This window comes from Amphibalanus amphitrite, unplaced genomic scaffold (genome assembly GCF_019059575.1).
Source record: "Amphibalanus amphitrite isolate SeventyFive unplaced genomic scaffold, NRLGWU_Aamphi_draft 001772F_arrow, whole genome shotgun sequence".
Taxonomy (NCBI): domain Eukaryota; kingdom Metazoa; phylum Arthropoda; class Thecostraca; order Balanomorpha; family Balanidae; genus Amphibalanus; species Amphibalanus amphitrite.
The window spans coordinates 8,518-80,319 of record NW_024883265.1 but is presented as its reverse complement, the minus strand read 5'-3'; the positions used below and the strand labels follow the sequence as shown (position 1 = coordinate 80,319).

Sequence of the window (71,802 nt, the reverse complement as noted above, 5' to 3'; positions counted from 1 at the left end):
TCACGGAACGCCCCGTTTCACTGGAACTAATCTGACGGCGCAATGAATCTGGGAGCATACAGCCATTGTTGGAGCGGATAGTGGACGCCGATGTGGCCCGGCGCGCCGGCTCGCGGACCGGACCGTGGCACATCGGGACCACTGGCTCGTCCAATATTGTCATCACCGTCATAGATTGGCCGTTCAGATCGCGGGGACCGCGTCAGCTCGAATGGCCCAATGGACGGCCCGACTGGCACAGTTCAACGTCAACCTCCAATATGACCCAGATAAAAAAAAACTGACATCCGTCTCTGTTGATCAGATTGTCCGTCTGTTTTTATTGTTAATCTTCAATATCGATTGCTGCTTTTGGACGGCACTCCTCAACAAAGATAGCCTGTTAGTACCGATTCGATTTGGCGACATGCAAATGTTCAATGCTCATCGTTAACTTCACCAGTTTTTCGCACTGTTATTCCACAATAATATTCTTCTTGACGGAAGTTCGTGCTACTTTGTTGATTGCCTAATTTTTTAATCATGTACTCTGATGAAACTTGTTCTTTATGGTGATTATGTGAACTTTAATGTCTGTGGAAACAGTAATCAGCAATGCTTTAAAGTTCGTAATTAAAATGCTTAGCACCCTGCTAGTCTTACATGAGCTTACTGCTGCTGTGAAATAACATGCTTCACGACTGGATAATATTTGATGTAAAAAGACAATTCTTGTAGCCAGCCCGTTCAATGCATTGGTGTATTTCGATTGACATGGCTAGGCTTCCTTTATCTTACCAAGTATATGGCATTCTGATGGGCTTATAGTATTTAACCCGGCACCACCTGGGCTATTTCCATACCACGACAGTCTGGGGGGGGGGGGGTCGGATCCGACCCCCCCCCCTGTTATCTCGAGAAGCAATGGTTGGATCGAGCCTCGCGAGGCGGCGTTCGAAAGGTCTCTACGAGACCTTCCGAAAGCAATTTTAAGATTTTAAGATTGAGGTCACCTTTCGGGTCAAGGTCGGGTCAAAGGTCAAATTCTGGGGTTTCTGCATGATGGAGGCTTACGGACAGCGGAATCGATAGCTCCTGCTCGAAATTCACCAACAATGACCTTAACGAATTAGTGAAGGTACCATGTACGTATAGGGGTCATACTTAGCACGGGTCAAGGTCAAGCCAGGTCACGAAAGGTCACGGTAGGTCACTTGCTGCTACGTGGGCATGCGACACATGTTTTATGCGTTATTTTTCACGCCGAATCCGATGGTCATGGTTATATGTGACCCTAAGTCACTCATTAGTGTGTATTGAAAGCATAAAAAGTCGTTTATACTTCACATAACCAAGTCAGGGCTAACAAAAATTCCATATTTCTAAATTTTTGACGTAAAAAATGCACTTTTCTAGGCGAGCTTTGTTCCAAGAATCTAATGCTGCCATTTATTTTTATATGCGATGCTCAAAAGTGCCTAAAAGGCACTAAAAGGCTTTTGACGTCATTATGCCTTTTACAAGTTCAAGCTATTTTCTACCAATTGGGGGTCAAAAATCAAGATAGAAAGTTGAAATTTGGAACGTCTTATGTTCTAATAGAGCTCTATAACATATATTCTGCTTTTTTGAAACTTTTGGATTTTGGTGACTGTTTAAAAAAATAGTTTTTTAATTTGTATGGGTGAAAAACGCATTTTATGGGAAATACGAGATAGCCAGTTTAAAGAACTCATTAAGCTGCGTCTATTCATGTCCTTAATTTGTAATTTGCTATGCATTTGCAGTATTAATTGGCAATTTGCAGCTATCTTGATTTTTGATGTACCTTTTTGACGAAAAAAGTGATATAGTTATACCAATAAAATCGACATATCTCAATCATTTTTTGAAAAAATTGCATACAAATTTGACAAAAGACGTGAAATTGATGAGGGAAAAGGCACTCGTATACGAAGTTTCAAGTCTAAAGCGTGACGGTTCGTGAGTTATTCTAGAAAACGGAGGGGGGAGGGTCGGATCCGACCCCCCCCCCCCCCAAGGTGGTCGCGGGTTAAATGGTAATATGAACACTGTCCAGTCGCATGTATGCTCGTAGGTACTTTTGTAGCCAAACTTCCTGAGTAGCAGTTGTTTGAGACTTGAAAGCAGGTCTGGTCAGATATAGCAACTCACTTGAGAGCTAACTGGACAATCGGACATAACCTGTAACCAGCCAGTTGCTGTCACACTCACAACACACCAACCTTTCCTGTTAATCTCATCTGTTTTCTGTTCATACATATTTCAGATAAGACAAGTTTAGCATGACAAGCAATATTGAAGAAAAAAATGCAGGCACATAACTATTTCGGTATAGTCATCTATTGAGCACGCTTTTCTTATTTGCGTGCTGCCTTGTAAATGAACGGAGTTATATCCCATTCTTTTATCCATCCCAGTCTGGTCTCCATGCTTTCCGCGACTGTCTTATGCCATGTAAAAGTCGCTTGCTGCCCTCCTCCGTAATCGGTGACAAAGCACTTATCGCGACACCCAATGTCAATTAACGCCGTTGCAAGCGTGACAAAGCTGCAATTATGTTAACAAATGACTTGTTTATCAGATGGATTGGGTGTGGGACATCCGGTCGACAAAATATGCCTATATGAGCTCCGATGGCTAGCGGCGTTTTGGATCACAATATGAGGTAAGTTACAGTCCTTTACAGTCTGATTTTAAGCAAGCCGTTATGTTGCATTTTTTCGCTTACCGTTTTTCTTTGCATACTTTCAATAGGTCAGAGTTTCTGATGGCGCTGAATAACATTTTCTCCATCTCCACATTTCCCATTTTTGAATATCCGGAGCGTGGCTCTTATGAAAAAACAATGCCTGTGGTTGACTGCAGTGCTCCAAAGGCTTGGGATCGCTCTCGTGATTCCGAACATAAATAATAGCCCTAATTTTGCTGAGAACCTTGTTTACACCTAGGCTGATGGATGGAACTATTAGCCGTTATAACTCGCTGAGAGAACAAATAACATTGCAGTATCTAGCTTACATAGTGCCAGAAAATGAGGTTTCACAAAACGAATATGGCAAATTTAAAGCGGTTGATGTACATATTTGCAGCAAATTATCCTCGCTACGGTATGACTCATCTTCGTAAATTGTTATGCAGCATATTCATCTACGTCAGGAACAAACGTGACAACTCTAGAGGACGACGCTGTGCTGCGTGAAGTCATCTTCGACAGTAGTGTATTGTTGTGAAATGTGAACGCTTGTATAAAAAAACTGTTCGGCCAATTATTGCTGTTAGTTTCTCATGAATACATTCAGTGCGAACTGTGCACTTTCGCATTACTAATACAAGTTAGGAATGCCACAAAGGCTACATAGGTATAAGTTCTCACTACATATAGGCATAATCTCCATGTCTCTTTCACTTACATTCTTCTTATATGATAGCAACAAAGCTAACCACTGAACCCCGCCGACTATTGCAAGAGTTGCGGACCCCCTCCCCCTCCCTGCCCCGCGGCGCCGCGATCATCTCATCTCGACTGGTGGCTCCTCGGACAGTGGTCTCCGAGTCAACAGCCCCACACAAGAGTCAACACGCCGGCTGCCGACGCGCCCGGCCGCTGCCTCGGAGCGCGGTCAGCAGTGTTGACCCTCGGTCGGCAATAGGTCAGGGCAGACGCTAGGACCGGGTTCGACCGACCGACCACCGTCACCCGCTCGGGTCAGTTCACTCATCGCTGAACGGCAGTTAGGAAGGAAGAAAAATAAAGGTATGTTTTAAAACAGTGATTGATGATGCTTCTAGCGTCGCAGAGTCTTCATGTTCTTTTGCTAGAGATTTGAACGGATGAGTGAGTGCCTATCCGAACACATACGCGCGTTCGACGAAGGGCCGTATTGGAGTGACGAGCTGGCTGGTGACTGTCATCATGACGGAAATCTGTCCATGCGTATTGCGTAGGTAATCATTGGTTAGCTCTCAAGCTTGCAGCTCGACACCAGTGCAATGCAATGTGCAGAAAGGACCGTTGACATTTGCAACTAAGAATCATCTATGCGCCTTACGTCATAGCCAATGCTGGCTGGGTCCCGGGCAACCGTTGCTTCCAGACGAACTTGTTACCGTCACCCGTCACAGGTCAACCATCACGCGTCACAGTGAGACCAGACAGAAAATTGGCGCCTGCGTCACAGCCAAAGCCAGTCAAAGCGCCAGCAAGCTTGTTGGCAGGTCCCAGACAATGGCTGCTTGAGTGCCTTCGGTCGATTGAGCTGCCTTTTGACCGCCGCTACGGTAGGTTTGTTAGCACTGGACGCATAGAGATTCTGTTTGCATTCGACAATATCAATAGAGTTGTGCCATAATAAGCAGAATGTCACAATTATCCCCGTTCGTGCGTTGTTACTTATAAAACCTAGGCATTTAAGCAACGTAATGGTCGATACGAGGTCGCTTGTTTTGTCACTAACGTGTTCTTTTAGTTTGCAGCATCCAATCTGTGCAACACTGCACATCATCGTAACACAACTTTTTCTCATGGTCATATAATTGATACCATCCCCTGTAAGTTGTATACAACGACCACCCGTGTTTAACCGTTCACTATAGCTTTGACCTTTAGCTGCCGGCGTTTTTCCATCTCAATCATACCTGTGACGTCAACCGGCTGAAGGTTCTGACTGCAGGTTCAAAGGCCGCTCGACACTGTCGCTGCACTCCGACACCCAGCCCCGATCGCTGACCGGGCCGGATCGGTAAAAATGTCACCCGGGTCGCCGTCTCGCCCTGATGACCTGCCCGTCGTCCGGTCACGTACTGAGCTCGGTCGCCGCCCCGCCGCTTCAGAGCGCCGCGAGGAGTCATTACACGACGAGTCGGGAGACGCCCCGGGCGACACGAGACGCCTTCCCACTCGACCAGCGCCTGAGGCGCCGCGGGGTGGGGCGGGAGGGGGGGCGGTCTCCCGCCTGACCTTGGGACGTCGACAGGCTGACCTCTGACCCCATGACCGTCTCACGGCGTACCGGGACCGTACCAGCTGGCACGCTTGTTTATCGGCGAAAACTCGGCCGCGAGTCCGTGCCGCCGGCGCACCGGGCAATCTGTTTAGGTGGGAAATTGCGCAACTTTCACCATGCATTTTCTTCTGTGAAGATTTATGAATGTTGTTTGAGATGCTCCTCGCCTCGCCAGATGATGCCAGTTTATGCGCTTAATTATAAGCATTTCTTCGCTAAAGCCCATGCAAAACAAGAGAGGATTTAAAAATGAAAACTAAGAGCTTTGTTGACAGTAAGCTAGCATCACCACTAGCATTTACAACTAGCTCGTCAGCTTGTTGAGCCGCTAGAGATTAAATTTGGCCCTATCTTTTTGATGGCTCGCAATCTTACCAAGAATACGAGTAGACGCAATAGTTCAGAGATCTGGTAGCTCGGTTGTAGGTATAATTTGCTCTAGAAAATGTTTGTCTTGCAATTTACTGCTAATTAATATAAATAATTGTATTAAACTCGTGTACATGAATCGATTTTAGCAGCATGCGTGCAAAAAATCGACTAAGGATTTATTTAAAATGCAAAGCATATGCACATAATGCTAATTTTGACTAAATGGCTAGTCCCGCTCTTTTGAATCGAACGATTGAACGGCAATCGTGGCCTTTGAGTGGATGCGGCGTGGCATAAAATATGAGAGGATTCGCGTGATTCTGACAACCGTAGTCGTGGAAAAACTAGGAAGAAATAGAGTATCAAAGAAGAGTTCCTCTGCATTAGTTCCGTCGTGACTTTAGTCAATTCCATCAGTGGGTCACTGTTTTGGCCTCTTAATTGATATCGACTTAACATGATCAAATGGTTTTAATGATACGAAATACAAGAATATTTGAAACTGAAATCGCGAGCACATGTATTGATCAACCACAAGTCATCGAATGAAGTTGCTTCGTCAACGTGTTTTGAAGAATTAGACATGAGATATGAAAGGAATTAGGGATATGTGAATTGCGATAGCCTTACATCGTTACATGAGTGACTGTTATTGTATATATTTTACCATGATAATACTCCCTTGCACTCTACAACGCATTTTAATCCTGTTGAAAAGTCGAAATTTTGTGCCACATTTTTTTAAATCTCATTAGACTTGTAACTTAAGCAACTATTTAAGTGCAATAATGAATTAAATCAAATGTATCATGCGTATGGCCAGATACAAGAAGTTTGACTACACAATTTATTGACGGGTACTGCGATCCATGTGCAGCTCAGCAGCCTGCCTTGCCTTCAGAGCAATAGTCACTTATCCTGGTAAGTGCAATGGCTGCAATTGCACTTACCACAATCGTGCACTAAAAGTAAGCACGATTGTGCATCGTGCTTACTTTTAACGCAAGCCAAGTCTGAGCGTTGTGACGTCACTACAGAAATATATTGTATTTGGCAAGAGTTTTCAACGACTGGTGACCATAAAATCGCAAAAAAAACGCAATTCAGTGATATGGTAATTGGTAATGGATAAACCTAGAGTGGCATGGCTTTCGTTCAACAGTGAATGAAGTAAAAAAAAAAAAAACAAGCTTGACGCGTTAGACGAGTTACACACCTCCTTCCTTTTGAGTCTCAAGCTCATTAGGCATATACGATAGCACCAAATAATCGGTGAATGGAGCAATAGACGCTGCGCAGCCGAATCTACACACCTATGTAACTATATCGTAGGCATATAGTCATCTTCTCCGGGCAAAAGGTTGCAACTGTGCGCCTGGCAACTCCTCAAGCAGCCTCTGCACGAGAGCGTTTGATTCGATGAATCTAGAGGACAGAGCCGAGCAGTCGGGGATGTCTCCATTTCATACAATATCCTGGAAGATACAGAGATCAGAGCGGTCTAAGATTGTCAGTTGAACAATGTTACCGTGTCCAATCAGCCGTTCAAAGCGAGAGGATCTCGGCACCTCAACGCATTGATTTGCTCACAAAACAGATAGCTCGGCATTTAGGTGTATTTATTTTCTTGCGAAGTAGCTGCATATTGCTTTGGCGAAGACCTAAACGAGTGTGACAAGAAAGTTGGAAGCTTTTGATTTGAGAGAGCAAGATAATTTGGCGAGGTTACATAAGCCCACACCCATTATAAGTCCACCAGCCGCTGCTGCTACATGCTTGGCTTAACCTACATTCATAAGTTTACCATAGCAAAATGCCACGAATGTTTTCGAAAGAGTGGATCTTATGTATCTTATGAACTCAGCTTTTCAATTATCTTGTTGATAAGGCTTAACCCGCGTACCGACACCCCCCCCCGGCTCAATCTTACATATAAACGCCGTGGAATGGATATGGCAGCACTGGCTGCAGTTCAGCTGCAGAAAACGGCTAGCAAATGCAAAATGATTTTCACGTATTTCAGTCCATCGTATGTTGACGGTCCAAATCATCATTTCGTTGACTCGGATAGCCGTTTGTCGGCACTGGTATCATTGTAAATGTTACCAAATGCCGTGATTAGAACAGTAGGTACAGCATTATATAAAATTGGAGCCCTGAGGTTATTCGTGAATAGGGGGGAAAATGTATGACTTTTTCTACATCAATTTTACACACTTTGTGCAAGTTTGAACCTCCTATCTTTAAAATTCAGGTCGCCAGGTCACTTCGAATAACCCAACCTCAAATCACTTTTTTGTAAATTTATCGCCATGTCACAGCTACAGTAGATGACAGGGGCCTTTGAAAGTCGTAGGATATAATGAGGTTCTTGATAGCTACATTTTGTTGATCTCGGAATTTTGATATCGATGACTTAAGGTCAGATCAATTTCTTGACCTCCTCCTTTCCCCCTGTTTGGGGGAAAATCAACCCCCTGTTTTTTCCACTAAAACGCGTCGGAATGGCCCAATGTACCATGAGCGACTTCATATACGATCATACTTGACTACCTTGAGGCCTTTTTGCTCTTGGGCAGCTGTATGGTCATGTGACGTCATCAAGGGTCACCAAACGTTTTTTTTTGTAATAACTGCTTACAGGAACGAGATACAGCCGCGCAGATAGTCTAATTGTGTTCAGCTTCTCGAAGGCGCATCGAATGATAGGTATACACGATGACCTCGATGTCACGTAACCTGAGGTCAACCTTTGACGTTGGCCTTTCGAAGTTTCGAGGTCAACACATATATGATTCGATGCGGACTGACGAGAGGATCACGATGGTGCCATTATAGTTAGTTCCTAACTTGGCTTCTTCGAAACTTTTTCGAGAACAACTCTTCATTTCTTGCGCCGCCATTTTGACTTGTTTGACCCCTGTGACGTCATCTTTGACCTGACCTGAAAATGACCCTTGTTAAAATTGTAGACCTTGTCTGTGCGTATCCCATGCCGTTTACCGGTTGTCGCTATCTTCGTTCTCGAGATCTCAGGGAGGGTGGTCAACCGTCCCCCACCCGTCGGTTCTAAGAACTGGCGCGGACCCTCGTCAGTGCACTGGTTAAACATATTGTGAGACACTAGTCGACACTGTCACTTTGTTGATCCTGCCAAGTAGCAGCCACGAATAAGATGGTATTAATCTGACACTTCGATCCAGGCGAAGAAAACATTTTCATTTACTAGCTCACAGGTAGTTCAGACATGGTGAGAGGGAGAAGAGAAGTGGATGGAAGTGAAGAGAATGGAAGAGCCAAAAGAAGAGAAGATAAGGGAATAGAAAAAGAGAAGAGAGCAGAATAAAAATGAAGTAAGGAGAGCCGCAAAGAAAAGGAAAGAATAAAAAAGAAAGCAAGCATTATATTTTAGCGGCAGCTTTCTATCCATTTCATTTTCAACACATTCATCAATTCATTCATTCCAAAAGGATATACATATAGCCGGTGAGGCCATGATTCTTTTCATACCCTTCTCTTTTACCTGAAGTAATATTTTGACGTAAAATCTCACCAACCGGTTAAAAAAACAGAGACCATGACCGGCCCATGGGCTGGCTTCACAAAAAGAGACATTTACCAAAAAGTGCAACATACTTTCAATCAGTAAAACATACATCTGAAAAATAAGTTGTAGACTAACGGTGGCTCGAGCGGCGAGCGGCGAGCAGGACGCACGCCAAAGTACACGTACCTACACTTCGTAAAGGACGCACGCCTTTGGCACCTTGTACACGCACACCTCGTGCCTGTGGCGTACACCTCGTCCATCGCACCCGAGTGGCATTGCACCGCACCTCGTCGTAGTTCTTCGACGTGCCGCTGATAGCGCTAGTGCTGCGGTATATGATGGCGCCACTGAATCTGACACCAGAAAGGCATGGCCCGTGCCCACTGAGACGGTCATTCAGCCCATATTTACTAATTCAGCCCAGAATCATGGGATACCTTCATTCTTCAATCGGCTTCATTCCCGCGCCCCGCAGGGCTATCGGAGCAGACTACCACCCGGGGGGAGGGGTGTTCGCGCCCCCCTCCGCCCCCAAGATCTCGGAAAAAAGATCTCGGAAAGAGACCGGCCGATTTTCAAATTCAAACGACGTTCGATAGCCCCACCGGGGAACTACCTTGAGACCCAGTTTCATGGACCTCAGTCCAACCGATGACCACAGGTCAGGTCAAAGGTCGCATTTCACCGTTAACCCGCGCCCCACTGGGGGGGGGGGCTATTTATAGCCCCCCTCCCGTTTTTCTGCAATAACTTCCAAACCACTTGACAGATGGACGCCAAACTTTCAGTACCTTCGGCTGCATCAATTTGACACCTTGTGTCAAAATTTGAACTTCGTAGCTACCATAAGTTGGCCGGAAATGACGTCAGAGTGACGTCATGTTCGCCCGATTTCGACGCAAAACATTGAACCACGGCAATCGCTCCCAAGAGCTCAGTTTTTAAGCTAGATCCAATTTCTTTGCATGAAAGCGCTTAGAATTGACCGCGCTATCAAACTGCTATCTCGAATTTTCAAAGTTTTGAAAATTTTGAAAATTTTATATAATAATATTCAAAATTTATATTTTTATATTTTTTTCAAAAAGTTTTTGTTTTTTCGAAAAAACCGGAATATATGTGACAGAACGCATGATTATGACTAACTCTTGCAAGTTTTAGCTAAATATCTTCAAAAATGGCCAAGTTATACGCATTATTGCAAAAAACTCACAATTATTAATTTTTCAAATCAATTTTTCAGTACGTATTTGACATCGTACACCAATATAAATGGCACCATCGTGTTCCTGAGCTCAAACTGCATCCAATAGACACCTTTTTTGTTGAAAAATTTCAACTTCAAAATTTGACCTTTTTTGACCTGAAAGTGACCTGACCTAAGCTAAATTCGACTCAAAATGACCTCGAATGACACAGACGACATCAAATTCGAAATCTATGGCCTAAATGGACCATAAAACATGTGTCACGTGACCGACGCATGATAAAATATTTTCGTGACCTGTGATGACCTGACCTTGACCTGAAAATCAAAGTAAAAGTTTGGTACCCTCAGGGTATCTAGAGCATCTGTTCAAGAGTGTGTGTACCAAAAATGAGCCTGATCTGACTTGTAAGACGGCGGCCAGAGCCCAAAATGTGAACAAACCAAAATGCTAACAATTTTTACTTTGACCTGACCTGTGACGTCATCGGTGACCTCGAGGTCAATGAAATTAGGTTTCGCTCGACAGTTTTTCCGGGGCTATCAGACGCCGTTTGAATTTTGACGATCGGCCCAGTAGTTTCTGAGTTAGGAGGGGGGGGGCTATGAATAGCCCCCCCCCCAGTAGGGCGTGTTATACACAGACCCCAGTGGGGCGCGGGTTAACAGGCATTTCAGGAAATGTGCTGTAAAAGTCGAGCAAAGGGCATGCTATTGAAAATCGTCGATGGAGAATTGCTCGTCAAATACTCTTACATATTTCACTATTTGATATCACTGATGCCAGGTCAGGTCACAGAGGTCAGGTCACTGAGGGCCACAACATGAATGTGTCGTGTGATGCATGTTTATGGTCCATTTTAAATGGCAAATGCGACTATGAGGGGCAGGCGACCTCTGGGGCCAGTTTAAATGAAGGTCAGGTCAAGGTCAGGTCAAATTAGTTCAGATTTCAAAGTTTATTTTTGCATAAAATCGGTATCGATTTGATGCATCTTGTCACGGGGAGTCTAATGGTGGTCTTTGTTTTGCGCTACGTTGTCTAAAATTGCGAAAAATGAAGTTTAAAAATTTGGCGTCATCAATTTTTGAACAGTTTTTTGCTCTAACTTGTCCAAAAAGGAGGAATCGATCTGAACTTTGGTATGTGGATAGAAATCGGTCGGGATTATCATATGCATTCCATTTTTTTTGGAAATTCGGATATTTTTTGGCACTGTTTGGCTATTATATCCCAAAAAAGATATTTATGGTGATGAAAATAAAAAATAAAAAATCCGTGATAGCTTTTTTATACCCGTTACACGGCTACACCTTTTATGTCGAGAACATTTATCTGTATGGTCAAAGCTGTAGGCCTGACAACTCTTCCCGCGAAACTTTTTTGGGGTCGAAAATGTCAGAACATGACGTCATTCTGACGTCATTTACGGCCAACCTGTCATAGCCTTTGGAAAAAGCTTGGTCAAATTGTGTACAACTAATGCCCGGAGGGGTCCTGAAAGTTTGGTGACGATATCTGCAGTCGTTTAGGAGATATACGAGTATACCTACGGAAAAGGTCGGACAGGGAACCGTTTCGGGCCCTCTGTCGGAGTGCACCTGCACATGATTAAGCTCATTATGTAGTTAGAAAGTCAGGAGCACGCAATTATCGGACTGCGCTCAACGCCATTTGCGATTTTATCTGCACAGGCTAACATAGGTCACGTTTCCGAGACTTGTAACACATTGAATGCCTACACAGGCATTCAAGTTACAAATGCAAAATATGCGTTTAACACGTTGCATCTTGCTGGCAATCACTATTCACTGAAGCTTTCGAAACAAACGTTTGATTGGTTGAACTAGTGCCAAAAATGCGGCAAACCATATTCTGTCAAATATTGTGAACCTCATTTCAAGTAATGTTTTTAAAGCGATGCTAGCGTGCTTTCATTACGATATATCAATGGGAAGCTCGACACCTTTATCATCATCATCATCATCATCACATTTATTTGCATCACACACACAATGTGAGGTGACAAGGTGAGGTGGCAGTTATAACAAGTAGCAGTACATACATATACATTGGGCCAGGTAGGTACATACATTAATGCCTGCAGAACAATGCTAGGCCACGCAAGGGCATTCACAAGAGCCAATCATTGGACATTCTAAAACCATCGATAGTACCTATACTTTAGTTCAAGTTGTGTGCCTGGTGCTTTCATTTGTGACTGTTATGAGCCTAAGAATTTTACGCGAATGAGAGCAAGTGCTTTATGTTTGAACACAAACACCTTGAATCCTTGGCGCTCTTGGCAAAAAAAAAAGAAGAGAAGATATTTACGATAGCTGATTAAAAGCATATTGCCTATTTCGTGGCTGACGAACAACTTAATCGCTGTCGCAGTTCCATCGTAACAATATGGACGATACCGGGGAACAAATCTCATTATTTCCGCAGGAACAAAATATGATTAGTTTACCAAACCTGATTGAAAACTGTGAAATTGTGTGACGCAGAATGTCTCTTCAAGCGTTCTAAAGCTTAGCATGGCAATATAAACAGCTTGCTGAAAAAGCAGCGCCGGCGAAGCTCCGTGTTTGTTTTACATTGTGGAGAATTAGCCATTAGTTTGGAGTGTCGCTGGTCTGCTTTGTCATGCAAAGCCCAGTGACTGATAAAATAACTATTGACAGCCATATGATATCCCGACAGACATATTAACCCGCGCCCTGGTGGTGGTGGGGGGGGGGACTATTATTTGTTCCCCCCTCCAGACTTTTCGATATATCTCAGGACCGCTGCGCCGATCGTCACCAAACTTTCAGTACCCTTTCGGGCATCAATTTCACACACTGTGACCAAACATTTTTTGAAAGGCTATGATAGGTTGGCCGCAAATGACGTCAGAATAACGCCATGTTCTGCCGTTTTCGACAAAAAAAGTTTCGTGGGAAGAGCTGTCAGGCCTAGCTTTGAAGATACAGAAAACATTCAAGACATTAAAGATGTAAAATTACTTAGGCTACAAAACTGCAATATCAAAATTTTGATTTTTTTTTATTTTGACCCCCAAAAATAAAAAAATTGAATATAATTGGCAAAAAAATCCAAAACAAATTTGATTTTCGAAACAAACGGAATATAATTTTTTTAAATTTTCGATTTTGGCCAACTTTTTTTTCTAAAAAAACTGATTTTTTTTGGGAAAATAATTATAAAATCAAAAATTTATACGTGACATCCCTTACCGAACTCTATTCACATACCAAGTTTTAGCTCGATACCTCTTTTTTGGCCAAGTTGTAGCGAAAAAAAATGTTTAAAATTGATGACGTAAAATTTTCAAACTCAGTTTTTAGCATTTATAGACGACGTAGAGCAAAACAAAGACAATTATAAGACTCGCCGTGACGAGCTGTATCGAATCAATACCCATTTTATGCAAAAATATCAACTTTGAAATTTGGCCCTTTTTGACTTGACATTGACCTGACCTCCACCAGGAAGTAATCTAAACCGTTCCTGATGGTCTTATAACCAACACCATTGAGTATGAAATGAAAATTTGCCATTAAACACGTATCACACAGCCTTAGTAAAATTGGGTTCCTGTGGCTGACCCTTGGTGACCTGACCTGTGACCTGACCTGGCATTATCAGTGACCCCTTATAGCAACATAGGTACTAGGCAGCTGACGTCCTATCGCTGATTTTCGACAAAATGCGTTTTCCTCGATGTTATAGCGTATTCCCTAGCGGTGGCCGGCAAAGCATTTTATCTTTGACCTGACCTGTGACGTCATCGGTGACCCCAAGGCCAATTAAATTGAATTTCCTGCAACAAATTTGACAGGGCTTTCGAACGCCGTTTGGATTTTGCGGAACCGTCCAGTAATTCCGGAGATACGAGGGGGGAATAGCCCCCCCCCCCACCAGGTCGCGTTATAAACAGACCCCGCGGGTTATCTCCGGGCGCGGGTTAAATATTGATTTGAATATCGAAAGCGTTATACAGCTGCAAAGTCTTTGTTTCGAAATGATTAACGCCTCCAAATTTAGTCGTGACAGGTGACTCGACTCAGAAACGAATCTTTTCCAATCCCGGCTGTCGGGTTATACATAAACGGCTTCCATTTCGTTTTTTGTCTTTCCGAATAGCTTACGAGTATGCCACGATACTCGATAGCATAGCTCCTTACCTGTCAATCCGAATCTGAGGCGAATGATCCTATCTGACTCTTGGAACTGGAATCCGTGACCCATCAGTCCACCTGAATCTGATCAATTAGCTTCATCAACCCCTCTGTCGTCGTACCATGCTCTTCACGCATAAGCCACCTGTCGTAACTTACATAGTTAGACCACATATATCGTAAGACACCCGTGTCACCACGCATGTATTTACATACCTACCACACAAAACTTGTGCTGCCACACATGTGCAGTTGCACACATACAAGGCTTGTGTCACCACGCACGTGTCACGTGGTTAGGACACGTGTCACCACGTGCCACCGACTCTGTCTATCAGACTCATTCTCACCCCATATCTGCGAGCTAGTTCGTATGTGAGGAACCATGTTCAGAATGCGGAAATGGCAGCGTGTCCCCGCGGTCAGACAGGAAGGGCGCGGGAGGACGGAATGCGGGCCGCAGGCGGATGGCCTCAGGCCAACTGTCACACCCACCCCAGACGGGGACAGAACAGCGCACACAAAGGTAATGCGGAGAAATCGGACGACTGGCTGCCATCTGGCAAGGAGAAGAAATACTGAAATTATTAAGTAGGTATAAGTTTTACTGATTGGCATGTGTCGAAATGCATTCTTTTCTATGATATCGACTATCGTTGATTGCATTCTCTTGTTCCTTATTCCAAGGCATTTATAAAAAATGATGTTTTTATCTGTCAGCTTTTATAGGGCCGCCAGCGTAGGCATTGTAGCACTTGGTTCAAACCATAATTAATATTTGTTTTACATCGTTTCGCTTGAAGTTTCTGACTGGATAATTCTAGGTAAGCAAACCGATAAACGGTTTCAGTCCGGGGCTGGATTACAAGACACATTTTCTCAAATGGTTAGTCTTGTTTGGTCACATAAGTATTAGCATTGTGGTGATAATCAATCCAACTGTATACGAGTAGTTTACTGTTCTGGTATATCTAATTTTGCTAATGCAATGTTTCACCAAAAACTGCGTAAATGACTTATGAAGCCTCATCAGTTTCAGTTGACACCAGCTGAGGAGGACTTGATATTGCATATTTCGAGAGACGGTTGTTACCGGACTGAGCCTGTTATATAGAGTAATAATTTACGCATCGCAATGAGACACTTGTTGACTGTGTAAGTCTCATGCTCCACAGATCTCGAGCGTCTGCAGATCGCGCTGGTTCTCGATCTCTCCGGAAAAAGGCGCTGGTTCTCAAACTTCCATCACTTTACAGAGTTCTCGACTCTTCTGGAGACGCCGCCTGGTTACGACCTAAACACCGCACCAGCCGGTGAGCCTGAGTCACCGTGCAGGGTGACATGGGCGCCAGCCAACAACAACACGGCTCGTTGCGACTGTTACTGTCGCTTTCCGCTCGAGCGCTGATGAAACTCACCAAATGGGCCGGGTAAATAGTGGCGCGGCGTGATAAAGGTCGTCCATGTTGTGACGCGGTGGATGCTGTTAGATCACATGTCGGTGTAGGTGGCCTTACCCACGGAAACACAACGGGCTTTGGAGAAGCAGTCACAAGGTAAAAATAAAGTAAAACATGTTTACCCATATGTGTTGTCAATTCACCCAGGTATTTTAGCCATCAATTTAAAACAGGCTAGAATTCTTTTGCTTTTTTACCTTAAGTCAGCAAGACGCATAGCTCTGAATTAGACAAGCAATTATAAAGGCATTAATTTATGCAAGTGTTTCCTATTTCCGAGATAAGTTAGCCGACCATGAATAAGTGATTCCGTGATTCCATTGCATTTTATTCCAGGTGCTTGTCAGCGTAAGTTTTCGGACTGCGCAGCTAGTTGTGGTGGTGAGTAATACGGTCCGACATTCTGCTCAGCGGGGCCTGCACACCAGACGGTCGTTTTCCCCGTGCCGACCGCGACTGCCCGACGCGCCATCGGTCTTCCTGCACTGCCAAAAATATGCCCCCGGGGCAGAGCCGCAGCGCCAGGCGCGCCGCCGACCCCTCGCTATGTCAGTAACGAGCGAACCGCGATCGCGAACGCGACGTACGTAGCCTGCTCTCGGCTTGGCACAACGTGGGCTGTCTACTTTGTCAAAGATCAGCTTTGGACTGGTTGAATGCGATCAAGACACGTCTATCAAGGACACCACAAATCGCGATGGATCAAATCGGCTCTGTGTCTGTCCTGGACGACTACCTTCACAACATTGTCGGCGAGGAGGCACACGTGCGTATAGCTTTTGATGAGTGTGTGGGACGTCACCTGGTAGCAACCCGTGACCTCGCAGTGGGTCAGGTCATCGCCCGCGAGACGCAGGCCATCTCGGCGCCTCAGAGTGGCCGTCTTTGTGTCGGATGTCAGCGCCGTCCTGCCGGCTCCGAAGGTTGTCCCCGCTGTGGGTGGCCGCTCTGTAATATTTGTGCGGATGAGGTAGAGAGCGGCAATCTGTCGTCTTCGTGGCTGCATGTAGAGTGCGAAATCCTGACACCGCTGCGCGAGAAGCGTCCGTGGCAGACATGGCGTGCGCCTGGTGCGGTGCTGGGAGTCCTGCGCTGCCTTCTGCTGCGCAAAGAACGACCCCAAGTCTGGACTGCCGTTGACTGTCTCCAGGACAACGTCACGAATCTCGGCCGCACTCCGTGGCTGCAGGGATGTCTTCAGAACATCATCGCGCCGATCCAGAACGATTGCGGCCTGAATGAGTCCGTGCGAACTCTAGCACACATCGCCGGGGTGCTAGACACCAACTCCTTCGCGGTATCGGCTGCCGATGGCATGTCTGCCAGAGCGCTATACCCACTCCTCTGCCTGATGGCTCACGACTGCTCCCCAAACACCAACCGCTTCTTCGACTCTGGTGTGACCACACTGATCGCCACCAGACCCATAGCAGCCGGAGAGCGCGTCCTCACGTCCTACACCTCCCTGCTCTGGGGAACGGACGCCAGACGCTCCCACCTCGCCGCCACAAAGTTCTTCCACTGCACCTGTCGTCGCTGCGAACAGCCTAGCGAGCTCGACGCTGAGGTGACGTCTCTGGCCTGCCACAAAGATGTCGACGACGGCAGCATCTGCGGAGGTCGACGATCAAGCCGTCGTGTTGGGGACGACGAAGTCTGGGAATGCGACCGGTGTGGGTTCAGGATGCCGGCAGCCAAGGTGCGCACGCTACACCAGATGCTGGCGATGACGCTGGGCAGGACGCTGGAGCTGCGGGACGTCGAGAAGGCGGAACGCTGGGCGGAGGCGCACCGTGAGGTGCTGGCTGAGAACCATCACTTCCTGCTGGAGACGCGTCTGCTGCTTGTGGACTTGTACGCGGAGAGAAAGGAAGGTGAGAGCAGCGGTCTGAAGACAAAGCGGTGGGTAAAGGTAGGTTGACTTGTGTTATGAAAACTGGAAGGCATGCAGAATCAGTTAGTCATAATTTGACAGGAAATCACAAATAATTATCATGAATCATTAGGAACATGTACTTGTAGGAGAAGTCGCTGAGAAACTCCCTCAGTTACAGCTTGTCTCTGAGTTGACAAATGAGGGCCATGAGTTGCAGCTCCAAATAGATGCATTCAACGTCACCTGGAAACGACCCATCATTTCGAAGGCAGTTGCAGACTCTAGGGAAGATGAATGATCAGGGCTGAGAGATCAAAGATATTTCATATATAGGTATGAGTAATGTATGACTTCTGGTGTCATTTATAGCTACAATATTTTGGCTTAGCTTAGCTGTTGAAAATTGTGTGATTACTTTTAGTTGAGAGATACTCTAGTCAGCTGTGCAGGAAACGTTTGGAAACTTCTTTAGACAGCGTCTCTTTAGACTCTGCATTTAGGCACATTAGCATTGTAGGTGGGTGCCCCAACAGTCCGTGTTGTTTGCAAGTTTGCCGAAGCCCGACATGCTTTACAAAGTTTGTCGAAGTTTTTGGCGTTTAGCTTGTTTCAAGACACAAACAGATGACTCGAATTCAATCTGAATGTTTCAGGACAATGGTGATTATAATCTTGTGATAAAGTCAAATCCATATCTAGAAAGTGTAAAAGCTATAGATATTTATTTTCAATACTTATTATTATTTACTCTTCATGCGTCCGGCTAAGCAAAGTTTTCTTTAAGATGTCACAATCAGCCAGCAATATTTCATAACCTTTTCAAAGGCATTACAGGCGAGGCACCAAACACTCACAGCTATTTGTACAGCCATAGACCCCTTTAAACAAAGGGGTTTAAAGGGGTTTAAAGGGGTCTATGGTACAGCCCTGCCCCCAGTCCGCTTCCATGGCGGCGCGGCCGGCCGAGACGCTGACTCACAGCTCGCTGCCGTGCCAGCGTGTGTTTTGTTTCCGATAGCGGCACAGATAGTGGCAAGGAAAACGCCGATTTAGCTGGCATCGGACCGCAGCGGCGTCAATCCAGCCCCGATGTTCTGGAGATGTCTCGGCGCTCAAAATAGACAGAGCGCCATGGCTGGAGGTGGGCTATGACGCAAAGCCAGCCCGCAGATGCCCTGAAAGACCTCACCTCAAACGGGGTTGATGCCACGGCAGGATTAGAATACTAAAATGGCAGGGTTAAATATATCGATCGCTACCAGATAGTGACTTGGTGTTTGTTATTGTGAGTTGCATGCGGCGGAATCCCTGACAGACTGAACAGTTGAACGCCATTGGGGATTAATTGAACAATTGTTTATGTAGAGGCAACATGTAGAGCGGAGCAATGTGATTTTTAGAGAATGCGGTCCTGAACTTTGCTCTTTGAAATGTTTGATGCTCATTTTACAGGTGATGTTATCGAGAACAACAGAAAGCGACGACGTCTCTGTGAAGGCCTGCTGGATATCACTTCCAGGCTGGATCCGGGCCCCACCCGCATGAGAGGTAAATTCACAGCTGTCTACAACTGTCAGACTATGTTTTACATTGCGTACACTTTCACACTGCACGTATTTGCAGCGAGACAATGTCAACATCTCAAACAAAAGAGCATTTAACATTTTCAACTACTTCTAGTAAATTTATGTTTAGTAAGCAAACTTTCAATCTAAAATTATGTAGTATTGTAAACAAATGGTCTTAGGCTGAACATGGCTGAACTTAATCACTAAATTTTTCAACGAAGAAATATGTTATCTAATCACATATGTAACATTGTAGGAATTATAGAGTAATGCATGCCCTGATTTTACAAATAGAATAAAGGCAACGACAGCGTTGTTACACATGTTTCGCAAAAACTCGCATGCATGTTTTACAATTGACTGCGTTGATGTGTCTCACTGAACTGAAATGCGTGAACTTTGACTCACTGAAATTTGTTCAATATTCTGCAAGCAACCTATGTATGTACCTATAACGTGGAATTGAACCGAACATGTGTGAGAATATGTGAAAGCCTGCAAAAACGTGTTTGCATTTTATTTGGGCTCATGTTCGCTACATAGAACTGGCCACAGATCATGGATCGACTCATATTTCAGGCGATATTTGTCATAAAACAACTTAGTGAAGTTGAAAAAAAAAACAGAGGCCTCCAGACCTACAGAGACCTACTGTTTTCCTAACCCGCGCCCTGGTGGGGTCTGTTTATAACGCGACCTGGTGGGGGGGGGGCTATTTTTTGCCCCCCCTCGTATCTCCGAAACTACTGGACGGATCCGAAAAATTCAAACGGCGTTCGAAAGGCCTGTCAAATTTGTCAAGGGAAACCAAATTTTATTGACCTCGGGGTCACCGATGACGTCACAGGTCAGGTCAAAGATGAAATGTTTCACCGTTCACGGGTCTTCTAGGGAATGCGCTATAACACCGAGGAAAACGCATTTTGTCGGGAATCAGCGATAGGGCGTCAGTTGCCTAGTAGATATGTTGCTGTTAGAGGTCACTGGTCATACCAGGTCAGGTCACAGGTCAGGTCACCAAAGGTCACCAAGGGTCACCACATGAACCCAACTTTACTAAGGTTATGCGATGCATGTTTTATGGCCAGTTTTTCATTTCCAACTCAATGGTGTTGGTTATAAGACCAGCAGGTACGGTTTAGGTCACTTTCTGGTGGAGGTCAGGTCAAGGTCAGGTCAAAAAAGGTCAAATTTCAAAGTTGATATTTTTGCATAAAATGGGTATTGATTCGAAGCAGCTCGTCACGGGGAGTCTAATGGTGGTCTTTCTTTTGCGCTACGAGGTCTAGAATTGCTGAAAATTGAGTTTGAAAATTTGACGTCATCAATTTTGAACAGTTTTTTCGCTATAACTTGGCCAAAAAAAGAGGTATCGATCTCAAATTTGGTATGTAGATAGAAGGCGGTAAGGACTATCACATATATTCCGGTTTTTTCGAAATTCAAAAAAACTTTTTGGATTTTTTGGCTATTATATTCAAAAAATCTATTTTTTTATTTTTGGGGGTCAAAATCCAAAAATTTCAAAAATCCGAGATAGCAGTTTTGTAGCCCTGTCCATTCTACAGCTTTTATGTCTGTATCATTTTTATGTATTTGCAAAGATATAGGCCTGACAGCTCTTCCCGCGAAACCCTTTTTTGGGTCGAAAACGGCAGAACATGACGTCACTCTGACGTCATTTCCGGCCAACCTATCATAGCCTTTGGAAAATTTTTTGGTCACAATGTGTAAAATTGATGTCCGGGAGGGTACTGAAAGTTTGGTGACGATCGGCGCAGTGGTTCTGGAGATATATCGAAAAGTCTGGAGGGGGGGCAAAAAATAGCCCCCCCCCACCAGGTCGCGGGCTAATTTTCATCGATAAGAAAAATCCGTTGAGTTACTGACAACTGTCGCTGACATGAGTCGACTCCAAAGTGTTTCTTTGCCCGCACTAACCCCTACGTCACCGATACGTCACGACGTCAGGCTGATGTACGTCACCAGTGACGTCAGCCGGTGCTCACACCCTGGCCGCCTCTGTGACGTGATTGCAGGGAAGCTCCTCTGCCACCTGATCGAGAGCACTGTGCTGGCTGGCGACCCCCGGCAGGTAGTGTTCACTAAATGGAAGCTCAGCTGTGTGAAGTGCATTTTCCCTGACCAGTCGTTTGCCGAAAAGCCCGCCTTTGCTGTAACGCTGAGAGTAGAGGAGAAAACATCCATGGATTACAACCCTGTATGTGATGATCTAGTTTACATCTGAGGTTTTGACTTGTTCTTCGCTGCAGCTGGTCTGTTAGAACTGCTGTATTAAAAGTCGATCAGGGCGCAGTTTACTGGGCGATAAATAATAACGAGACATTCGTCAATTCGTGTTTGTGCCCCAATATCAGAATAAGGCCATCAACACTTCACAATGGATGTTGCTTACATCGATGAAGGTTATTTGATTACCAATCCATGGATGTCCCTTTTGAAGATGCTGCAGCACCTGAAACATCTGAGAAAACTTTGACCTAGCTAGATTCCGAAAGTGGTTTTAGCTTCGCTTGAGTTTTAATAGCGTTGGCATTTGACAGTTGTTGTATCGAAGCCGACCAAAAGTTACATCGAAAGACACCATCTTTAACCCTCGCCGGACCTATTGGTTTTCTACATACGCGCCGGCCGAGGGGGGGGGGCGCCGGTACGACCCCCCCTCGCCGCTTTGCTCCTGGTGGAGCTAGCGCGTCGCGGAAAAAACGAGCGTGTGCGCCGTCACGAGACGCAGAGATTGGTACCCGATTTTAAGGTCCTAGGTCAACCGGTGACCTCTGAGGTCAGGTCAAGTGCCCTAAGGTACGGTTCAGTTTTTGGTGAATAACTTCGCAAAAACGGCCGCAGAGCCGCGATTTTGGCAGCATCGTGTTCGCCTCGCTCAGGCGCGTCGAATGATATACTTTTTGTTCGGGTCAGGTCAACTTGGGGTGTTGACCTCAGGCAAAGGTCAGGTCAGTACTCCCAGGTCACGAAGTTGGTCGAAAGAGGTCATGTCGCATATCGTTTGATTCGGCAGGTCTTCCGGAGTCCATTGGTGGCTTTCCCGACTCGCTAGCTCAATTTGATCAAGAGTTATTGACGAAAAATGAATATGACCTTGATGACGTCATAAATGACGTCACGCAAGGTCAACATTGCAAAAGTGACGCATCTAACCTTGCAAGGAGTGCATCAAAACACGATTCTGTGTGCTTGAGATAGTTGGAGATCGTTCCCGGCGCCAGAATAGCAGTTTTCATTTTTCCCCATTGACTTATAATGGTGAGGACACGAAAATGACCTGACCTCATATGACCTTTAGGAAAAATCTGAGATCAAAAAGTTGTGAGACTCATAATGGATATCATATAAAAAACACACAATCATAATGGATACTAGATCCTGCAAGTTTCATTTCCCTGTGACATCTCCTCTGGCAGTGAGGGCGTTGCGAAGTTGCGACACCTAAAGACCGTGCAGAGGTTCACTTATGACGTCATAGGTCAGTGACCTGACCTGACCCAAAAATGCGGTTGATTTCAAAAGATCTGGCTTGAATCAAAGGTCATGTATGCCAAGTTTCAGCTCTCTATCTTCGGAGCTATCGCGAAAAAAACCTACGGGGGGGGGGCGGCACCCGCCCCCCTCGGCCGGCGAGGGTTAAACTGTAATTGTTTAAGTGCCTGTAATCTGCCGGTTAGTAACGTAAATAAGCAATAACTGTTCCTCAAAGATGTGTCATTTGCTGTATCCTATGATTGGTCTGTGCTTGTATTTAGTGGTAGTAGACCCAAAGACGAGAGCTCCCGAAACACTGTCCCTTTCTTTTGAAAGAAAGAAAGCAACTCCATCTGAGTTACGATGTAAGTTTCAGTATACATATACGGACCTGACTGTTCGTTGTAGCATACATCAAGCATAACAACACTCACCAGAAGCATTCCAATAATCCGTCGCATTAGTATTTAGTTGCCAGCTGTTCGGTCAGGATTCAACATTGTTCCTCCCTTCCACGCATAGATACTATAGGTTTATACAAGATACATAGCTAGACGGAATTCAGCACTGAGGCACATGAGTCGTATTTTCAATATGCCTGATAGTGATAGTTTGTTGCGCTGCTTTTTCCATTTGATTTGATGCAACAGGCAATACAAATTTGCTTATCATTTTGCATACGAGAACTCGAGCCAGAAAGAAAGAACTTACTAGTATCTTTGCTTAGCGGTACAATATTTGATATGATTTTCAATTCAAAAGCTATAGAACCGACATGACATATTTTGCTGACAATTTGTCCTCCTTAGCTTGCGCGTCTGCTTTTGATGTGTCGAATTTTCACCTGCAGTCTTCCATAAGTCAAGCAAATATTTCATAAACTTCACTGCTAAGAAGCTTCTGATAATTCTAAAAAATATCCATGTTTGCATATAACACGCAGAAGCTTATCTAATCACCATCTGCTCTCATTTCAATCTTCATATAATATACCATTTTTACCTAATATTTGTCTCCAAGTTATGGTGCTTGTGTACCTACTCTTTATAAATCGTGGTTTAATGGCATGAAATTATTGGCTTTTGAGGGCATTGATTCAGTCAATCAAAAAGGAACACTCTTATCTTTAACTCATGCTCAATCTCCTACAATGAAAGTAGTGGACTACCTAGAACCAAATTCCAAACTTGCTGCTTTTTTAGCGAGCGTCCTCCTACCGTCTTCCCAAAATACCGACACCCAAAAACGACTTGCCACAAAACCTTTCAGATTTCGATGCATGGAAACACCTAACGCCGAGTGTTTGACGATTTCAGAAGCCGGACTCGTGGTACGTGGCATTGGCTGATGAGGCGGTGACCATCCTTCGCTACGACGGCCTCCTGCGCCCACTGGCAGAGCGAGTGAGGGAGCTGGTCCGGGCTCGGATGCCTGCTACCTGAGCGCCACCTACGGCCAGGCTGTGCGACCCGCGCGCCACCTGTGCTCGAAGCTGCCGGCCTGTTGTCCACCGTCTCATGTGGCTTACTGCCGTGTATGTCTTTGTCGAAAGAAAACGGCTGTCACGTTTTTGCAGTCCAGTGGCTGTCTTCAAATAACATTATTTGAAGCTTAGATAATTATTATCACGCCATAGCACATTATTTGTAGCTTTCCAGGAAAGTCTCCATGCATGACAACCAGATAGGCAGCTTTTTACTGATGAGTCTTGTGCCGAACTGCCTAAAATTGATGTGAAGGTAGAAGTGAACCCATGATGATAGGATACGGCTAGATGGATACATCAGTTGTTATCTGCGAGTACCTCTTGTTTTGTATTTTGAAACGAGTGATCTAATATCACTTGGTTTATGTGCTGGAACTTATCACATACACAATACCTTTATCGAGCGAAAACTTGATATAGAAATCAATACCGGTAAGAATACGACTGAGTAACAATGTGTTGGGTCGAGTTATCATATTGCCGACTCAAAGTCTCAGTGCCAAGTGCCTCAAAGTTTTCGATGTAAACACCAAACAGTTTGTGTTAGCTGTTAGTTCTTTTGTTTTGATCTACCATGTCGGATGTCTTAGCACGAATGTTTGATCAACGATCATATTAATGTTTAACCCGCGCACCGACGGGGGTCTGCGCTAACTTCGTACCGACGGGGGGGGAGGGCGGATGACCGCCCCCCCCCCCCTGAGATCTCGAGAACGAAGCAAGATAGCGACAAGCGGTAAACGGCAAGGGATACGCACGGACAAGGTCTACAATTTTTACAAAGGTCATTTTCAGGTCAGGTCAAAGATGACGTCACAGGGGTCAAAAAAGTTAAAATGGCGGCGCTAGGTATAGGGAGAGTTTTTCTCGAATAACTTTCGAACTAGTCAACATAGGAACACACTAAGGGCATCATCGTGATCCTCTCGTTAATCCACATCGAAGGATATATATGTTGACCTCGAAAGGTCAAGGTCAAAGGTTGACCTCAGGTCACGTGACCTCGAGGTCATCATGTATATCATTCGATGCGCCTTGACGATCTGAACACAATGAGACCATCCGCGCGGCTGTATCTTCTTCCTGTACGGAGTTATTGTAAAAAAAAACGCTGGTGACCTTTGATGACGTCACATGACCTTACATCTACCCAACAGTAAAACAGACCTCAAGGTAAAGAAGGTTGATCATATATGAGGTCATGTATGGTTTATGGGGCCATTCCGACCCGTTTTAGTGGTAAAAACAGGGAGCTGATTTTTCCCCCATTGACTTATAATGGGGGGTCGAGAAATTGACCTGACCTTAGGTCATCGATATCAAAATTCCGAGATAAACAAATTGTAGCTACTAATGACCTTTTAACATCCTGCGACTTTCAAAGGCCTCCAACATCTACTGTAACTCTGGCACGGTGACAAAGTTGCAAAAAAGTAACTTGAGGTTGGGTCATTCAAAGTGACCTGGTGACCTGACCTTAAAAGTTAGGAGGTTCAAACTTGCACACCATGTGTAAAATTGATGAGAGAATAGTCGTACCAAATTTTCGCGGCGCGTAGCGCCGCGGTTTTCCCGCTATTCGCGAAAACCCTCAGGGGGTGGATATCCGCCCCCCCCCCGTCGGTGCGCGTGTTAAATATTTGAGACATGTCACCCGCATCGATCGAAATACTACATAAAGCGGGCTTTTAGATGGATATTAATGCGAACACCCCTGATCCCGTCATGATTTGTGTGTTTCCAGGCAAGTGAATACGTATCACACTAGTGAGACGATTCATATGTGTAGATTGGAGAAGGCTGCGGCTCCTTGACTGTGAGGCTAACTGATAATCTTAATTTTGATGAAAGCTTAACATTTTTCACATGACAGCTGTGTTTGCGTAAGCATTTAAAAAAGACACAGCTTGTAATGACAAATCGTTCATTGAAAACAATGTATTTATGTGTTTGCAAGTCGGCGAGCAAATATATAGGGTAGCCTGGGGCAAGACGCCCCAGATAATTTATTTTGCTACATAACTTTTGTCCCATATCACCTGAAAGGCCAAATTTGTGCTCAATGCGTTCTTTGGACATTTTACTTTAAATTCCACCCCTCAAATTCATTCACTTATGATCGGACTCCCAGCTAGGAACTGATTTGTGAAGCAACTGCAAATAGGACGTTTTGCCCCAAGCCCAGGGCAAAACGCCCCACGGCCTGGGGCAAGAAGCCCCATACTCTAGATTAAAGATTAAACATGCTAGTTGACTAAATCTCATATGAGAGGTCCGTTAGACCTTGGGAGGCACGGCACTGAAGTTAGCACCTTCCATCCTATCAGGTGTTCAGCTACGACACTATTGTATGAGCAGGTTTTTCACCTGCCTCACAAGGCCAAATAATAAATTATTACAATGCAAATGTTAACAAAATACTTCCTTTGCCATCCAGTTGCTGAGAAAAGTACATATAAATGCATAGAAACATACCGTTCGCCAGCTACCGAACATTAGGAAGTGGGTAGTCCGAACAACACATGAGGTAAAACGCCCCATGGGGCTTTTTGCCCCGCGACCTACTGGGGCGTTTTACCCCATCACGTAGTTCGGTCAGAGAACAACGCCTTGCACTCCAGGAAGACATAATCTAACACGAACCAACCCGGCATGATAAGCGTAAGACAATACATAGTTGTTCAAAATACATAAAAGTCGTTAACCTGATGTGGACGATAAAAGAACGCCATGATGCATAATCTGACAACAAAACATAAAAATCACTCCCAAAACACATTTTTGGCTATGTCTCCCTAAAGAGTCATCACAATTTCTTTCCAGTCTGCTCATATAATGATCGTATAGTGCACGTTTTATAGAAGAGAGGATGTTTCCCCAGAACCTTGCCAGTTCCGAGAAACATCGGTGAGGCGTTTTACCTCGGCGGGGCGACTTGCCCCGGTCTACCCTATAGCTGCATTTTGAACACTTATTTACCTCTTCATTTGTTAAATGGCTGTAGGTATAGCAGCTACAAGCTAATTATAGCTATTTCGGATTCATATTTGAGAGGTCTTTTGCGTTAATTCATACACAATTGGTATCGATCTAAGGCAATGGATTAAATTTGCCGCGAAGGGAAAGCTGGCGGGGGCCGCGGGGGGGGGGGGGGGTGCGCAGAATCTTCCCTCCCCCGGCAGGTCGCGTATGGCTGGATAGTCAAGAGGGGCGCGGATTCACTAAGCATTGTTGCAAATATTACGAAGGTGTGTAAAAAAATGTGTTACCATGCGTCTGTCAGATCTACAACGCATAAAGTACGAGAAGGTACACACACAGAAATATTGAGCGCAAAAACGGTGTAATTGAAAGTACCAAAAAGAACATTTTTTTTTTGGTGTAAAATAACTCTGTTTTCTGGGTAAAAGAACACTTATATGTGTGTTTTGCTAGCTTCGGAGTGTTTCACTATTGTGTAGAAGAACCGCTTTCAGTGTAACTTTACCGCGAATCTCGCGTTACATTTACGCACAAATATGTGTTTTTGGTAAAAAGTACCAAAAGGAACACTCGCGTGGTAATTGTACACATATTCATGGCGGTAAATTTACACAAATATGACGGTTATTATAACGATTTTTTCTGGTAAAGCTAATGTTGGGCCCTCAAAATTTGTAACGCAAGCGACACGCGGCGGAACGTTTCGCCAGCTTCGAGCCATATAGTAGAAAGTGGCAGCTCTCCGTGACAGGTCTGCATTTTATCGCAATATGCCCATGCAAGTGTTACACGCACCCATCCACCAACGTATACCTAACGTCATGTAACCGCAAACAGACAATACATTTAGAGTAGCGACTAACGAGATCTCATTAGCATCGACTGCTAGACCATTGGTGCGTCTATGGGATCCGCTGTGGGGGGTCTGGACGTAGACACAGGACATGTATTTCTGCTTCCAGTCGGGGCTTACAAGACGCGGGGCTAATTGTGGTAACCGTAACCAAGGAAGCGCTACACTGCCAGGACGCAGTACACAGTTCCTGGAACCACAAACCAACGTAGGTCATGACGTCATAATGACGTAACGAGGAATGTGCCATGGCCACTGTGCGGTCAGAACGGGCAGGACTGAAATCAATGAGAGTTGGCTCGACGTATCAAAGCCAATAGGTATACAATATGCATGGGAAGTGTCAGTTTGAGGCTCGGGGTAAATAAGAGGATGAAGGTTATGGAGCGCGGGCGATTAGGTGCAGCCGTGGAACCGAAGCGATGCGTTCGGCCCGGCACTTTCGGCCCGGCGCGTTCGGTCCGGCGCGTTCGGTCGGGCGCGTTCGGTCCAGCGCGATCGGTCCGGCGCGATCGGCGGCCTACACCTGGCCAGCCGGTGTTTGTTTGAAGGTTTCCACAGAGCCATCGACCGGCCGGTCCGGTCGCCAACTGACCGGAGCACCCCTAATGGTGCCGCACGCGGCCGAACTGCGTCCCAGCCCCAGACGCCGACCAGGTCCCCAAGGAGGCGCGCAGGCTCGCACCGTTCACAGGGGTGCCCCGGCTGCGAGTTGTCACGGCGGCAGTAATCAGTGCAGCACGATGAAGGTAAGTGGTGTATTTTATTCTATGTTGTCACCCTGCCGTCTATTTCTCATTAAAGCAGTTCAGTGTTCACATCACGACGTAAGTCAAATTTAGTCAAGATAACACGCTCTTTGGAAAACCTTAGGGGGGTGGGGTTGCATCACCCCCTCCCCTGCCAGGGCGAGGGTTAAAAGCCAGTCATTTATTGGATACCACAAATACCCGCAATAAATAAATAAGTAAAGAAATAAAAATTTCAGAATACCTATGTGTAAAATTGATTGAATCGAGGGGATTGAAAGTTTCGTCGTGATCCGCCGCTTTTTACGCGAGTTATTCACGAAAAACCGAGGGGGGTCCGTTCGCCCCCCCACCCCCTATACGGGCAAGGGTCAAATTTTTGTAAGATTCTACAAGATGCGTTCCATATAATTCAAGACATTTTCCCCGTCCAGATCCGTGTGTTTTCCTTTGTGTTGTGCCCCAGACTGGGCCTTTCGCTAGAGCGAAGCAAGAGACAGCAATACTACCCAGACCGAACAAAAAATGGATACTGTTTGCTATAATTCTTCTAGTCCAACACACATTGCCCATCAATGCATAGGCAAAATAGCTTGAAGGGTCGATAGCGTGTCGCCACTTATTATCAGTCCTAGGGCTGAAATAGCGGTATGAATCGTTAATCAGCCACGGAGAATCCCGTAACGACACGCATGCATAAATAGCCAAAAATGTGGAAACATATAAGAAGCATCAAAGCAACGACAACGCAAGAAATAACTGCTTCATGATAAGGCTTCGGCTTTATCAAAACTGTACGGTACACATGTATGTTTACTTCAGACTGGTATGTTTACTGGCTACTGCCTCAAATGTGAGGCAGTAAACATGGCCTTTGACGTGTCAATGCATTGCCACGGTCAAAGACCGGTGCATTTTATTGCAAGGTAAAACTGGCGACCTATACGCACGTGACTGGTTAGCTGCAGTGAACACTTACATGGTCGATACTTGATTCCGGCAATCACGACATAAGTCACCCTTGAGTTGATATGCAAAGACTGAAATAATAAATCACCTCTTTGAAACATAATAAAGTATGACTCACAAGTGCTAGTAATGAAGGGTAGAGTTGAATTCCGCAGTCTGTATAGGTGGGTAAACTGAAACTCCTGTTACTTTATGCTGAAAACGTTACTATCATTTGCACAGGGCGGCACCATCAAGGAAAACAAGGACTTCGGTGAGCCGCAGGCCGACGCCGCGGGACAGCGACTGCGTAAGGCAATGAGAGGCATTGGCACAGACGAGCGAGTCATCATCGAGATTCTGACAAAGCATACCGCCATGGAGCGCAAGATGATCGGAGACCGCTACAAGGTTCAGTTTGGCCGGGTAAGTGTGAAGGCTGGCTTTGAATGAAAACATCGATCGTGGCAATTTTAGATGTGAAATATATACTGCCTGCATTCTAGTGTGCGTCGATACAGAACCGAGTAATAATTCACGGTACGAAGAAAGTTAGCACATTGTGTAACACATGACTAGACCTCACCGTGACCCTCCAGCTCCTGCTCACTCTTATCCCCTCCTACCACCGCAGGACCTCAAAGAGGACCTGAAGTCGGAGCTGGGCGGCTACTTCGAGACGGCGGCTCTGGCGCTGTGCGAGTACGACAGCCACTATCTGGCGCAGTGGTGCCGACGAGCCATGAAGGGTATCGGTACCGACGAGGATACCCTGGTGGAGATCCTCTGCGGCTGCAAGGAGGACATGCTGATGCAGGTCGACGCCGCCTACCAGTACAGTGAGTGGGCGGATCACTGGGAGGGGTGATGGTGGCACATGATATTGTCATGGTGGAGCCAGCTGCAGACGCTTTTAAATAACCCTAGTGATCTAAATAACCTTCTAAATAACCATATCTAAATAACTTCTAAATACCCTACCGAATATTTGGGTTTGGGCACTGCTGTGCACTTTTGACTGCTCTTCGCTGCAGAATTGATTACTTCTTCGTCATCCCAGAAAAAAGATAAATCACGTCTTTTATATTTCAGGTGTTAAGCCAGCTGTTCTGCTTTCCATTTCACAGGAATGTTCGAGGAAGACTGGGGGCTGATGTATCAGATGTTTAACGAACTGCTTTTCCTTCCCCAGTCTACGACCGATCTTTGGAAGAAGACATCGAGTCGGAGCTGAGTGGGAACATCAGGCAGCTCATGATTGCCCTGCTGCAGGGACAGAGAGCCGAGCAGGAGGGAGAACCGTCGCGGGATGAGGCAAAGAAAATTGCTCAGGTTAGTGATGTAGGAGTAACGCTGCCACACCAAACCCCTCGTTATGAAAGTTTGGTTGTCTGAGCCACAATCGCAATATATGATTGAACCAGAACATTATGTGTTTGTAATTTGTTCAAAACGTGTCATTCTGAAATTTATCGTCTTTATCTTTAACTGATCTTCCTCTCCTTGGCTCATTTCATGATAGACATTGGTCTGCTACCCGACAAATCCCTGTCTAAATGACCGGTTGAAAAGTCCCCTTGACACGGTGCTGTCCAGTGTCCACGCTAACGATGTCTCCCGGTTTCCAATAAACATAGATTTTAAAAAAATCGTAAGGAGGTTTTGCTCGTCCTCGCACAACAGTTAGATTATAACTACTAGATTATTATAATTATTAGGATAAGATTATGATTTACGGTTATGAATGATATAATAGTTCGTTTTTTTTCAAAAGGACGCTGGCTCCAAGTATGTTTTTCGAACAAGCACGTGTTTTAGCCGCCAAAACGAGCAAAAACTGAACCTGAGAAAATCGAACGTCGACTAATTTTAACATGTGATTTCTTCCCGATAATTTCCATATGTGCGTTTTGGAACCAGATATGGGAACAGTGGTGACGTCATGCTGTCGAACACGTATTGCAATGTAACGTACAACTATCATGGACGGAACCGCTTACTCGATTATGCTCGGCAACAGTGAAAAACTAAGTTTCACCCAAATTCGTTGACACTTGTCCCATTGCACGGACATTTGGGTGCCTGCTGCCACCAGTGACGTCATCATTGTATGTTCATTTTTAAGAAACAATTTCCAGCTACTTACCGTGCACAATTTGAAATCGATCATTTTTTCGGTAAGAAATTCTTGGCCAGACACTGAAGCCACGGAATATATAGTCTACGACATGGAATGGACAGGAGCTTCGATTAGCATTGCCACGTGTGTAACCAAAAATCAAGGATTTTGCCGGATGAATATCCGGAGATCCGGAGGATGCGGATGAATTTCTTTCCACGTGGGTGTACATTTTCATATATTTTCTTAACATTTCATACATTTTTTCTTAACAATCGTCGAATGATTCGTCTTCAACTTAAAGGCCCAAGTTGTGACTGTGACTTCGAAATGGTAACCGTATATTTTATTGGAAACTTTTAGCACACATTGTTACGGGAGCATTTATACATATTCATTGCATTAGAGTTTTAACATTGGTCTAAAATTAAATGAAATTCGATGAAATTCGTCTAAAATTTGATGAAGATGAGGAAGTGCGAGCATTCGCGCTCTACTTTCAGGGTCCCAGGACTATATATGGCCTTGGTCCCAGGGCGTATCGGTTCCTACAAAAACGGTACGTCCTTCCCCATCCTCGAACTCTGCGGAGGAAGATGGGAAAAATACAGATGCGAGCTGGCTTTCATGACGCTATCTTGGCTCTCATAAAAGAGAAGTTCGCCGGAGCAAGTGCCAAGGACAAGCTGTGCATCATTTCGTTCGACGAAATGCAGCTGAAACCAAGGTTGGCCTACCAGCGGGGTGATGACGTCATCGAGGGCTTCACTGATCATGGCTCTCTCTGCCGCGCCAATGCCTGCGCCGACCACGCCTTGTTCATGATGGTGCGGGACGTCAGTGTCACCAAACGCTGGAAACAGCCCATCGGTTTCTTTCTGAGTTCCGGAACGACCAAGGCCGTTGTGCAGCAGCAGCTGTTAACACAGTGTGTCCAACGTGTAACAACAACAGCGGGATTCACTGTGCTAGCTACAACTTGTGACATGTCAAAGAACAACCAGGCGACCTACAGACTGCTCGGAGCTGCGGAAACCGGCTTGTTCACCGTGGACGGGCACGAGGTTGCTGCTCTGTATGACGTGCCTCACATCTTCAAATGCATACGAAATGCATTAATGAAATACGATATTGAAGTAGACGGTGAAGTAGCCTCTTGGAGTCATTTAGAAACACTCTACGCACTGGAATGCGCTTCTTTCCCACGGGCTGCTCCAAAACTAAGCCAGAAACACATCAGGCCAAACAGCATTGAAAAATGAAAGTCAGCTATGCCCTACAGGTGATGAGCCGGACAGTAGCAGCAGCAATCACATTGCATGCGACCCACGGCAAGCTCCCGCGCACTGCACTCCCGACTGCTACTCTCCTGCTGCGCCTCAACGACCTGCTCGATGTGCTAAACTCTTCCGACCGGTTCGACCCCTGCTCAAAGCGACGCGCGATATCCAGCCTCCATCCAGCAACGGCGGGAGAACACCTGCAGTTTCTTCAGGAGAGCGACGCCTGGCTGCAGCGGTGGACGGTCGGTGGCGGCGCCAGCATCGACTCCATTCGAGGACTGCGACAAACGATAAAAGGCGTGGTGAAAATCTGGGACTTGTGTCAGGCTGCTGGGTGCACGTTCCTGTGCACTCGCCGCTTAAACCAAGATCCAAGCTACTGAAAATGAAAGTTTATCTCGGCAAAAATATATATTAGGCACATACACGGTGCCTGTGTACCTACTTATAATGAAGAAACATTATGACAACGTTTGAAACGTTTAACACAACCCCTCCTCTAAATGCATTTATGAAACGTGAGTGGGCCAATAAAGGCAACTAGTTTTAACTGTAACAAAAAAGCACTTCTGGGCACGTAAATGGGGTAAATGTGGTAAAATGTGGTAAAATCCACCACCCCATATCGCCTCTACCGGAAACCCGTTTTAACCCCCGAAGGACATTGGCAATTGAGCAGGATCGTTCATGTTTATCAAAACAGCCGGCAACTTTCTATCGCAGCGAAAGGTTGACTAGGACGAGAGTCATTGCTTTCACTGACTATGACAAACCTACTCGAACGGATTTTCACCTAGGAAGTTACCAAACGAATGTTGAAAAATACATCAGCACCATGAAAAAACCTTACCCACCATCCTCAGCAACGCCGCCTCCCGCCGGCGTCCACCGGAAAAGGGCGGCAAACGAGCGAAGTTTAAATGGTCAGAAGTGATTCCAGACAGCAACACCTGATTAGATAAAATGCACCTTCTCATATTGCCCCGGTACCCCGTTATGCCCCAGCTTCCCCTATTAGTTATAGGTCTGGCAACTATACTTTCATCCTCGTAAAGGAAGTAACCACAGCGAATCCGCACGACTAAATCATCAGGTCGCCAAAAACTCGGCAGTTACAGGAAATCTCGATCTTGTCCATTCCATGTCGTAGACTATATATTCCGTGCTGAAGCTGCCAAAACTCACGTGAGAGCTTCGATATTGCACTTTGAGCCAGCGTCCTTTTGAAAAAAACGAACTATAGTGTGGTATTTGAATTTAGATGTTTATTTTCAGCAACTTTACGAGGCTGGAGAAGGAATGAACGGAGGCACGGATGAAGACGAGTTTATCCGCATCTTCGCGACAACCAGCTATCCTCTGTTGAAACTGACAATCGAAGAATACACGGTCTTCGCTGACAACACGCTGGAGAACGCAATAGAGAAGGAGTTTTCAAGCCATATCAAGAAAGCCCTGGTGACGATGGGTAGGTATTTATTCCCGCACTAGCCTTTCTAAGCATCCCGCTCATCTACCAATAAGCATAACCTTTCTACGGAGAGCCTGTGAGGAAGTTCAATGAAAAAAATGTTTAAACGTAGGTCATGTGCGTAGACGTTCACTATTCAGATTTGGGCTGTTTCTTCTGTTTGTAATGCTTCAACCGAAAGAATTATGAAAGTTGTGTTAACCTGAGCCACGTATGACTATTCCCGGACCCTGCCGCCCGCAAGGAGGGCGTTTCGCTGCCCCACCCCCACCCCCTAAGATCTCGGAAAGCAACCGAACGATTTTCAAAATTGAAAAGGCGTTCGATTGTCACGCCAATAAATTATACCATCTGCCCCAATTTCATTGATTTAGGCAGGGCTGGTAAAGTGTTATGTCCTATTGACGTCGTCGGGGACACAGTACCAGTAAAAGTTCAAGTACCCGGGGTCAAAATTACCACATTTAGTAAACTTTTACAGTAATAAATAACTTTCAAATAAAGCAGAAGCCAGAAACTAAACGCAAGTAAAAGATATCATTGAATCCACAACGTATATCCCCTTTAACAAGGACATAAAAAGCCCCTATACCTAATACATACCTACAACATGGTTATGAACAATTAGTAGCCACAACTCACTTCCGTTAACAGCAAAACTACCGTCGACAATTGCTAACGAAAACTAGATCAAACTAGATGATCAAACACATACTAACAGACGCTTAGACACCGACCCCGCTGTCGGCTGTGCTATTTCAAGCGGGGTTGATTGACGACCAGTTGTAGCCAGCTATACGACTAGACAAACGACTAGATTCGGAACCGGGGGCACATGGTAAATTCATGCGGGGTCGATAGTTTCTAGCCGTCGTCGTTGAGAGCTACCGATACAATAGCGACACCTATTGCATCTGTTCGACGATCGTAGCGCCCCCTACCCTTTCCGGGTTCTTCGTCTGTTACGCTACCCGCTGACCGAGTGATGCCGTGACATTTAATTAACAAACTGGAAATTTCGAAGCGCGAGTCTGATAAGCAATTTAGTACATATGACTGCTAAAAGTCGGGGTCATTTTTCGCTCTCATTTTTTGGTCGGGGACGCAATTTGCTTTTTTACCAGCCCTGGATTTAGGTGCAACCGATGTTGTCACATGATGTTAAGTCAAAGGTTGTTGTCGGCCGTTTACAGGCCTTCTATGAAAAGTGCTTTGGGTCAAAATTGCAGAACATGAAGTCATTTCGACGTCATTTATGGGCAAGCTAGCGTATCTTCTGAAACAAAAAACATATGAAAGCTTAGAGAAAAACGATGGAAACATCCTGTGGTCACCAGGTGTAAAATTGACGTCCGGGTTGGTCCTCGAAGTTTGCTGACGATATATGCATTTTTTGGAGATATCAACAAAAAGAGAGAAGGGATTTTCCGCCGCCCTCCGCCCCCGCCCCCTATGAGGCGCGGGTTAAATCAGGGTTGGTAGGCAAGATGATATTTTTAGGTTCGCAACAAAAGCCTCAACAGTGTACGACAGCAGTTTCAATACTTTGATAACAAGTGGAGTTTCAGAAATATGAGAATCCCAAGCCCATACAACTTCGCTTTTCCACTTATAATGTTATTGTTCTGTAGCCAATGAATATCTATTCGGCAGTGCTCTGCATCAAGGACCAGGTGGCATACTTTGCTAAGACCCTGTTTGAGGCGATGGACGGTCCAGGTACCAAAGACGATGTTCTCATCAGGATACTGGTAACACGCTCCGAGGTGAGATACACTCCCCAAACCTCTTCACCGTGAGTGTTTCGAACAACTTCAGTATGAATATGTTTACATCTAAACACATTATACATATTGTTAACCCGCGCACCGACGGGGGGGGCGGATATCCGCCCCCCTGAGGTTTTTCGCGAATAGCGGGAAAACTGCGGCGCGTAGCCCCGCGAAATTTGGTATGACTATTTCCTCATCAATTTTGCAGATGGTGTGTAAGTTTGAACCTCCTACCTTTCAAGGTCAGGTCACCAGGTCACTTTGAATGACCCAACCTCAAGTCACTTTTTTGCAACTTTGTCACCGTGCCAGAGCTACAGTAGATGTCGGAGGCCTTTGAAAGTCGCAGGATGTTCTTAGGTCATTAGTAGCTACAATTTTTATATCTCGGAATTTTGATATCGGTGACCTAAGGTCAGGTCAATTTCGCGACCTCCCCATTATAAGTCAATGGGGGAAAAATCAACTCCCTGTTTTTACCACTAAAACGGGTCGGAATGGCCCCATATACCATACATGACTTCATATACGACCAACCTTCACTACCTTGAGGTCTGTTTTGCTGTTGGGCAGCTGTGAGGTCATGTGACGTCATCAAAGGTCACCAAAGGTTTTTGGCCAATAACTCCGTACAGGAACAATATACAGACGCGTGGATGGTCTCATTGTGTTCAGCTCGTCAAGACGCATCGAATGATATACATGATGACCTCGAAGTCACGTGACCTGAGGTCAACCTTTGACCTTGACCTTTCGAGGTCAACATATATATATATATATATATATCATTCGATGCGGATTGACGAGAGGATTACGATGATGCCCTTAGTTTGTTCCTATCTTGACTAATTCGAAAGTTATTCGAGAAAAACTCTCCATATCTAGCGCCGCCATTTTGACTTTTTCGACCCCTGTGACGTCATCTTTGACCTGACCTGAAAATGACCTCAGTAAAAATTGTAGATCTTGACCGTGCGTATCCGATGCCGTTTACCGCTTGTCGCTATCTTGCTTCGTTCTCGAGATCTCAGGGGGGGGCGGTCATCCGCCCCCCCCCCCTCGGTGCGAAGTTGGCGCAGACCCCCGTCGGTGCGCGGGTTAAACCATAACAGTGAATTGTTACTTATGGCTTATTGACCCATTATGGACCCATTAAATAGTCACTGATTCAGTCAAGCAGTCCCAACTACGCAGTCAATCACGCTTCAATTTAAGCTCAATAATCAATTGTCATTGCACTGAATACGAGAAATATGTATGTAAATTTATTAAGCGGGAGTCTGATTCTTTTCTAAGCGATAGGTGAATGGGGTCCAACGAAATAAAGTACCTTTGCCTGCTAGTTGCTACGATTTCACCCTCATCTCATTGTTATTGGTACAGGAATTGATAATTGATTTGCGGATTGTAGCTGTACTTATCGATCGATTGATTGGGATCTTTGCAGATTGATCTGGAAGACATCAAGGATGCTTTCAAGAAGACGTACCACAAGTCGCTTGCTGACGCGGTAAAGGATGAAACGAAGCGAGACTACCGGAAAATTCTTCTAGCTATCATCAAATAACTCCACGACTACCACGTCTCTGCCAGCCCCCAGGCCTGCGGTGCTCGCCTAATGCGATATCAGCAATACCGAATACCGAATGAGAGGTGTTCTACGGGATGAACATGATACTTTTATGAAACGCACAATTTCTCCAAAACTAGGGTGAGTCCATGAACATACTAAATCAGAGAAACATTATCATCAATTTAAGAATAAGACTTTGGAGGTAAACGATTGATATTAGGTTTTTAGTGTCTTGGTGAATAACATTGGCGGAAAAAACATCATGGCTCACTTATATGACCATGGGAATTCCGTGTATGGTTTTGACACGGTATCAAGTGCAGTGTGTTTTGCATATTCTCATATTGGTCTTAATCTGAATCGTGGCTCAATATTGAGCTCTCAAGATCGAGTTAGCTCTATGAAGTTTTAGCAAGCTATGGTTTGATAGCTCAATTTAGCCTTAGAGGCGGTGTGTTTGTGTGTTTTTGTCGTGTCGCCAAGTGCAGCCCAGTATTAAAAGTGAATAAAACAGCTATTCTGAATGAATTTCTAAACGTTTGGATTCGACGACAAGCTAACGAATGGCGTCGGGAAATGAACGTGTGTTGATGGAAGACGAACGTATGGTGTCGCCACCTAGCCAAAGCTCGGAGTCCGTATCAGCGCTCGACTCCAGGTGGCCTAGCAGATGGCACCAGAGTAAACCTCGGAATACCGATACGTAGTCTGCAAGTAAGGTTCATTGGGTTGAAACTTAGAATGAAAAAGGTCTTACCTCCCTTGAAAGATTATTGATAGATTATGTGTTTTCGCCGGCAAAAGTCATTCTCAGCCGTCCTCAAATGTAAATAATTCAGGGGGCGGAAACACGACTTCTCGAGTCCAGTCCGTAATTGAGCTAGTTATTTATCACGCTATGACCATATATTATCATCGGAAACTATAAGCAGGTCCATCGAGAACAAGCCGATTTCAATGTATGGTCAACCCGTGGTCCTAGAAGATAAGATCAACACAAGGAGCTGGATGAAACGGAGTTTTGTAAAGCATTTATTTAGATGTTGCTACCATAGTTACACCACGACTTGCTTTGGTATCGTAGCATCTCCCTCCATTCAAAAGGGACGGATCGTCCCTTTTTCGTCTTTTCTGTCCTTAGGATATTCATTCCTTTTCCTCCACACCTCATCCCCTGTTCCGGGGGTGCAACGGGCACCTTTATCCCATGCGGGTAGCTTCTCACCAGTAGCAGGCCCATTGCCCATCATGGCCTGGTGCGGTGACCGCTGGCGGGGCGATGGGCTCAGTCCCGGCGGAGCACCGCCAAAACCAACGTCTCCCCCTGATTCCTGGCATCCTTCCGGCTCTGAAATGGTCTTGTCAGACCGAAAGGGCCTAACTCAACAAGATAACAACAACAACAGCAAAACACTATCGAAATCCAGTGAATCATCCGCTCACCGACAAACTTGTTGTTGAACTTGTTGCACCATGCTCGCTCTCGCATAGGCGCAGAATTCATTGCTAACACGTCACTCTTTCTCCACTTCCCCACACACACCCTTCACATCCTATGCATACCATTGTCCCTCCCCTCCCCCAAAGAGATTCACCAGCACGTAAAGCTGACACCACATTTTATAATGTTCTTCCGATCCCCTCTCTACCACCGGGCAGTGAGAGCCAGCCCCCCTGGACAGACCAGAGTGCCGCACCCAGCATTCCCTCTGGCTGGATTAGAAGCTCACTCCATCACCCTGTGGCCAGTATCTGGCGAGGAGTGTGTCCAGACTGCATCGGAGACAGGGGACGGCTGGGAGAGGCACCCACGCCGGGCACCCACGCCGGTGTGGGGACGGCTCGGAGAAGCACAGCACTCCTGGGGGGGGGGAGGGGCGGCCAGGTCGTGCTGTCTCTGTGATTGGGGCCGCCCTAGTGAAAAAATCCTTAAGGACAGTCCTATGTATTTCTTCAGGACGATCCTTAACAAAATCCTTGTACGAAATTGATACACAATCCTTAAGGATTTTGTTAGAAATTCCTTAAGGATTTTGTTAGAAATTCCTTAAGGATTCTGCGGAAAATCCGTAAGGATTTTTAGCTAAATCCTTAAGGATCTCTAGCAATGTCTTTAAGGACATTGGTAATAATCTTTAAGGACTTTGTGTTTTTTTCCTTAAAGATTGGTAGCAAAATCTTTAAGGATCTTGGCGACAATCCTCAAGGATTTTGAGGCTATTCCTTAATGAATGATATATAAATCCGTAAGGATCAAACCCTAGCAAACACATTTGTACGGTCTCTGAAGCTATATTTTTTACTTGAAATAAGCACATTTAGCCATTTTTCATTGCCAGGAATGGAGCAGCTGCCAACCACAGGCGACCGGGTATACATATATGGAGCTCCAGGCATTCGCAGGTTGCAGCTGAGGCTCCGAGAAATATAAGCCGAGGACTTCCGAAAAAAAAACATATTTACAGGAAGATAAGTCTACACTTTTTCGAGTCAGCCACGCTTCAGATATTATCACGTCACACGTCCTCGGCCGCCGCTCCCACGCCATCCACATTCTACACATCTTGAGCGGTTGAGTCGCCCGTCGCCTGTCGAGTCTCGCATCCTGCGTTCCTGTAACAAGGCGGATATTCCTATGTAATAACAGTAATATACTGATCAACAATACCTACTCAAAGGCTCACGAATTCTAGTCTTAGGCTTAGACTGTAGTCCCAGCCAAAGAATATTGGTGAGCCTTTGAGTAAATTCAGTTCAGTCATTTCCAGCTTAGATGCCTGTGTATGTTCATTTAGCAATGCATCACATATGCACCTACGTCCTACTACCCTGAATCCATTCTATTATATTTACCTGGGCCCCGTTCCAAGGCATGGCGCTAAAAGACGCTACCGGTAGTACTTTCATTTGCCGCAGCCAAATGAATGAGGACGACGATTGCCATTAATTGAAGTGAACGTTTCAGCGCCGGTTTTTTGATCTATCAATGTAATAACTAGGATCAATTATTTCATTGATACACAGCATGGCAGAAACTTACATGGCCCGAAGAGGAGACGGTAGACGGCACAACACACTCAACAGACTCGTCCGCATCCCGCGAGCGGCGGCGGCACAATGCGACAGGGGGACGCGCGGTCTCCCCTCTTGCCGGAGGCGAGGATCAGACTGGGTGCTGCCGCCCGTACAGTCTTTGAAACGGTCAGCGGTCGCTAAATTCCAGTCGGTACGGTCTCTGAAAGAGCACAGCGCAAACGCTGTGGCACCGGTGACACTGAGGCCATGCGATACATGCATACTGTGGCACTTGGTTGAGATACCAATAAGTACTTTTTATCAGAACTATTCGTCTATCCGATTTGGAGTCTGGATGAACCCAGCGTGGACATTTAGGTCACCATCCCAGCTAAATATTAATTCTGAGTTAAGGTAGCCAAATTGTTATCCCTGGCTCACAATCACCGGTTTTGGCACTCGCAATATCGAGAAATGCCATAAATCGAAAATATTTAATTTCAAAGTTGCAGCACAAAAGTGGGGGCAAGCTGCTCCCACTGCCCCCTCGCCTCCCGGTTCCCGCGCCTATGATGATAACGAACGCTGCTTTGGTCCGTCACAAAGTTTTTACATGCCGTATATTAACGGATACGGAGCACGGAATAATACTAGGAATGATTCAATCACTCCATAATGATTGACGTACTGGCTGCATCGGCTATCCTGAAGGATTAAGCGACACTAGCAAGTAGCAATTTCCTTACGGAATACTGAGCGATCCTTAAGGATACCAAACATCGCCCTAAAATCCTTACGGATCGGCGAATGCGTCCTTAAGGATTCTAGAAGGTCCGTAGAATCCTTAAGGATTTCATATCTGATCCATATGGGTCCTTATGGATCCTTAAGGATTGTGGGGATTCTGGCGAAATCCTTAAGGACTTTTTCACTAGGGCGGGTGTGTCTGCTCCTGGGAGGAGATGGCAGATAACTGCTGGAGAGGAGATGGAGCAGTCCTGCTGACGACACTGCACTGCCGCCGACCAGATACGACGACAACCAGAGATACGGGAGGGAGGGAGGCAGGGAGAGAGAGAGAGAGAGAGAGAGAGAGAGAGAGAGAGAGAGAGAGAGAGAGAGAGAGAGAGAGAGAGAGAGAGAGAGATAAAGAGGGAGAGAGAGAGAGAGAGAGAGAGAGGGAGGGAGGAAGAGAGGGAAATTTGTCTTGGTATTATGATTAGTGCTGTCTCTTTTAGGGTTTACCCCAAATCGTATAAACTATGATCCTTAAAATATTTGTCGCAGTACAATGCATTGTTCATTGTTGATAAATTCAGTGCAACGGATTAGGTCTTATTAGTTATGCAGTGCATGCAGTGCTAATGTAAATATATTTTAATGAGTTGCTGTTTTTCATTGTTTTCAGATTTCCCATTTATTAGGAAGGAACATGATCTGTCAGAAAATTAGCTTATCACAAACATCAGTTTACCGAATGTTGAAAGTTATTATCAAATAATTGCAATTATCGGCAAGTTACAAGTTTCTATGTTCTGACGACCAACAGCGATTTAGGCTGAAAACACAAAGCAATACAACTTACCGCACATCAGCATATTGGGACAGCGCTGGCTCAGAATAGCTCTTTTATTTCAGATCACCCGCATGCATTGCCCCATGGGGCAGAGAGCCTGATTGGCTCGAGTCATGATAGAGCCACGTGGGGCAGCGATGCTGAAACCACTGATTTATCTGGCTTATATAAGTAGTTACTAAGTCTTGAAATAGAACTCCTGCAGGAAGCTCCGCAAGCCCTGACAAATACCTACTCGCATCTCAGTAGCACCAATGTGATGCTGAGAGTAAGAGTATGCGGAATGACATTTTCGTTATAAAAAAATGTAAAAACATAGGTATATTTTGCAAGCATTGCTGATAAAACAAATCACAAACTGAAAAATCCATATTGCCTGTGACCACCAAAGAACTGCATTTTCTTATCCTGCTGGAAAACGGGTAAGCTATTTATGTAAACCCCCCTAAAACGCATATACCGGGTGGCCCAGAAAAAACGTTCCGAACTTTGGAGGCCTGTATATCAAATACGGGTACAAATAGCGAGCCAAAATTTTCATCAAGTTTGCGTCATTTCTTTGCGCATTGGTATGCCAAATTATAACACTATACCATCATTTTCAAGCTGGTAATCTTGAGTTGAATTAAGCAAGACCTTTTTGCTTTTTTTGCCGATGTGAAATGATAGTGATGATTGGGTTAGACGTCTCATGTTATAAAAAGAATAAAAAAATAGAGCACGTGAATGAAACCAACACGTATGTTCTTATTTTAAATATTTTTGTCTCGCTTATGTGCCAAATATTCAAATACTGAGCCAAAATGGTGCTCATGGATGTCATTCGTTTCAACACCAAATCATGTTTCGAGAGGAGTGGCACGATGCATGAATTACTGCTGATTACCCTCCTTTCAGTAGATCAAACAGTAAATCGACCGGATAAGGAAAACAAACTAAAGCAGGCTGGTTCCTGTGCCAGAAGACCACAGAATAGCTTATGAAAAACAACATTGCCAGCAGATGCCAAAACAATGTGGTTGAAAAGCTACCTTTTCCCAGGAATGTCAGCCAGGAAAGCATTTGAGCCACAAGGTGGTTAGAAAACTGGAAACTTCTTCCGATGCCGCTGGCACAGAGCCATCGTGGTTGCCTGAGGGAATGTGTCATCCTGAGACCCGAACCATCAATGAGACTAGCTGCCAGTAGAAGTCATGGCTCTAGGCCGCGGTGCCGCGGGGTGAAAGTGACCCGTTCACTCACATTTTTTAGTAAACATCGGAGCAAAAAAGTAATTTTTACATGGCATGCTTGAAACACGAACCGTTTAAAAAGTTAATTACCTAACACCATGAAAATCACACCATTTACTGAAAATGTGTGCCGCATTGACTATTCGAAGTTTCAATGTTGTATCTTTATCACTTTCTGAGAAATATTGATTTAAAGTTGGGAACGTTTTTTCTGGGCCACCCGGTATGTTGAACTTTTTTTGTCTTCCATGATATGAATAAAGCACTGACAACATTTCAGATGTTGTCGTGAAGTCACCTTCTAGTTATAAAACTATTCAAGAATATGATCAACTCTATCCACATGCAAGGCTTTATGTCATTTACTTATTTTTACATTCATATTTCAAATATCCCTCACATCAAAATCGCTGTCCGCACTCTGCAGTCAAAATCGCAGTTTTCCACCTGTCCGTCCTTTCTTTTCTCACTTCTCTACCCCTCTCCATCTATCCCCACACTCTCTCACCGCCGCCGTGACCCGGGCGCTCTCGCCGCTATTTGGCGAAGTAGCGTCTGGTAATGTTGGCCGGACACTCGACACCGTCGCTGGACGCTCGGCTCGGCTCGTCGCTGGGAACCGACCAACTGGCCGCTGACACTCAACCCGCCGACGGCAAACGGTGGTGGGTCTCTGCGGCGACCCTTCGTCTCATCCGAGAGCGGTTGCAGAGGTCTCCAGAGGCGCCCGTCGAGAGGGACGAGGGTGGCTGAGATTGGTGGGGAAAACGATGTGACACTGGTGTGTTAATTTTGAAAGAATCTTCGCAGACAGATAAAATGAAGGACAAACGATGTAGATGAAAATTACTTGTAACAAGTTTGGCTTCGCCCTGTAAGAACGATCACAATTATGTAAAGCTGCAGACAGGAACCAAATCATCTTATCATCCACATTTCACATACCTATTTCGGCAAGAATATCATAAAAACACACATGTTTAAACGCATAATCAACTTTAGCTTCCGTATGCCGTACTTACATACGATTCGAAACAGGTTGAGAATTTTTCTATCATATTTGCTGGGCTTTGGCTTGGCGTTTCTAATTCTGGGTGCGTGCGAAGGCATAACTTATAACACCACAAGCATGGACATGTCCCGAGTATTCAACAATATTAAACACCACACTTTAGCAAAACCCCTTTCTCTCGCCCTGGAAGGCTGCATACAGTATGGCCAGGCCAGGCCCCTCTGTCTGGAAAACCCTTCCACTCATCCCCCTCCCTCCACCACCTCCACGCCCCACAGGCAGACACGGAGGGAGGGGGTGGGAGGGGGAGGAGGGTTCTCCTATCACCGCTGTATTTACCCCGCCGCCCAGGGCATGCGCAGATTGGGCTTTAATCAAACAATGCCAAATGACTTTGCAGATAAGAGTAACTTTCAGCTGGCGTCTGCACACAAGATAGAGCGGCGCCCGGCTGGCGGCCAGCGCGCCATATTGGCCGCAGCCGGACCGGCGGCGATAATGGCGCAGTCAGCAGACACATGGCGCGGGACAGTGCAGGCCGCGGCGAGATTGTCTCTCTTCGCCAGCCCAAACCGCGCACGACGCACACACACAACGTCAAGCTTTAGAATAAAGGAGGATTGTAGCACGCAAGCTGGCTTAGCATAACTTAATTATGCTAAGGTCAAGTGTGCACGGCTGACCTTAGCATAACAATACAGAAAGATGCGATTAATGATTATATATGTTGCGTATCTACGCTTTGGCCAAATCTTCTATAGATTGCAATACGCGTAACAACAGTACCTATGCAACAGTTTACAACAAACCCATATGTTGTTACACATGAGTTCAATAAGCACACCCAGAACTTCACTGCAATAGACTGCAATAATCACTTCTTCATGCTGCCTCCTACCCGAATATGATGAAACCTAACTCGGAATTCAACGAGAGCCGGCCATCAAATCTGGTTTCGTATTATCGAAACGGTCAATCGTCATAAGATTAGCTTCAATGCAAAAGCTGATCTGTCTGTCCAGCGACATCTTCTGATTGGGGGACAGCTGACGAAGTAATTCGCCAACCGATTTGATTTCATGCAGAGACGGACTCATCAGAGCTAGCCAATAGTCGACTCCCGCCAGGCGGGACAAGCTTCTCGCCATAAAAGAATCGAATCACAAAACAATCTTCAAACGAACCTCATTTTACGAGGCACGTTTCGAATAGACCAGTCCATTCGCCAATAAAAGTCATCAGACCAGTCTGTTTCATGCTGAATACCACGGACCGACTTCGCTGCCACACCAATCCCGCCCAATTTCCCACTGCTTCCCGTTCTGATCCACCCAAGCGAGTCGCCCGCTAAGGTGACATAATTTAGCATCACAATATAATGATGGTTAACCGTCACATCACAAGTTAACCAGGTGTCACCGTGACCACCAACATCACCGTCACCGTTGCACCTACTGTCACTGTCAGTCACTGTCACTGGCACAGCCAACGACACTGTCACGATGCCTAGACAATTCCTTACATCCAGCGCAAGTGACAAGCGACTTCCGTCAGACAGGCAAGCTGCTCCTGTAATTGTCACTCATAAATGATGACGTCACCACGGACAAGTCTACGGCAAAGTCACGTCATGTGGTGTTGGGCAACCCTCTGTTCCGACGCATGCCACCTCACGTCATTGCCACGGAACTGGTCGGAAGACTGAGAAAAGCTGGGTGCAACGGGTTGATAGGCGTCGTGAAGTACTTGTAAGAATATATGATTTGCTTATGTTTTATTTATGCGCTGGACAGACAGACAGTGTGAGGGGAGGAAATGTGAACCTCCCCTGTTTGCTCCCCTCGAGGTGCCTATGCGGCTGTGGCTGGGGGCGCCATTGCTCCGCCGCAGGCGGGTCAGGTCAGACGGAAAATACAGTCGGTAACTGGCTACGGTCGTGTTCGGACGGGGCGCGTGTCCCGTATCGCCAGTGCGCGCACCAGCACGGAGTGCACGGCGCGTTTCAACGTTACAGACAGATTATATTTATTGTGCACTTTCGGTGTTATATGCGATTGAAAAGAAGTGAAAAAAGCAGAGTTCAACTTTTATTCCATATGCAAATCTACTTACAAAAATGACTTATACGAAGTTAAAACGATGCTCAACTATCAATAAAGCATTGTGTTTCCAGCAACACTTCAATGCCCATTCACGCCTCTGCTAAACCTCTGGTCGATTTTCCTCGCATCTGTCTGAATTATCGCCGCGTTGGGCTCCGCCGCGCACCACTGGACCAAATCTCACCCACTAATGAACAACCGCCGTCAGCGCTGGCAGCGAGGAGCCGCCGATCCCAACCCTTATTAAAATCGCCGGAGAATCAATATGGCGTGGCATTTGGCGAATAATTGCCTCGGCGGTCCGGCGATGAGTAGTCGCGACCGGAGCGCGGCGCACAGCACCAGTGGGAAATGTGGACGGCGCAGGTCGATGTTACCGTCTGCACGTCACTATTGGCACGTCAGAGAGTGTGAGGACGCGGCTCGACGAGGGTTTTTATAAAAAAAAAGATTGGTTACTATAGAAGATCTGACGTCGTAGCTGATCACTGATGTTGAGGAAAATACAATGAAAGTCATAACGAGTGTTGAATATACACGTATGACAATTTAGGCATACAAAATACATTTGTTGCACTTCAGTTCTAAGAGCATATTTTGTTCCATACGTAAGAGAAATGCCCATGGATACGATGATGTGTGCACATGAAACTATGTCAGTAGGTGGAACTATGGTCATGAGTACCCAAATATAGGAACGTTCCCATTTTTGGGAACGGAGTTCCCAAATATGGGAACGGGCGTTCCCATTTATGGGAACGGAAGGTAATTTTTCGGCCGTTCGCCCACTAAAACTCATAAGTGCATCACGTTTCAAAAAAGTGCACGCTAATTTAAGTATTTACTGGCCGTTTTCACGACGGAATAGCAGGCATCTATTTAATCCCCATTTGATCCTTTGGTTCCTCAGGAATTTTAGTAGTTCTTTTTAGTAGGTTCCCCAGCTTTCGAATGAATGGTGCGTTAGTTTGCTATTTTTCTATTAAATATCACATCGATTTACTTTATCTAAGGATTTATCATTAATATCAACATAAAGCGTAAGCACAATTATAAAATTATGAAATTATTAAATACTAGTACAATAGTTAAAAAAAGATACTGAGTTGCCAGGCTACAAAGAATATATTCATTTATGGCGCACGACAGACATTTAGAAAGCAGCGCCCTGTTTTATTGCACGCTGCTAGCCGCTTCCATTGGGTTTTGCAGGCCGACGTCATTGGTCGTTACACGTATGATGTCACGCGACTTGTAGCCTGTCACGGCTCTTTAATGATCTCCACTAAATGAATGCAACAATGGCCTTTTAAGTTGATCTCTGTGGCCATCTGTCTATGGAGCGACCAATATGAAAGTTGGGTGAATTTACCGGGGTTACATGACTATGAGCAAGCAAATGTGTATCAGGAATGGATTTAGGTGGAGAATTGCGCTGGACCATGAGTGCTCGAACGCTCCCAATTCCACGCCGGTTTGGCTTTGGAGCCGAGACAGACGATGCGGGTCAAGGTCACCGCTGGGGTAACGGTGGATTGGCTGCGCCCGAGCACCCGTAACGCGGCACAATTCTCCATCTATGGGTTTTCCTATTCGCTCAGCATTGTGATAGGCGTTCGTAATAGCATTTACTCTGCTCATGTACCTATCCCCGGTTATTTAAAAGAAGTTTTTGTGGGGGAATATCACGGCTTTAGGTACTCGGTGGCCCTATTCACGACTTTCAAAGAATGCTCCGATAACTAAACACCGCACAGACCTACTACATTAGTGAATCTGACAGAAGGTCTGTGGAATTACATCCCCCCTCACCACACCCCTAAAAACTCATCCAGTGTCCAAAACCACTTTTATCGACTCGCCAAAAAAAAAAAAAAAAAAAACACACACACACACACATACACACACAAAGCATGGGGCATGTCAGCTCTCAGTTCATTTATCATTGTCTTTACCATGGTTCAATTGCATTGCGCGATTTAAAGCACGTGAGTGCCTATATAGTATATATGTAGAAAATAATATCTACAGCAAAACATCCAAAATTACAAAGGCTACAATGCTTAAAAAGTAGGTACATCAAGGAAGCCCATTTTTACTTGCGTTGTGTTGCCAACCATGCGATTCCAACGCGGGCTATTCGCAACGTCTGTTAAGGCACGTTAACAACTGACAAGCCGCCACCGCTGCCACTTATTCATAGATGGTTGATATCGCAGCTTGGGCGTCAGCAGCGCGGCCCACAACGCGTCGGCGCCAGCGCACGCAGCTGTTGGCACTCGGCAGCCGGTGTTGCGACTTAACGGCCGGCCGGCTCCATGAAGGAGAAGCTCTTGGTGAAGCTTTGTGATCGCCTCATAGCCACCTTGGATGTCATCTTTCTTGGCAGATCCATCCGTTCAGATGGTACGGTGCAGTCTGGATAAAGGACGAAGTCTAACGCCGCTAACCCCGCGACCGCCACCCCACAACGTGGCCGCAGACCGAACGGGCGTGAGGGCCGTAAGGGCCACCCGCCATCCGGTAGGTGGCTGAGCAGCCGGGCGCAGCGGCGCCTACCGATGCAAAGGTGACAGCCCGACCACCTCATCAGCCTGGGCGGCGGCCGCGCTGAGATGAAGTCCCAAACCGCCATATCGCCATCACCGCCATCACCATTGCTGCAGCTGTTCCCAACCGCCTCAATCACCGCCGTTTTGCCAGCAGTCGCGCCGCGGAATGGCAGAAGCTCCAGAGTAGCCTCCAGCGCCCCTCTCCGCACGTGTGCAGGTGCACTGCGGCCGCCGGGTCCGACGTCCAGGCAGAACATGATATTTCCATGCTGCTCCGACGGTGGGCTGGTCTTGTTTGGGCGATCCTCCACTGTGACGTCGGTCACGCCTGCCCCGGCCAGGGCGCAGAGGCCGACGTGTCACCATCCGGTTGCGGTCCTCAGTCGGGTCGCAACGTGTACCTCTTCCGCAGCGTGGAGCGCGCTCCCGCTGGGCAGCGATACAGCCAAAAGTAGCATGCGGGCGGCCAGCGCTGCGCCGGACAGCGGACCCATGCCGGGGGTATGCCGGTCTCGGCCATTAGCGGGGTCGTCGGGGCCGAGGCTGTACATACAGCTGGTGACCGCGTGAGCCGCCAATCGAAGCTCACGGCTTATAAGCTCGACGCGGGCATCATACGCCGTCCCGATGGGAGCTCCACGACGCCGCCGCGAACTCCAGCGCGGCTCGCAGCGCGAAGACCAGTACGGACGGCCGGGGCAAACGGCGTGCGGGAGTCGCAGGCGACGTTCTGCGGACAGAAAGGGTTGGGCATAAGCTGGTCGGCAGGACACTCTTGAGCCGAGCCTTTGATGTAATTACAGATGATCCAGAAGCATGCACAAAAATTCATGACACACTATTCTCATTTATGTATTTGCTACATATGATATGATATACCAGCTCATGATCAGTGACGCATTCTGGGCAATATGTTCTAAAGTGAAGTAACTGAAGTTACAGCTTAAAAGCTTAAAAAAACAGCTTAAAACACACACACACACACATTCGATAGCTTATGAGAATAACATGCCTTGAGTTGTGTGCTTAATGCAGGAAAATATTTTTTCACTTTTTTAGAAACAGCAAAAGAGTTGTCAACAAGCCATGTCAACTATCTAAACAATTTTTATGGAAACTGCTCTAGCTAGCTTAAAGTTCCACAACGTTTCCGGAGCACCGTACCCAAACTCAGTTCATGTTACAAGAAAAAACAGTAATAATGCCTCCTAATTTTGAATGAAATATAGGTATGAGTAATTTGATTTGGAAAGCAACAAATTTCCGCACATCATTTTAGCAAAATTACTATTTTCTTCAGCCATCAGGTTACACAAAACTATAGTAAACTTCATGATCTAGTTTACACAAAACCAAAGCCCCGATTTTAACCCTAGAACGCCTAGGGGGGGGTTGTATCAACCCCCCCCCCCCTGAGGTTTTTTCGAAGTGCACGCTAAACGGCTTGTCGTAGCGGGCTGAAATTTTCAATACCCACTGGGGCAACCTTTGCGCATCTTTTGCCGAAAAAAAATTGATCGGGTCATGTCAGGTCACGGAGTTATGACGTCATAAGAGGTACAGCCTCCGGCCGGATTTTCACAAACTGAGTGCCAACGCCCGAGGTTTCCTGCCGGTGGTACGGACATCGGTTGATGGATCGTGATGAAACTTCCCATGCATGTTGGGGCAAGTATTGGCTATCATATGGTATAAGAAATTTGACCGGGTCAGGTCAGGTCACGGAGCTATGACGTCACAAGAGGAACAGCGTCCGGTACTATTTTTGAAAAGCGCCCGAACCACTATTTTCCTAATTCTTGTCACCTCAATGGGAATATGCAGCAATATTAGCTTCTATAGGGAGCAAATGGACCTCCCAAATCCAAAAATACAATCAGATTTCAAAAATTTAAATTTTGATTTTTCGAATTTCTGCCGCCGACTGTGACCTTGCCGACTTCCGGCGCTCCCAACGCGCCATTTTTAGAGCTAGGGAAACGAAATACATACCAAACGATTGAGAATTGATCAAGGAACGCGATAGTGAAGGTTTCAAGTCGATATCTCCCACCGTTTTGCCGCAATCGCCGCCGAAAGTTGAAAAAAGTCTATTTTTCCGAAAATTTGACCTTTGACCGGTCAAAAGTAGGTCAAATGTTGACCTAGGACCAAAAAATATACCACCAATCGCGAGATCTCGTTGAGAGCAATCCGTTGTTTTTTTCCGCTAAGCTCTACGACCTTCCGTTTCGAAACGCCAGGGGGGGGTCGTAACAACCCCCCCCCCCTGGTCGTTCGTGTTATGAGAAATGGCCTGGTCGTGCGAGGGTTAACAAATGTAGATTAAATTTAAACAATTTTAAAAAAATGTATCGTGGAGAAAATGAAAAGTGTAGATTTGTAAAGCCGGGATATTTCACGGATTAGGCACTTAAAGAAATATCTTCACCTTTCTTTGAGCCACCAGCCTTCACCCAAGTTTTACACGAATGTAGTGAAGCAGACAATGTGGCAACTCAAAATTGTGATGGTTTGAGATAATTATGACGGTAAAAGAAAAAGCAACACAAGGTTCCTTACCCTCGTTTTTTTCACATGGGTTCAGATGAGGCTTCAACTGTTGCCGACCTTAGGAGCTATAGGGACTTGAGCTTTCCAAAACTCAATTTCTAAGGGCACTGAGCAGTGTTTGGCTTTCACACGAATGCGATAGTAAGTTATATGAAGTTGACAAAGCAAGCAAAGCAAAGCATGATGCCCCGCGCGTCCGCCCGCGACCACGCCCCGCGTCCGACTCCCGACCGCCGCGTGACCCGAGGCGCCCGGCGGTCACGTGACCTACCGGCCGGGACTGCAAACGGCCTTCACCACCATTCTTGTATGACGTCATATCCTACTGAGGTGCTGATTGGTCGGAATTAGATACCTGAAGGTAATTATCTGCCGTAGTTATTTTTGTTTCATTGTTTTGCGTGTTTTCTTATATGAAATGTAATTAAAAAATTTGCCATATTTTAATCACCATTAAAACATAACTGAATAGGTATGAAAGAGAACTCGATATACCTATACTTTCCTTGTTTTTAAGAATTCCGGAATTAGATACCCGAGGGAGCAAAGAGGGAGCAAGTTGCCACGCTGATTTGATACCTCATAGTCGAAAGGTGGGCTACTAGAACCGAAAATTGCTGTGTTTGTAAATAAATAAGTGATTTGAGGGCAAATATGCCCGGATTTAAACTTCTAAAATTATTTTGAACATAAAATATTTCAGTTTGAGGGATGTTAAGGCCTCAAAGAATAGGTACTTTTTAGGTATCAAATAAGTTCCTCTGCGAAAGTTCCGTCGTGAAAACGGCTACTAAGTATCTATAAAATTATCTTTAATCTGACCGTTGCACAAGGAAATTGACCGTCGAATGATATTTTTAATGATTTTTTGAAGTGACGGAATGGTGAAAACATGGGTTATACTACATTTAACTTGCAATTTTAAGGAAAATGAAGCGTTTTTTACATTTTGAGGTCAAGTATAATAATTTTCGCCTGGTTATGAAGTTTCATACTAGCGACACCAGATGCTGACATATGCAAGCGAACACGCGGACAGTCCGGGGGTAATATTGGTAACATTTGGTGTCGGGGCGCACGACCGCATGGAACGTCAGTGATTTTACCGAACTACTGTTGTAAACTCAGTTTCAGTGGTTTATAATTATTCAGCTGTATTTTATCATCCCAGAAAGACATATTTTATTTGGATGCTAGCTGTTTAGAGTTGTTTTATAAGGAGCGTCATGAGCGTGGTTTTTGTCTTCCGTGTTTCTAAGCGTGATCGTTTTGGGGGAATTTCTCTTATATAGGTCGCTCTGTGTGGCTTATTTATAATTTTTATGCTGATTTCGATCATTCCTCGTGCCCATCCTACCAGGCCTTTTGCCACTTACACTCATCAAGAAAGGAAAAAAATAGATTTTCATTGGGACTAGGTGTTTTGAGCGTGGAACATATTCAGCGTTCCCATTTTTGGATACTTCCTTGTGCTCGTCAACTATCGGTGATAAACAGACAGGTGCTTGACATGTCTCCACCCTCGGCGCGGACGGTGGATATAGGTATGGAAGACCTTGTTGAACATCGCTGAGCGTTGTGAATTACGTAATCCTGCAGAGGGGGACGTGCCCGCTGCGAGATCGACGGGAATAAAAGCGCAGAAGACCGGGCGAAACATGCGACGGTCTTGCCGGAAAGGTCATCTGATGATTGTTGCGTTACCAATAATTCTCGGCGTTGGACGTGATGCTTGTTAATGAAAAGAGCCCCTGAAAGGCGTCGGTGAAATCGTTCCCAATTTTGGGTACGCCGTTCCCATAATAAGGAACGATTGCAGCGCCAGTGTACGAGAGCGTTCCCAAATTTGGGCTCGCGGCCCGGATAATGGACTGCTTTAGAAATAGGGGAACGATTTGAAACTACGATGGGCCTTACAATATCAAACTCTTTCCCAACAATATAGTGAGACAAATATCAGGCGGTTCACGATCGTTTTATATTTTTTGGACGTCATTTAACGGTTCTTTTTCTTGTTTTAAATAATGCCTACATGGCGCTCTCATATTTGGGTTTGTCGTTCCCAAACATGGGAACGAAAATGCGTTCCCGAAAATGGGTACGCTTGACCATAGTTCCGCCTACTGATGTACTCGCAGGTATATACAAGTATAGCACTGCGCGGCGGTTTCAATCCAGCCGACTAATGGTTCCAGGCTCACTTCATAGATGTCGCTAGTGGTGAGCGCCTGATAGGATGCTGTGCCGCTTAGCTTGCGGCCGAACGACACGCTCCCGCCTCTGAACGGGTGGGCTTGACATGAGACCAGTTTCCATTTCTTTTTTTCATGCGATTAGTCGTTGTCAAGTATACTAACGATGCAGAACCATCAGCACCATTTCCTATTGCATCCACGGCAATAAATGTATCTAGCTATGCATAATCATTTATCATTTGTCTGTTTACCATTACTAACTGCATCCCTAATATCGTTATGGCACTGCACTCTTTCGTGTATTCGACAGTGAGTTCAAAGTAGTATTTTCCCATTTGACAGAACGGAAACCGGAAGTAACCGCGGGAAAAACGGAAATAACCGGGACCAACAAGCCATAAACGTTGCTCTGGCCCATTTCTGGGTTGCCATTTTGCCATGGCTATTTTCTAGCATCTTAAACTCAATCAACCTCAGGTCCCATTTTCACTAAGCCGCGTTTCAAGTAGCAGGTCTCGACCGAAGCGCTCCACTGCCTAGGGGATTTTCCGTAAGCCTTTTAAAGATGACCGACTATTTTCGGTTGGTGCAGGGCGGTTGACTTTGATTTGTGACGGTGCTGGCTAGCCTCCACTTTCCGTCTCATCGTATCGTGGCTAACCGCACTCGGGGCACTCGTAAAAGCTGGCTGCGACTGCTCGGCTGCCCGAGCCACAGAAAGTGGCACATAACCCGGAAATTGGTTATCATCGTGGGCGTCGTTTGTCGTTTTTTACAGCAGAGTGTCAGTGTAGAAAGGAAGGGAGAGATGCACATAATGATGGTGTGACTCTTACAATTTTTTCTTTTGAATACAGCTCTGCAACTTCTTTTCAAGCAGCTATGTTTAGAAAATGAAACATACATACAAACTGTAAATGTTTTGTATCGTAGAACACTGTAGGTAGAATGTGTGCTACAAATGAAAACATGCGTGTCCTGGATTTTCTTTGTCTTTTTTTTTTCTATATACGGTTACTTACAATAGTAACGTTGCCTTAGCCTTAGCCGAGATTCTTTTTTTTTCAAAACATCAAACTGCATTACAATCAAAGTGGCATGCTATGGAAAATATGATTTAGAACATGAATTAAAAACCTTTTAAGTTGCCTTTCAGTATGGAATGACATATTTTATTGCGAGAAATATATTGTGCAACATAAAAGAATTATTGACACAAGTTAAAAAACAGCACAAAAACTGAAATGTTATCTAAAGTAATGCCTTCAAAAAGTGCCTCCAGAATGGTGTAATGCAGCATCCTCGCCATCCCCAACTTCAGCCCGTGAGGTCACGTTGGTATAGCCATCCGGCAGATTGCACTGCTCACTATAGATCTGCCGATACGTGGGGACGTCCAGTGAGGGCCATGGGGTTACTGAAGTCGACAAAATGTGAACATCGGTGCAGCTTCAGACGAGTCTGTTTAGATGATATTTTTCAGTCGCTGCTGGGAGGTTAATTAGAAGTAAAGAAGTAAATGTAAAGAAGCAGAGGTAGTAGTAAATTTAACCTTAGCAATTCAAGTGTATTTTGCTGTTACTTATCTGCAAAACTTGATGCAACCTTTTCAAGCTTACATTTTGCTAGATAGATTTAATTAAGAAATCAAACTCATATCCATGCACGCTGTGATGCAACATACGTTATTTGCAAATCGCAAGGCAAAGCATTCAATGAGTAAGACATACAAACCCAGCTAGGCACGCCACTGTTGGTGACAGGGCAATATTAGCAAGTGAATCTCCTCCCAAATTAATTACCAGACCAATGCTTTATCAATTAGTCATCAGAAACGAGACAGTTGTTTTGTCAAATGCACTTCAATTTGAAGTGGTTTGCTGAAGAAACGCGATATGACAGTGGACACTTCGCAATTGTGAAGGCTAACTTCCTGAAAAGTTTAAGACAAATATCTAAGTTTTGTTGATATTAGACGACTTTATCAAATGAAAACAATGTGGTCGTTTGAAAATACACAATGAAAAAGTTGACCACAAGAACAAAACACTGGTGAGTGATGACGTCATAATATATCCCTCGGTAACTGTTACTATAGTTCGTTTTTCCTAAGTTCGACCCTCACTGTAAACATCTTTTTGAACATAGCACGAGAATTGCTAGCTGAATTACTAAGAAAACTGGTTAGCGCACATTGTACTGCAGACATGAATAATATTTTCCAAATAAGTTTTAAAAACCGATGATATACCGTTCTGTTAAACGCCGTACGATCTATTGATCAGTTCAGTTATAATTTCTGACAAGATGTCCGTCTCTGTGGGGTTGTATATAAAGGCGACTACGATCTAGGAGTCTGGGAAATAAGAGCCAGGAAGAAATAATTTTGAGTAAAATTAATCGTCTGTGAAATCAATGTGCGCCAGCCAGTTTTCTAAGTAATTCAGCTAGCAATTCTCGTGCTATGTTCAAAGAGACGATTACAGTGAGGGTCGAACTTAAGAAAAACGAACTATAATCAAGTATGCCGTTGTTTCTCATTTATGTCTAGAAAAATGGAATTCAAGTTCGTTGTCTCTGTTAGGTAGGTATTTAAATGTTTGTAGCATGCATTCTGCCAGTGAATTCTATTAAATTAACCAAATGCCCAATAACTTGAAAGCAAACTCTGAGGCGGGAATTTAGAAGACACGAAATGAAGGATTGCTTTTACTTTTGTATCGGTCATTAGATGTGTTCACATTATTCAATTTGCATTAGAATTTGATAATGTTGGTACTAAACTTGGTATTTTCCGAGCATCATCCATCGGACTTAGAAACGAGAAAATAAAACAACCGATTTACTATATGTGTTGTGGATTAAGAACGACCTTTGCTCTCATGCATCTGATTTATATAGTCATATCGCAGGTTGAATAGCAGTAATAACTTCCGGTTCCTAATCGAAACCTGGCACAATCAAATCCTGTTCCGTTCAAAGAATACAGATAGCTGTTCCGAATCATCCAATCATTTTTCATGACACCACCAGCGACAAAGCCCTTCCGGCTGTTTGGCGCGCAGTTTTGGCGCCATCTGCCGTGCAGCACCGGCCAGTGTGTCCGGGACCATCTGACGGGCGCTGACGGCCGACCGAGACGGCGGCGGGTGGCGATAAATAAACCACTAGACCCCAGACGCCGCTCTCCATTTCATAGCGGCTGTTGGCGCGTCTTTCAGGCCGAGCAGTGTCATAATCGCGCCGCTGCGATCAGGTCGACCGGCCGGTCCGCGGCGGGCTCTATGGCACAATCAATACTGTCCCGCCGGTCGCGACGGGACAGACTTGGCGCCGCGTCTGCCGCCCCCGCCGCCGCCGCCGCCGCCGCCGCCCCCGCCGCCGGCAGCGACCGGCAAAACACGACCATATTTCTCAGGACTGCGTGGCCGGCTCAGGCGGAGCAGAATAGCGCGACAGGCTGGGTCGACAGCAGCAAACAAGGTGGCCGGAGCGACCTGATGGAGTCGGCACCGTGACGGCACGCAGCGGCTCGGCACTGAGACTGGATAGACGGCAGCAGAGACCAGTTGCACCAGCCTAGCATCATAATGGTAAAATCTAAAGACAGTTTCAGTTATAAATTAGCATACATCAGAGGAGAGGCATTCAATTTTTCTTTAAATTCACTAAATTGGCTACTTAGGGAGTGAATTTTATTAAGAATAATTCAAGCTTTCAGATTCCGTAAGCTTTTGCAGAAAATAGAGTAAAATTAAAATAATGATTCATGCGACTTGATTGGATGATATAATTTTATAAGATATCATTATCATTTTACTGGCTGATTACAATAGGCGTGATATCAGTTGTGGTGTGATGTGTATTGATGCAACAGACGATTATAAGGCCCACATAAGGCGGTTGGTGGGAGCAGCCGCAGCCAATTAAAGTCAGTTGAGTGGGACAGGCCGTGTCCGGCTTTGAAGGGCACGTTAAACTTTGGCATCTGAAATTATCCCGTTACCCGGAATTGCGCGATAAGACGATAGGGATCGGGGTCTACGCAACAAGCTCTGCTTAGCGTGGGCTCCGGCTCTGTCAATCCGTCCATTCAAACATTCGAGCTAACTTTACAGAAAAAACGGTCTACATAACTCGTGAGCTTTTACATGAGATTATCCCCTTATATCGAACTATCCACGTGTATCGAATAACAATTATCATAACTCAATGTCTCATTTATGTCGGCCCTGCATTTTGAAACGCATGTACGACGGAAGAACATAATATTTTTTTGTCATCGTTATGAAAACATGCGTATGTAAGCATTGCATAAAGGCACTCATCACTCAGACATACACACACGTTCGGTGTCATCATATCCTACGAATGACGTCACACTTTGCATCATAATATGGAATCCAGTGACGCCATATTTACCGCTATCACAGTTCCACTGGTGACGTCACCTCTGACGCCTTGACATGAGCTCCAGTGACGTCAGAGCGGTGGTAAACAGGCGTCCGTCGGTCGGTTGATGGACGGTGGTAACCGGAGCGGTGCGCTGTCCGCGGATCAGACCCCACCCCCAATTAGGGCCGCCCTTTAGAGCCGGACCTAATGGTGTGCAAATATTTGTCAGTCGACCAATCCGGCCCGACGTAAAATGGGTCGACGGCCGCACCGGCCGCCGGGGGTGGCGATAACGGGGGGAGGGGGGGGGGGTGCGGTGATCACTGCAGGTCACTGCGAGAGAAGGCTCCATGGCGGAATCTACATATTTCTTGGTTGGTTATTCTTGCTTAGCGGGATCTATCTCTCTAATTTATATTATCTATGAATTGTGATTCTTTTTAGCAAATGACGAACACTATTGATGAAAGAGCGAATAAATGTAGCTTATCACTAAAAATGAAGAATGTCATTAGCCCTCGCCGGACCTACATATATTGGTTTTCTACAAACGCGCCGGCCGAGGGGGGTGGGTATGACCCCCCCCCCTCGCCGTTTCGCCCCTGGTGGAGCTAGCGCGTCGCGGAAAAAATGAGCGTGTGCGCCGTTACGAGACGCAGAGATTGGTACCCGATTTTAAGGTCCTAGGTCAACCGGTGACCTCTGAGGTCAGGTCAAGTGCCCCAAGGTACGGTTCAGTTTTTGGTGAATAACTTCGCAAAAAACGGCCGCAGAGCGCCGATTTTGGCAGCATAGTGTTCGCCTCGCTCAGGCGCGTCGAATGATATACTTTTTGTCCGGGTCAGGTCAACTTGGGGTGTTGACCTCAGGTCAAGGTCAGGTCAGCACCCCCAGGTCACGAAGTTGGTCGAAAGAGGTCATGTCGCATATCATTCGATTTGGCAGGCCTTCTTGAGTCCATTGGTGGCTTTCCCGACTCGCTAGCCCAATTTGATCAAGAGTTATTGACGAAAAACTAATATGACCTTGATGACGTCATAAATGACGTCACGCAAGGTCAACATTGCAGAAGTGACGCATCTAACCTTGCAAGGAGTGCATCAAATCACGATTCTGTGTGCTTGAGATAGCTGGAGATCGTTCCCGGCGCCAGAATAGCAGTTTTCATTTTTCCCCATTGACTTATAATGGTGAGGTCACGAAAATGACCTGACCTCATATGACCTTTAGGAAAAATCCGAGATATACAAGTTATGAGACTCATAATGGATACTAGATCCTGCAAGTTTCATTTCCCTGTGACATCTCCTCTGGCAGTGAGGGCGTTGCGAAGTTGCGACATCTGAAGACAGTGCAGAGGTTTACTTATGACATCATAGGTCAGTGAACTGACCTGACCCAAAAATGCGGTTGGTGTAAAAAAAACCGGTTTGAATCAAAGGTCATGTATGCCAAGTTTCAGCTCTCTATCGCCAGCGTGCTCGGAGCTACCGCGAAAAAAACCCTATGGGGGGCGGCACCCGCCCCCCCCCCCTCGGCCGGCGAGGATTAAAACCTTGGCGCATTGAAAAAAAAATGCGAGATAATCATACGTTTATACCATTTTCCCCAATGATTGAACAGGCAAGACACTCATCAGTAGCACGACTCAAAGGAATTTCTTTATTTCTTTCGTGACAGGAAACAAATGTGGCTGTTAGAATAGCCTGCTGTAAATGGTGATACTATGTTATTCCTTATCAAACTGAGGTATCACACCGAAAAGACTAAGCAGATACCCGTGCTTTCACATTGCTGCGGGGTAAATTACACACCAACAACCTCTGTATACATTTGCAAGCATTTCACGTTATTTGTCTAAAGAGACGACCTCATCAACTCAGTGCTAGCCTTCTTACATGTAGTCAACCAGTCATTCAGTGCTCATCTTCTCATATTTCCCCCTATTCTAGCAGTTCTCGCTGTAGCTCTATTCCCAAATCTGTCTCCAAAAAAATCCAATTTTCGCGCTGTAGCCAGTCTCGCGGCGCGATCGGGATTTGATGTGCGTCGTTGAAGGGCGTTCTTTGGCTGGGGGCGGTACCGTTCGTCAAATTTCACAGGCCATTGTCGGCCTAAATGGGCAATCGGACTGCTGATGGAGCGACGAGCTGCGTTTGGCCGATAGTGGGGGGGGGGGGGGGGGGCGAGAGACACACAGAGCGGTGTTGACTCCTGGAGATGAGAAGTCGGACAAGCGGTCAGACGCAGACCCGAGTCGACACACGCAGACTGAGAAGTGAGACAGTGACCATCGGCGATATTGATGACAGGTTGTGCATGGGGTTAGGATTCAGGAGCATATCCGGTGTTTGTGTATATTTATTGTTTGGTAATGTAATTTGATTGTATATTAATTGTATGGAATAATGCAATCATCGGTCATGCACATTTTTATACCTATTACAGATCTTATGCTGGCAGATCAATAGCGGGAAGACCGTTACTGACTTCCCTGGCTTGCTTTGCTGCAGCACACATGCGGATGCTGTGCTTGTCGAGCTTAGATTTAGCCAACGGCAGGTTCGTGTGATTACAATTTGCATGAACCATTGTCTCATCTCAAATATCCATTTGTGCAAGACTGCTCTGCAAGATTATCATATATGACATGCAAGACACATGTAGCGCAATAATGTACAGTCACGACCACCATGCAGCCAGCGACCAGCGAACACTCCAGCTTCAACTCCTGCAGTCTTGCCTCGCTACAAAGCGATTCTCCTCCACATTTAATCCGCCATCCCTCAGTCGAGGTGGTCCATCATTTGTCACAGCCTTTACACCATTCATTTGAGCTGGCTGTCCTCTGAGCCGGCTCTCGAGTCGCTCGACCACACTCTGCCTCGGTAATGCCGGCAGCCAGTGTTCGGACGCGCCCAGTCGAGACCAGATCCGCCGACTGCTGGCGTGTCAGTGTCGCCAGAGAAGCCGCTGATCTATCGCCTTATTCACGGCACTGTCGCTGCACGTGAGGTATAGTTTTTGAAGCGGACTTGTGCACGCAACAATGACTGCATCAACAATCAACATGTGGCTATGGATCAGTCGATAACTTATTATTTGCGCTTGTTTTTTGTAAAACCCGATCAAATCATATTCTTTTGTCGCCACCCCACTTTCCTGCAAATGCCCAAACCACCCGATCATTATGTTCTCCAATCAGAAGAAACTTCACGACTTTCCTCGTTGGCTGAGGATGCCCAGCGGCCAGCAGGCCGGGTCTCTGTCTCACCATACGGCTCTGAATAGTCCCACTGGCTAGGGTGCCGGGGGGGGGGGCAGAGTGGTGGGTGTGGGGGCTGGGCAGAGTGGCGGGAGTGGGGGCTATCACCATGTTCTCCGCAAGAGGCGTGACTGAACGAGCCGTCCTGGTGCACCGGCCGGCAGCCCGCCCCCAGGCCGAGTGTGTGTATGTGTATGGGCCCGGCACCGACAAAGGTTCCCAAGCTGACCCGACTTTTCCATTAGGAGCTCCGCTGGTGGGGTACAGCCTCTGACATTGCAGCTGATTGAACCGGAAGGGACACCTGTTGGAGCTTGGACCGCACACGACTGATGGAGGTTTGGGTGATATGAAACTCAAGCAGCATGAAAGCACAGCTGAAATGTCGATGAAGTTTTGTGGAGTTGCATCGCCTTGTATTTAACTAATTACATAATACATACACATATATCAAACGCATATAATAATGTCCGTTGAAATTCAAAGAATATCCATGTTTCATTACATATAACTTTTCTAAACGCGACGACAAAATCTGTCAATATCTTAAAGGTAGTGTGCCAGCTTTCTTGGACCGTATGGAGTTAATGGCCCAGATAAGGAGAACCGGATTTTTAGAACTTATCCATACCTTCAAAACTCATGGAAACGTCTTAAATTCTTCAAATTTTGAGTACCCCAGTGCGAAATTCGCCCCGACGGGTTGTCGGTCGTACCCCAACCACATTTCACACCACTATGAACAATAAATGCACACACTGAAATCGCTATTACCGATATGCTCATCCAATCAAGTTTCGATAAACCCGTTCATCATCATCTCCTGCGGTTTCGAACACGCCTGTTAGGTGGCTTCTGATGCTCGTCGAGGTCGGAATTTCCAAATACGCGTGGTGCGTCGGGCCGCGCGCTCTGACTTCGGCCAAGAAAAATGCGTCAGCTGATCATTGTCATTTCTGCCACTTGCGTGTGGTGAAATGGGGTAATAACTTATAAGACGGCTTTTTCATATCAATTATTTTACATAAAATCATATTTCAAACCATAAATAATGTTCGACAGCCAAATAAAAGAAACAATACCAATACGGGCTTACAGTTTAAGGCTCGACATTGTGTTGTCTACGATTAGACAGCTGATAACTCATTCCCGTACGTCGTATGGTCGTAACACTATAATGACCTTTGCTTATTGTCACAAGTGCGCCGCATTCGCGATTGTTGCCCGACGCCTGTTTGCAGGTGAGCCCACTACAGTTGTTATCTACTATTATAAATCTTAAAAAGTCCGCCGCCGCCCACGCCGCCGCCGTCGGGGTTACTCCCTAAAAGGCTTATTACGGCGCCGTCGATTGACGCAGGAGGGTGAAATTTTTGCCACTCGTGGGTCACGTAATAAAACAGGTCGTATTAAATCTTGGGCAAGATGCGGCCGGAGGTGCGCCCGTGGCGCGTGCTCATGTGCGCCATAGGGTTAGCATTAGAATCGGCAAAAACAGGCTACTGCTCGGAAACGGTAAGGGCTACGGGGGTGAAATTTTCGCTGTAAGTCGATCGCGTGCACTCATTTGTCGTATTAAATTCTTGAGGGGGTGGGTTCAGCGGTGTGCACGTGATGGCGCCGCGACCGGCGCCGAGCAGAGGGCACGTGCTTTAGGCTCAGTTGTTCGCTTAAAAACTGACTGGAAATAATCAGAGCCGGAAGGTCATTGACCTTTGACAACGAAGGCCGACACAAGGCACCGCTCGCCAAGGGGATTCGCCAGTAAATACAATTAATTTGTTTTTGCAATATCTCAGCCGTTTCTGGGCCGATTTATCTGAAACTTGGATTATCGGTGGCAGTGTAGGGTAGGGTAGGGTAGGGTAGGGTAGGGTAGGGTAGGTAGGGTAGGGTAGGGTAGGGTAGGGTAGGGGATTGTAGGGTAGGGGATTGTAGGGTAGGGTAGTGTAGGGGTAGGGTAGGGTAGTGTAGGGGTAGGGTAGGGTAGTGTAGGGGTAGGATAGGGTAGGGTAGGGTAGGGTACTGTGTAGGGGTAGGGTAGGGTAGGTTAGGGTAGTGTGGGGTAGGGTAGGGTAAGGTAAGGTAGGGTATGGTAGGGTAGTGTAAGGGGGGTAGGGGTAGGGTAGGATAGGGTAGGGTAGTAAAGTAGGGTAGGGTAGGGTAGGGTACGGTAGGGTAGGGTAGGGTAGGGACTAGGGTAGGGTAAGGTAGGGTAGGGTAGTAGGGTATGGTATGGTAGGGTAGGGTAGGGTAGGGTAGAGTTAGGTAGGGTAGGGTAGGGTAGGGTAGGGTAGGGTAGTAGGGTAGGGTAGTTGGGTAGGGTAGGGTAGGGTATGGTAGGGTAGGGTATGGTAGTGTAGGGGTAGGGTAGGGTAGGGTAGGGTAGGGTAGGGGTAGGGTAGGGGTAGGGTAGGGTTGAATTGAGTAACATCCTAACTTACAAAGGGCTCGAACAACTTGCATGCATCACCGTCATACTTTACAGTTCAATTAAATGCAGTTACCCATAACCCAGTTCTTCACAAATAATACCAATAAAAATGCAAGTTTCTACACTCAAACTAATGCATCCGTTAATCATACATATCAAAACATACAGTTATCGCGCAAACCTGTACCTCTAGTCTACTATTATAAATCTTAAAAAGTCCGCCGCCGCCCACGCCGCCGCCGTCGGGGTTACTCCCAAAAAGCCTTATTGCGGCGCCGTCGGTGGACGCGGGATGGTGAAATTTTCACGACTCGTGGGTCACGTAAATGAACAGGTCGTATTAAATTTTGGGCACGATGCGGCCGGGGGTGCGCCCGTGGCGCGTGCTCATGTGCGCCATAGGGTTAGCATTAGAATCGGCAAAAACAGGCTATTGCTCGGGAACGGTAAGGGCTACGGGGGTGAAATTTTCACGCCAAGTCGATCGCGTGCACTCATTTGTCGTATTAAATTTTCGACGGTGTGGGTTCAGCGGTGTGCACGTGATGGGGCCGCGACCGGCGCCGAGCAGAGGGCACGTGCTTTAGGCTCAGTTGTTCGCTTAAAAACCTGAGTGAAAATAATCAGACAACGAAGGCCTACACAAGGCACCGCTCGCCAAGGGGATTCGCCAGTAAATACAATAAATTTGTTTTTGCAATATCTCAGCCGTTTCTGGGTCGATTTAGCTGAAACTTGGACTGTCGGTGGTAGTTTAGGGTAGTGTAGTGTAGGGGTAGGGGTAGGGTAGGGTAGGGGTAGGGTAGGGGTAGGGGTAGGGTAGGGTAGGGGTAGGGTAGGGCATGGTAGGTTAGGGTAGGGTAGGGTAGGGTAGGATAGGATAGGATAGGGTAGGTTAGTGTAGGTGTGGGGTAGGGTAGGGTAGGTAAAGTTAGGGTAGTGTATGGAGTAGGGTATGGTAGGGTAGGGTAGGGTAGGGTAGGGTAGGGTAGTGTAAGGGTAGGGTAGGGTAGGGTAGGGTAGGGTAGGGTAGGGTTGGGTAGGGTAGGGGATTGTAGGGTAGGGTAGGGTAGGGGATTGTAGGGTAGGGTAGGGTAGGGTAGGGTAGGGGTAGGGTAGGGTAGGGTAGGGTAGTGTAGGGGTAGGGTAGGGTAGGGTAGGATAGGGTAGGGTAGGGTGGGCAGGGTAGTGTAAGGGTAGGGTAGGGTAGGGTAGGGTAGGGTAGGGTAGTAGGGTAGGGTAGGGACTAGGGTAGGGTAGGGTAGGGTAGGGTAGGGTAGGGTAGTAGAGTAGTGTAGGGTAGGGTAGGGTAGGGTAGGTAGGGTAGAGTTAGGTAGGGTAGGGTAGGGTAGGGTAGGGTAGGGTAGGGTAGGGTAGAGTAGGGTAGGGTAGTAGGGTAGGGTAGGGTAGGGTAGAGTAGGGTAGGGTAGTAGGGTAGTGTATAGGCTAGGGTAGGGTAGGGTAGTAGGGTAGGGTAGGGGGTAGGGTAGGGGTAGGGTAGGGGTAGGGTTGAGTTCAAAAAGGGCCCAACATACAAAACACTAGAACACCCCGCAACTATCACCATCCCTTACAGTTCAATTAAAAACAGCTACCCAAATCTACCCAAATAATACAGCTAAAAATACAAGTTAATCACCCAAACTAATGCACCCGTAGCATAACATAAATCAAAACATACAGTTATCGCGTAAACCTGTACCTCTAGTCTACTATTATAAATCTTAAAAAGTCCGCCGCCGCCCACGCCGCCGCCGTCGGGGTTACTCCCAAAAAGCCTTATTGCGGCGCCGTCGGTGGACGCAGGATGGTGAAATTTTCACGACTCGTGGGTCACGTAAATGAACAGGTCGTATTAAATTTTGGGCACGATGCGGCCGGGGGTGCGCCCGTGGCGCGTGCTCATGTGCGCCATAGGGTTAGCATTAGAATCGGCAAAAACAGGCTATTGCTCGGGAACGGTAAGGGCTACGGGGGTGAAATTTTCACGCCAAGTCGATCGCGTGCACTCATTTGTCGTATTAAATTTTCGACGGTGTGGGTTCAGCGGTGTGCACGTGATGGGGCCGCGACCGGCGCCGAGCAGAGGGCACGTGCTTTAGGCTCAGTTGTTCGCTTAAAAACCTGAGTGAAAATAATCAGACAACGAAGGCCTACACAAGGCACCGCTCGCCAAGGGGATTCGCCAGTAAATACAATAAATTTGTTTTTGCAATATCTCAGCCGTTTCTGGGTCGATTTAGCTGAAACTTGGACTGTCGGTGGTAGTTTAGGGTAGTGTAGTGTAGGGGTAGGGGTAGGGTAGGGTAGGGGTAGGGTAGGGGTAGGGGTAGGGTAGGGTAGGGGTAGGGTAGGGCATGGTAGGTTAGGGTAGGGTAGGGTAGGGTAGGATAGGATAGGATAGGGTAGGTTAGTGTAGGTGTGGGGTAGGGTAGGGTAGGTAAAGTTAGGGTAGTGTATGGAGTAGGGTATGGTAGGGTAGGGTAGGGTAGGGTAGGGTAGGGTAGTGTAAGGGTAGGGTAGGGTAGGGTAGGGTAGGGTAGGGTAGGGTTGGGTAGGGTAGGGGATTGTAGGGTAGGGTAGGGTAGGGGATTGTAGGGTAGGGTAGGGTAGGGTAGGGTAGGGGTAGGGTAGGGTAGGGTAGGGTAGTGTAGGGGTAGGGTAGGGTAGGGTAGGATAGGGTAGGGTAGGGTGGGCAGGGTAGTGTAAGGGTAGGGTAGGGTAGGGTAGGGTAGGGTAGGGTAGTAGGGTAGGGTAGGGACTAGGGTAGGGTAGGGTAGGGTAGGGTAGGGTAGGGTAGTAGAGTAGTGTAGGGTAGGGTAGGGTAGGGTAGGTAGGGTAGAGTTAGGTAGGGTAGGGTAGGGTAGGGTAGGGTAGGGTAGGGTAGGGTAGAGTAGGGTAGGGTAGTAGGGTAGGGTAGGGTAGGGTAGAGTAGGGTAGGGTAGTAGGGTAGTGTATAGGCTAGGGTAGGGTAGGGTAGTAGGGTAGGGTAGGGGGTAGGGTAGGGGTAGGCTAGGGGTAGGGTTGAGTTCAAAAAGGGCCCAACATACAAAACACTAGAACACCCCGCAACTATCACCATCCCTTACAGTTCAATTAAAAACAGCTACCCAAATCTACCCAAATAATACAGCTAAAAATACAAGTTAATCACCCAAACTAATGCACCCGTAGCATAACATAAATCAAAACATACAGTTATCGCGTAAACCTGTACCTCTAGTCTACTATTATAAATCTTAAAAAGTCCGCCGCCGCCCACGCCGCCGCCGTCGGGGTTACTCCCAAAAAGCCTTATTGCGGCGCCGTCGGTGGACGCAGGATGGTGAAATTTTGACGACTCGTGGGTCACGTAATAAAACAGGTCGTATTAAATTTTGGGCACGATGCGGCCGGGGGTGCGCCCGTGGCGCGTGCTCATGTGCGCCATAGGGTTAGCATTAGAATCGGCAAAAACAGGCTATTGCTCGGGAACGGTGAGGGCTACGGGGGTGAAATTTTCACGCCAAGTCGGTCGCGTGCACTCATTTGTCGTATTAAATTTTCGACGGTGTGGGTTCAGCGGTGTGCACGTGGTGGGGCCGCGACCGGTGCCGAGCAGAAGGCACGTGCTTTAGGCTCAGTTGTTCGCTTAGAAAACTGAGTGAAAAGCATCAGAGCCAACGAAGGCCGACACAAGGCACCGCTTGCCAAGGGGATTCGCCAGTAAATACAATTAATTTGTTTTTGCAATATCTCAGCCGTTTCTGGGCCGATTTAGCTGAAACTTGGACTGTCGGTGGTAGTGTAGTGTAGTGTAGGGTAGGGTAGGGTAGGGTAGGGTAGGGTAGGGGATTGTAGGGTAGGGTGGGTAGGGGATTGTAGGGTAGGGTAGGGTAGGGTAGGGGATTGTAGGGGATTGTAGGGTAGGGTAGGGTAGGGTAGGATAGGATAGAGTTAGGTAGGGTAGAGTTAGGTAGGGTAGAGTTAGGTAGGGTAGGGTAGGGTAGGGTAGGGTAGGGTAGGGTAAGGTAGGGTAGGGTAGGGTAGTGTAAGGGTAGGGTATGGTAGGGTAGGGTAGGGTAGGGTAGGGTAGGGTAGGGTAGGGTAGGGTAGGGTAGGGTAGGGTAGGGTAGGGTAGTGTAAGGGTAGGGTAGGGTAGGGTAGGGTATGGTAGGGTAGGATAGGGTAGGTTAGCGTAGGAGTAGGGTAGGGTAGGGTAGGAGTAGGGTAGGGTAGGGTAGGGTAGGGTAGGGTAGGGTAGTGTAAGGGTAGGGTATGGTAGGGTAGGGTAGGGTAGGGTAGTGTAAGGGTAGGGTAGGGTAGGGTAGGGTAGGGTAGTGGAAAGGTAGGGTAGGGTAGGGTAGGGTAGGGTAGGGTAGGGTAGGAGTAGGGTAGGGTAGGGTAAGGGTAGGGTAAGGTAGGGTGGGGTAGGGTAGGGTAGGAGTAGGGTAGGGTAGGGTAGGTAGGGTAGGGTAGGGTAGGGTAGGTATAGGGTAGGGTAGGGTAGTGGTAAGGTAGGGTAGGGTAGTGTAGTGTAGGGGTAGGGTAGGGTAGGGTATGGTAGGGTAGGGTAGGGTAGTGTAGGGGTGGGGTAGGGTAGGGTAGGGTAGGGTAGGGTAGGGTAGGGTAGGGTAGTGTAGGGGTAGGGTAGGGTAGGGTAGGGTAGGGTAGGGTAGGGTAGGGTAGGGTAGGGTAGGGTAGGGTAGGGTTGCGTTCAGTAACATCTTAACTTACAAAGGGCTCGAAGAACTCGCATGCATCACCATCATACTTTACAGTTCAATTAAAAGCAGTTACCCACTTCTACAAAAATCATACCAATAAAAATGCAAGTTTCTACACCCAAACTAATGCATCCGTTAATCATACATATCAAAACATACAGTTATCGCGTAAACCTGTACCTCTAGTAAATCTTAAAAAAGTCCGCCCACGCCGCCCACGCCGCCCACGCCGCCGTCGGGGTTACGCAGTCGGTGTTACTCCCAAAAACGCTTATTGCGGCGCCGTCGATTGACGCACGAGGGTGAAATTTTCACGACTCGTGGGTCACGTAATTCAACAGGTCGTATTAAATTTTGGGCACGATGCGGCCAGGGGTGCACCCGTGGCGCGTGCTCATGTGCGCCATAGGGTTAGCATTAGAATCGCGACCGGCGCCGAGCAGAGGGCACGTGCTTTAGGCTCAGTTGTTCGCTTAAAAAACTGAGTGAAAAGCATCAGAGCCGGCAGGTCGTTGACCTTTGACAACGAAGGCCGACACAGGGCACCGCTCGCCAAGGGGATTCGCCAGTAAATACAATTAATTTGTTTTTGCAATATCTCAGCCGTTTCTGGGCCGATTTAGCTGAAACTTGGACTGTCGGTGGTAGTATATGATAGGGTAGGGGTAGGGGTAGGGTAGGGAAGGGTAGGGTAGTGTAGGGGTAGGGTAGGGTAGGGTAGGGTAGGGTAGGGTAGGGTAGTGTGGGGTAGAGTGGGGTAGGGTAGGGTAGGGACTAGGGTAGGGTAGGGTAGGGTAGTGTAGGGGTAGGGTAGGGTAGGGTAGGTTAGGTTAGGGTAGGGTAGGGTAAGGGTAGGGTAGGGTAGTGTAAGGGTAGGGTAGGGTAGGGTAGGGTAGGGTAGGGTAGGGTAGGGTAGGGTAGGGTAGGGTAGGGTATGGTAGGGAATGGTAGGGTAGGGTAGGGTAGGGTATACATATGGTAGGGTAGGGTAGGGTAGGGTAGGGTAGTGTAGGAGTAGGGTAGGGTAGGGTAGGGTAGGGTAGGGTAGTGTAGGGGTAGTGTAGGGTATGGTAGGGGTAGGGTAGTGTAGGGGTAGGATAGGGTAGGGTAGTGTAGGGGTAGGGTAGGGTAAGGTAGGGTATGGTTGGGTAGGATAGGGTAGGGTATGGTAGGGTAGGGTAGGTTAGGGTAGTGTAGGGTAAGGGTAGGGTAGGGTAGGGTAGTGTAAGGGTAGGGTAGGGTAGGGTAGGGTAGGGTAGGGTAGGGTAGGGTAGTAGGGTAGGGACTAGGATAGGGTAGTGTAGGGTAGGGTAGGGTAGGGTAAGGTAGGGTAGGGTAGGGTATGGTAGGGTAGTAGGGTAGGGTAGGGTATGCAGTAGGGTAGGGTAGGTTAGGGTAGCAGAGTAGGGTATGGTATGGCAGGGTAGGGTAGGGTAAGGTAGGGTAGAGTAGAGTAGGGTAGGGTAGGGTAGGGTAGGGTAGGGTAGGGTAGGGTAGGGTAGGGAGTAGGGTAGGATAGGGGTAGGGTAGGGGTAGGGTAGGGGTAGGATTGAGTTCAAAAAGGGCCCAACATACAAAACACTTGAACACCCCGCAACTATCACCATCCCTTACAGTTCAATTAAAAACAGCTACACAATCTACCCAAATAATACAACTAAAAACACAAGTCAATCACCCAAACTAATGCACCCGTAACATAACATAAATCAAAACATACAGTTATCGCGTAAACCTGTACCTCTAGTCTATATTATAAATCCTAAAAAGTCCGCCGCCCACGCCGTCGGGGTTACTCCCTAAAAAGCTTATTAAGGCGCCGTCGATTGACGCAGGAGGGTGAAATTTTTACCACTCGTGGGTCACGTAACAAAACAGGTCGTATTAAATTTTGGGCACGATGCGGCCGGGGGTGCGCCCGTGGCGCGTGCTCATGTGCGCCATAGGGTTAGCATTAGAATCGGCAAAAACAGGCTATTGCTCGGGAACGGTAAGGGCTACGGATGTGTTAAATTTTCACGCGCCAAGTCGAGCCCGTGATATTCATTTGTCGTATTAAATTTTCGAGGGTGTGGGTTCAGCGGTGTGCACGTGGTGGGGCCGCGACCGGCGCCGAGCAGAGGGCACGTGCTTTAGGCTCAGTTGTTCGCTTAAAAACTGAGTCAAAAGCATCAGAGCCGGGAGGTCGTTGACCTTTGACAACGAAGGCCGACACAAGGCACCGCTCGCCAAGGGGATTCGCCAGTAAATACAATTAATTTGTTTTTGCAATATCTCAGCCGTTTCTGGGCCGATTTAGCTGAAACTTGGACTGTCGGTGGCAGTGTAGGGTAGGGTAGGGTAGGGTAGGGTAGGGTAGGGTAGGGTAGGGTAGGGTAGGGTAGGGTAAGGGTAGGGTAGGGTAGGGTAGGGTAGGGTGGGGTAGTGTAGGGGTAGGGTAGGGTAGGGTAGGGTAGGGTAGTGTAAGGGTAGGGTAGGGTAGGGTAGTGTAGGGGTAGGGTAGGGTATGGTAGGGTAGGGTAGGGTAGGGTAGGGTAGGGTAGGGTAGGGCAGGGTAGGGTAGAGTTAGGTAGGGTAGTAGTAGGTTAGGATAGTAGGGTAGCGTAGGGTAGTAGGGTAGGGTAGTAGGGTAGGGTAGGGTAGGGTAGGGTAGTAGGGTAGGGTAGGGTAGGATAGGGTAGGGGTAGGGTAGGGGTAGGGTAGGGGTAGGGTTGAGTTCAAAAAGGGCCCAACATACAAAACACTTGAACACCCCGCAACTATCACCATCCCTTACAGTTTTAAAAACAGCTAACCAAATC

The 71,802-nt window shown here is 46.5% G+C and overlaps 2 protein-coding genes and 1 long non-coding RNA gene across 5 annotated transcripts; 2 read left to right on the top strand and 1 right to left on the bottom strand.

Annotated features, from left to right (window-relative positions):
• Window positions 1-16,187: 16,187 nt before the first annotated feature.
• On the top strand, window positions 16,188-28,058 carry LOC122375089 (SET domain-containing protein SmydA-8-like). 2 transcript variants are annotated; one of them, XM_043354271.1, is made up of 4 exons: window positions 16,188-17,657; window positions 19,112-19,207; window positions 21,267-21,322; window positions 24,045-28,058. In XM_043354271.1, the coding sequence occupies exons 1-4, from the start codon at window positions 16,481-16,483 to the stop codon at window positions 24,168-24,170; spliced, it is 1,455 nt and encodes a 484-aa protein (XP_043210206.1). In that variant the 5' UTR covers window positions 16,188-16,480; the 3' UTR covers window positions 24,171-28,058. The 2 variants fall into 2 exon arrangements, with proteins under 2 accessions (XP_043210206.1, XP_043210207.1); XM_043354272.1 differs by lacking the exon at window positions 21,267-21,322 and having other exon boundaries at window positions 24,045-24,342.
• A 448-nt stretch (window positions 28,059-28,506) lies between these two features.
• Window positions 28,507-38,492, top strand: LOC122375090 (annexin A13-like). 2 transcript variants are annotated; one of them, XM_043354273.1, is made up of 7 exons: window positions 28,507-28,798; window positions 29,990-30,172; window positions 30,381-30,585; window positions 30,939-31,078; window positions 34,424-34,616; window positions 36,273-36,385; window positions 37,839-38,492. In XM_043354273.1, exons 1-7 carry the CDS (start codon window positions 28,658-28,660, stop codon window positions 37,956-37,958), a joined length of 1,095 nt encoding a protein of 364 aa, XP_043210208.1. In that variant the 5' UTR covers window positions 28,507-28,657; the 3' UTR covers window positions 37,959-38,492. The 2 variants fall into 2 exon arrangements, with proteins under 2 accessions (XP_043210208.1, XP_043210209.1); XM_043354274.1 differs by having other exon boundaries at window positions 28,643-28,798; window positions 37,852-38,492.
• Window positions 38,493-40,498: 2,006 nt separating this feature from the next.
• Window positions 40,499-41,550, bottom strand: LOC122375092. Its single transcript, XR_006255340.1, has 2 exons — window positions 41,005-41,550; window positions 40,499-40,577 (listed from the first exon to the last, which is right to left on the bottom strand). It is a non-coding gene; the product is annotated as an uncharacterized LOC122375092 (long non-coding RNA).
• Window positions 41,551-71,802: the final 30,252 nt, after the last annotated feature.

Coding starts and splice junctions, on each gene's coding strand:
- LOC122375089 (XM_043354271.1), top strand. CDS start 16,481: ATGGATCAAATCGGCTCTGTGTCTGTCCTGGACGACTACCTTCACAAC. Junction 17,658..19,111: donor GTACGCGGAGAGAAAGGAAG/GTGAGAGCAGCG, acceptor CTCATTTTACAG/GTGATGTTATCGAGAACAAC. Junction 19,208..21,266: donor GGGCCCCACCCGCATGAGAG/GTAAATTCACAG, acceptor ACGTGATTGCAG/GGAAGCTCCTCTGCCACCTG.
- LOC122375090 (XM_043354273.1), top strand. CDS start 28,658: ATGGTGCCGCACGCGGCCGAACTGCGTCCCAGCCCCAGACGCCGACCA. Junction 30,586..30,938: donor CGACGCCGCCTACCAGTACA/GTGAGTGGGCGG, acceptor TTCCTTCCCCAG/TCTACGACCGATCTTTGGAA. Junction 34,617..36,272: donor GAAAGCCCTGGTGACGATGG/GTAGGTATTTAT, acceptor TCTATTCGGCAG/TGCTCTGCATCAAGGACCAG.